General features: G+C 49.3%; 1 protein-coding gene across 2 annotated transcripts; it reads left to right on the top strand.

Annotated features, from left to right (window-relative positions):
* Positions 1–12,066: 12,066 nt before the first annotated feature.
* Positions 12,067–36,502, top strand: PRRC2A (proline rich coiled-coil 2A). Of its 2 annotated transcripts, none has more exons than XM_069746417.1 (31): positions 12,067–12,205; positions 18,221–18,358; positions 18,427–18,604; positions 19,773–19,872; positions 20,063–20,135; positions 20,373–20,516; positions 20,604–20,788; positions 20,906–20,985; positions 21,109–21,248; positions 21,638–21,722; positions 21,810–22,032; positions 22,138–22,414; positions 22,510–22,739; positions 22,937–23,240; positions 23,346–25,476; positions 25,562–25,779; positions 26,225–26,325; positions 26,462–26,567; positions 27,001–27,086; positions 27,170–27,325; positions 27,403–27,525; positions 27,610–27,684; positions 28,402–28,525; positions 28,688–28,728; positions 28,810–28,877; positions 29,020–29,248; positions 31,640–31,735; positions 32,140–32,301; positions 32,531–32,607; positions 33,456–33,519; positions 36,135–36,502. In XM_069746417.1, the coding sequence occupies exons 2-31, from the start codon at positions 18,247–18,249 to the stop codon at positions 36,258–36,260; spliced, it is 6,114 nt and encodes a 2,037-aa protein (XP_069602518.1). In that variant the 5' UTR covers positions 12,067–12,205; positions 18,221–18,246; the 3' UTR covers positions 36,261–36,502. The 2 variants fall into 2 exon arrangements, with proteins under 2 accessions (XP_069602518.1, XP_069602517.1); XM_069746416.1 differs by having other exon boundaries at positions 21,807–22,032.
* The last annotated feature ends 23,998 nt before the right edge of the window (positions 36,503–60,500 follow it).

Raw genomic sequence — 60,500 nt, 5'->3', positions numbered from 1 at the left:
CATAGCCCCCATATAGTATACTGCACTCCCCATAGCGCTTAATATAGTATACTGCACTCCCCATAGTCCCCCATATAGTATACTGCACTCCCCATAGCCCCCCCATATAGTACACTGCACTCCCCATAGCCCCCATATAGTATACTGCACTCCCCATAGCCCCCCCATATAGTATACTGCACTCCCCATAGCCCCCATATAGTATACTGCACTCCCCATAGCGCTCCATATAGTATACTGCACTCCCCATAGTGCTCCACATAGTATAATGCACTCCCCATTGTCCTCCATACAGTATAATGCACCCCCATAGTCCTACATACAATGTAATGCAACCCCATAGTCCTCCATACAGTATAATGCACTCCCCATAGTCCTCCATACAGTATTATGCACTCCCCATAGTCCTCTATGCAGTATAATGGGGGAGACGGACTGCAAATGATGAAGTGAAGGGGGATGGGACACTGCAAATGAAGTGAGGGGCGGACTGCAAATGATGGTGAGTTGGGTGATGGACTGTAAAATAAGTGAGGGGTGAGGGACTGCAAATGATGAAGGGGGACTGAAAATGATGAAGTGAGGGGAGGGGGACTGCAAATGATGAAGTGGTGGGGAGGGGGACTACAAATGATGAAGTGGTGGGGGACTGCAAATAATGAATTGCGGGCGAGGGGCCCTGCAAATGATGAATTGAGGGGGACAGCAAATAATGAAGTGAGGGGGAGGGGACTGCAAATAAGGAATTGCGGTCGAGGGACACTGCAAATAATGGAGTGGGGGACTGCAAATTATGAAGTGAGGGGCAAGGGGACTGCATATGATAAAGTGAGGGGGAGGGGGACTGCAAATGATGAAGTGAGGAGGGATTGCAAATGATAAAGTGAGGGGAGACTGCAAATGATGAAGGGGGGGGGGTGACGGGGGACTGCAAATGATGAAGTAAGAGGGGAGGCGAACTGCAAATGATGAATTGGGGGAGGGGGACTGCAAATGATGAAGTGAGGTGGGGAGGGGAACTGCAAATGATGAATTGGGGGAGGGGAACTGCAAATAATGAAGTGAGAGGGGAGGTGGACTGCAAATGATGAAGTGAGAGGGGAGGTGGACTGCAAATGATGAATTGGGGGAGGGAGACAGGGCAACCATCACCACAATGGAGGGGCCGATGTAGCATGATTAGTACACAAGCATCGACCCTACTAATAAATAAGGGACATGGATATCAGTGTCTTTTGCTGCATAATATGCAAATTGCCTCTTCAGAGAGAAAGAGGACTAGAACTCTATAGCGCCACCTGTTGGAAGCAGCGATCCTACAAGTCACAATCAACCCTTTAACGAGTCTTGTAATTTGACTTAGGATAAAAGGCAAATCAGAATCTCAATTTACAGACACGGTGTTTTGGGCTATTGGCCCTCGTCAATGCAAAGTATGAGGCACCTAGATAAAGGAAAATTATCTCTTTTGACACCCCGTACACTTGAAATATCGGCTTGACCGAGCATTCCTTCAAATGACGAATTGAGGGTGGGGGTGGGGAGAGCAAATGATGACTTGGGTGGCTGGAGGGAGAGCAAATAATGATGAATTTTGAGGGTAGGGGAGTAATTGATGTATTGTATGTGGGGGAGAGCAGTTCATAATAAATTGAGGGTGGGGTGAGACAAAGAGAAAACATGACATAATGAATTGGCGTGGAAGGGGCAAGTAAACATAATGAATCGGGGGAGAGGACAGTACAGAGTGGGGGACTGAGGATGCAGGGACTGGTAATGAATTGGGGAAAAGAGTACAGGTGCTAATTAATTTATATATTTATTAGGTGGAGAAAGTGGCTATGTATAGTTAGTGGGGACACAGTGGTGGATTATAATTTATATTTGGAATGGGGGTTGCATAATTACTAATGATATATTAATGGTGGGTGCACATCTGTATTCAGCTGTGTAGTGTACAAGAAAGGGAAAAAGTGGGGAATATGCTCTGCAAGCAGTGCTCTAGCTAACTGTATGTTATTTAATCTAGAGACAAATCCTCGTTGGAACAAGTGATGGTGGTCTGAGCTGGATGAAGAAGAAAATGAAGATGAAGGACTTGAGCTAGAGACATCACTAGTGAGTGCATTACCTGTACACTAACACTATACACTGTATACTATATACAGAGTTCTTGTGTATAATGACACTGATGATCACTGTATACTATATACAGAGATCCTGTGTATAATATCACCAGTGATCACTGTATTACCAGTATACTGACACTATATACAGAGCTCCTGTGTATGTCACCGGTGATCCCTGTATTACCTGTATACTGACACTGTATACAGAACTCCTGTGTATAATGTTGCCAGTGATCCCTGTACACAATACACTATATACAGAGCTCCTGTGTATAATGTTACCGGTGATCCTTGTATTACCAGTACACTATACACTGTATACTATATACAGAACTCCTGTGTATGTCACCAGTGATGATTGAATTACCTGTAAACTATACAATGTATAATATACACAGAGCTCCTGTGTATAATATTACCAGTGATCACCGTATTACCTGTATACTGACACTATATACAGAGCTCCTGTATATAATGTCGCCAGTGATCCCTGTATTACCTGTACACTAACACTATATTCAGAACTCCTGAGAATAATGTCACCAGTGATCCCTGTGTTACCTGTACACAATACCCTATATACAGTGCTCCTGTGTATAATGTCACCGGTGATCCCTGTATTACCTGTACACTGACACTACAGTACATACATAGCTCCCATGTATAATGTCACCGGTGATCACTGTATACTATATACAGAACTCCTGTGTATAATGTCACCAGTGATCACTGTATTACCTGTACACTATACACTGTATACTATATACAGAGCTCCTGTGTATAATATGACCAGTGATCACTGTATTACCTGTACACTATACACTGTATACTATATACAGAGCTCCTTTATATAATGTCACCAGTGATCCCTGTATTACCTGAACACAATACACTATATACAGAGCTCCTGTGTATAATGTCACCAGTAATCCCTGTATTACCTGTACACTGACACTATATACAGAGCTCCTGTGTAATGTTACCATTGATCACTGTATTACCTGTACACAATACACTATATACAGAGCTCCTGTGTATAATGTCACCGGTGATCCTTGTATTACCTGTACACTATACACTATATAAAGAACTCCTGTGTATGTCACTAGTGATGACTGAATTACCTGTAAACTATACAATGTATACTATACACACTACTACATATGTAGTAATATACATATTACCAGTGATCACCATATTACCTGTATACTGACACTGTATAGAGCTCCTGTGTATAATGTCACCAGTGATCCCTGTATTACCTGAACACTAACACTATATTCAGAACTCCTGAGAATAATGTCACCAGTGATCCCTGTGTTACCTGTACACAATACCCTATATACAGAGCTCCTGTGTATAATGTGACCGGTGATCCCTGTATTACCTGTACACTGACACTACAGTATATACATAGCTCCTATGTATAATGTCACCGGTGATCACTGTATACTATATACAGAACTCCTGTGTATAATGTCACCAGTGATCACTGTATTACCTGCACACTATACACTGTATACTATATACAAAGCTCCTGTGTATATCACCAGTGATCACTGTATTACCTGTACACTATACACTGTATACTATATACAGAGCTCCTGTGTATAATGTCACCAGTGATCCCTGTATTACCTGTACACAATACACTATATACAGAGCTCCTGTGTATAATGTCACCAGTGATCCATGTATTACCTGTACACTGACACTATATACAGAGCTCCTGTGTATAATGTCACCGGTGATCCCTGTATTACATGTACACTGACACTATATACAGAGCTCCTGTGTATAATGTCACTGGTGATCACTGTATTACCTGTACACTGACACTATATACAGAGCTCCTGTGTATTAGGGCAGCACGGTGGCGCAGTGGTTAGCACTGCAGCCTTGCAGCGCTGGGGTCCTGGGTTCTAATCCCACCTAGGACAACATCTGCAAAGAGTTTGTATGTTCTCTCCGTGTTTGCGTGGGTTTCCTCCGGGCACTCCGGTTTCCTCCCACATTCCAAAGACATACTGATAGGGATTCTAGATTGTGAGCCCCATCAGGGACAGTGATGAAAATCTGTGCAAACTGTAAAGCGCTGCGGAATCTGTTAGCGCTATATAAAAAATAAAGATTTTATTATGTCACTGGTGATCCCTGTATTACCTGTACACTGACACTATACACAGAGCTCCTGTGTATAATGGCACTTCGTGTTGTGTTTCTTTTTAATTCATGATCAGTATTGTAGTATTCGGTCTCTATGTAGTGGTAATGGTCATTGTGTGGCGGTATTTATTTCTTGTATGTGGTATTAATGGTCATTTTAAAAAATGTATGTGACTCATTCCTTCAAAGAAAAATAACTGAAAATATACCTAAAAAGAGTATTGGATATTTTAAGAAATGTTTAATAGATTTGAGCAGAGAAGGGCCCTGCCAAAAGAGTCTGTCTTGTCGTGGTGGGGTTAAATAATCTTTTGGCCAAAACAAAGGCTGCTGGCTATGTATGTGATCTGATATTCAGTGGGAAGGGCTAATATTAGTAATGAGCGAGTGTACTCGTTGCTCGGGTTTTCCCAAGCACGCTCGGGTGGTCTCCGAATATTTATGACTGCTCGGAGATTAAGTTTTCATCGCCTCAGCAGCATAATTTACAGCTATTAGCCAACTTTATTACATGTGGGGATTACCTAGCAACCAGGCAACCCCCACATGTACTCAGCCTGGCTAATAGCTGTAAATCATTCAGCTGCCGTGATGAAAACTAAATCTCCAAACACTAACAAATACTCGGAGGTCACCCGAGCGTGCTCAGGAAAACCCGAGCAACGAGTATACTCGCTCATCACTAGCTAATGTGTGATTGGTGAGGACTAGAGATGAGCGAATTTGATCGGGTCGCTGCTTATTCGGCACGCTATAGCACTTATCGAATAAGCTACAGTAGGAACTCGAATACGTGGAGAGCGCCGGATGATCAGCTGTTCGGCACCGCAGCTGCATGTGTCGCGGCGGTGTCACAGTCACAACACATGCATGGAGAGCCCAAAACAGGCCCAACAAACAGGCTCTCCATGCATGTGTTGTGACTGTGACACCGCCGCGACACATGCAGCTGCGGCACCAGACAGCTGATCAGCCGGCGCACTCCATGTATCTGGGTTCATGCTGTAGCTTATTCGGTAAGCGCTATAGCTTGCCAAATAAGCAGGGAATCAAATTCGCTCATCTCTAGTGAGGACATTGTGCAGAAGTGGAGTTTTTTTCAAGAGTGGACGGTGGGACTGTGAAAGATTCAAGGGGGCCCAAACATTTTGCCAGTATGGGGCCCTCAAATTCCTGGTTGCAGCCCTGGTCCTCCATACTGTATAATGCACTCCCCACAGGCCTCCATACAGTACAATGCACTCCCTATAGTCTTCAATATAGTATAATGCACTCCCCATAGTACAATGCACCAGCTATAGTCCATACAGTATAAGGCACTCCCCATACAGTTTTATGTACTCCCCATAGTCCTCTATACAGTATTATGGCCACCACAGTGTACTGTACTCGTTTCCCTGCTGCTCCGGTCTCGGAAGCAAGTGTTCGGAGCGCCTGTACATCTCAGCACAGTGTATCTGTGTCAATACTATAACCATCAAGCACCTGAGCCAGTCCTGTAACCATCAAGAATCTGAGCCAACACTGTAACCATCAAGCATCTGAGCCAATACTGCAACCATCAAGCATCTGAGCCAATACTGAAACCATCAAGCATCTGAGCCAATACTGTAACCATCAAGCATCTGAGCCAATACTGTAACCATCAAGCATCTGAGCCAATGCTGTAACCATCAAGCATCTGAGCCAATACTGTAACCATCAAGCATCTGAGCCAACACTGTAACCATCAAGTATCTGAGCCAAAACTGCAACCATCAAGCATCTGAGCCAACACTGTAACCATCAAGCATCTGAGCCAATACTGCAACCATCAAGCATCTGAGCCAATACTGAAACCATCAAACATCTGAGCCAACACTGTAACCATCAAGCATCTGAGCCAATACTGCAACCATCAAGCATCTGAGCCAATACTGTAACCATCAAGCATCTGAGCCAATACTGTAACCATCAAGCATCTGAGCCAACGCTGTAACCATCAAGCATCTGAGCCAATACTGTAACCATCAAGCATCTGAGCCAACGCTGTAACCATCAAGTATCTGAGCCAACGCTGTGACCATCAAGCATCTGAGCCAACGCTGTAACCATCAAGCATCTGAGCCAACGCTGTAACCATCAAGCATCTGAGCCAACGCTGTAACCATCAAGTATCTGAGCCAACACTGTAACCATCAAGCATCTGAGCCAACACTGTGACCATCAAGCATCTGAGCCAACACTGTGACCATCAAGCATCTGAGCCAATACTGTAACCATCAAGCATCTGAGCCAACACTGTAACCATCAAGTATCTGAGCCAAAACTGCAACCATCAAGCATCTGAGCCAACACTGTAACCATCAAGCATCTGAGCCAATACTGCAACCATCAAGCATCTGAGCCAATACTGAAACCATCAAACATCTGAGCCAACACTGTAACCATCAAGCATCTGAGCCAATACTGCAACCATCAAGCATCTGAGCCAATACTGTAACCATCAAGCATCTGAGCCAATACTGTAACCATCAAGCATCTGAGCCAACGCTGTAACCATCAAGCATCTGAGCCAATACTGTAACCATCAAGCATCTGAGCCAACGCTGTAACCATCAAGTATCTGAGCCAACGCTGTGACCATCAAGCATCTGAGCCAACGCTGTAACCATCAAGCATCTGAGCCAACGCTGTAACCATCAAGCATCTGAGCCAACGCTGTAACCATCAAGTATCTGAGCCAACACTGTAACCATCAAGCATCTGAGCCAACACTGTGACCATCAAGCATCTGAGCCAACACTGTGACCATCAAGCATCTGAGCCAATACTGTAACCATCAAGTATCTGAGCCAACACTGTAACCAAGTATCTGAGCCAACACTGTAACCATCAAGTATCTGAGCCAATACTGTAACCATCAAGCATCTGAGCCAACGCTGTAACCATCAGGCATCTGAGCTAATACTGTAACCATCAAGTATCTGAGCCAACACTGTAACCAAGTATCTGAGCCAACGCTGTAACCATCAAGTATCTGAGCCAACGCTGTAACCATCAAGCATCTGAGCCAACGCTGTAACCATCAAGTATCTGAGCCAATACTGTAACCATCAAGCATCTGAGCCAACGCTGTAACCATCAAGTATCTGAGCCAACGATGTAACCATCAAGCATCTGAGCCAACGCTGTAACCATCAAGCATCTGAGCCAACGCTGTAACCATCAATCATCTGAGCCAACGCTGTAACCATCAAGTATCTGAGCCAACACTGTAACCATCAAGCATCTGAGCCAACGCTGTAACCATCAAGCATCTGAGCCAACGCTGTAACCATCAAGCATCTGAGCCAACGCTGTAACCATCAAGTATCTGAGCCAACACTGTAACCATCAAGCATCTGAGCCAATACTGTAACCATCAAGCATCTGAGCCAACACTGTAACCATCAAGCATCTGAGCCAACACTGTAACCATCAAGTATCTGAGCCAACACTGCAACCATCAAGTATCTGAGCCAACACTGTGTAACCATCAGGCATCTGAGCAGGGCCGGCCCCAGGTTTTTGAGGGCCCCGGGCGAAAGAATCTCAGTGGGCCCACCCCCTTTAACACATACCACGATTCATGATCGCATATAACACAGCCATGTAGTATAGATCAAAGCGGCGGGGGAGTTGGCGCTTGCGATAGGCGGGCCCCCCTGCCTCACAGGGGCCCCATAGCAGCTGCGTGATGTGCCGTTAGCTGAGGGCCCCTGGGGGAGCGGGGCCCTAGGCACTGGCAGCTGCCTGCCCCTAACGCCGTCCCTGAATGGGCCCCCGTCTCGCCAGGGCCCCGGCACTTGCCCGGGTACGCCGGGTGCTGACGCCGGCCCTGCATCTGAGCCAACACTGTAACCATGAAGTATCTGAGCCAACACTGTAACCATCAAGTATCTGAGCCAATACTGTAACCATCAAGTATCTGAGCCAACACTGTAACCATCAAGTATCTGAGCCAACACTGTAACCATCAAGTATCTGAGCCAATACTGTAACCATCAAGTATCTGAGCCAATACTGTAACCATCAAGTATCTGAGCCAATACTGTAACCATCAAGTATCTGAGCCAACACTGTAACCATCAAGTATCTGAGCCAATACTGTAACCATCAAGTATCTGAGCCAATACTGTAACCATCAAGTATCTGAGTCAACACTGTAACCATCAAGTATCTGAGCCAACGCTGTAACCATCAAGTATCTGAGCCAACGCTGTAACCATCAAGTATCTGAGCCAACGCTGTAACCATCAAGTATCTGAGCCAACGCTGTAACCATCAAGTATCTGAGCCAATGCTGTAACCATCAAGTATCTGAGCCAATGCTGTAACCATCAAGTATCTGAGCCAACGCTGTAACCATCAAGTATCTGAGCCAACGCTGTAACCATCAAGTATCTGAGCCAACGCTGTAACCATCAAGCATCTGAGCCAATACTGTAACCATCAAGTATCTGAGCCAACACTGTAACCATCAAGTATCTGAGCCAATACTGTAACCATCAAGTATCTGAGCCAACACTGTGACCATCAAGTATCTGAGCCAACACTGTGACCATCAAGTATCTGAGCCAACACTGTAACCATCAAGTATCTGAGCCAACACTGTAACCATCAAGTATCTGAGCCAACACTGTGACCATCAAGTATCTGAGCCAACACTGTAACCATCAAGTATCTGAGCCAACACTGTAACCATCAAGTATCTGAGCCAATACTGTAACCATCAAGTATCTGAGCCAACACTGTAACCATCAAGTATCTGAGCCAACACTGTGACCATCAAGTATCTGAGCCAACACTGTAACCATCAAGTATCTGAGCCAACACTGTAACCATCAAGTATCTGAGCCAACACTGTAACCATCAAGTATCTGAGCCAACACTGTAACCATCAAGTATCTGAGCCAATACTGCAACCATCAAGCATCTGAGCCAACACTGTAACCATCAAGTATCTGAGCCAACACTGTAACCATCAAGTATCTGAGCCAACACTGTAACCATCAAGTATCTGAGCCAATACTGCAACCATCAAGCATCTGAGCCAACACTGTAACCATCAAGTATCTGAGCCAACACTGTAACCATCAAGTATCTGAGCCAACACTGTAACCATCAAGTATCTGAGCCAACACTGTAACCATCAAGTATCTGAGCCAATACTGCAACCATCAAGCATCTGAGCCAACACTGTAACCATCAAGTATCTGAGCCAACACTGTAACCATCAAGTATCTGAGCCAACACTGTAACCATCAAGTATCTGAGCCAATACTGCAACCATCAAGCATCTGAGCCAACACTGTAACCATCAAGTATCTGAGCCAACACTGTAACCATCAAGTATCTGAGCCAATACTGCAACCATCAAGCATCTGAGCCAACACTGTAACCATCAAGTATCTGAGCCAACACTGTAACCATCAAGTATCTGAGCCAATACTGCAACCATCAAGCATCTGAGCCAACACTGTAACCATCAAGCATCTGAGCCAACACTGTAACCAAGTATCTGAGCCAACACTGTAACCATCAAGTATCTGAGCCAATACTGTAACCATCAAGAATCTGAGCCAACACTGTAACCATCAAGCATCTGAGCCAACACTGTAACCATCAAGTATCTGAGCCAATACTGTAACCATCAAGTATCTGAGCCAACACTGTAACCATCAAGTATCTGAGCCAACACTGTGACCATCAAGTATCTGAGCCAACACTGTGACCATCAAGTATCTGAGCCAACACTGTAACCATCAAGTATCTGAGCCAACACTGTGACCATCAAGTATCTGAGCCAACACTGTAACCATCAAGTATCTGAGCCAATACTGCAACCATCAAGCATCTGAGCCAACACTGTAACCATCAAGTATCTGAGCCAACACTGTAACCATCAAGTATCTGAGCCAACACTGTAACCATCAAGTATCTGAGCCAATACTGCAACCATCAAGCATCTGAGCCAACACTGTAACCATCAAGTATCTGAGCCAACACTGTAACCATCAAGTATCTGAGCCAACACTGTAACCATCAAGTATCTGAGCCAACACTGTAACCATCAAGTATCTGAGCCAATACTGCAACCATCAAGCATCTGAGCCAACACTGTAACCATCAAGTATCTGAGCCAACACTGTAACCATCAAGTATCTGAGCCAACACTGTAACCATCAAGTATCTGAGCCAATACTGCAACCATCAAGCATCTGAGCCAACACTGTAACCATCAAGTATCTGAGCCAACACTGTAACCATCAAGTATCTGAGCCAACGCTGTAACCATCAAGTATCTGAGCCAACGCTGTAACCATCAAGCATCTGAGCCAACACTGTAACCATCAAGCATCTGAGCCAACACTGTAACCATCAAGTATCTGAGCCAATACTGTAACCATCAAGAATCTGAGCCAACACTGTAACCATCAAGTATCTGAGCCAACGCTGTAACCATCAAGTATCTGAGCCAATACTGTAACCATCAAGCATCTGAGCCAACACTGTAACCATCAAGTATCTGAGCCAATACTGTAACCATCAAGAATCTGAGCCAACACTGTAACCATCAAGTATCTGAGCCAACACTGTAACCATCAAGTATCTGAGCCAACGCTGTAACCATCAAGTATCTGAGCCAACGCTGTAACCATCAAGCATCTGAGCCAACACTGTAACCATCAAGCATCTGAGCCAACACTGTAACCATCAAGTATCTGAGCCAATACTGTAACCATCAAGTATCTGAGCCAACGCTGTAACCATCAAGAATCTGAGCCAACACTGTAACCATCAAGTATCTGAGCCAACGCTGTAACCATCAAGTATCTGAGCCAACGCTGTAACCATCAAGTATCTGAGCCAACGCTGTAACCATCAAGCATCTGAGCCAATACTGTAACCATCAAGCATCTGAGCCAACACTGTAACCATCAAGCATCTGAGCCAACACTGTAACTAACAAGTATCTGAGCCAATGCTGTAACCATCAAGTATCTGAGCCAACACTGTAACCATCAAGTATCTGAGCCAATACTGTAACCATCAAGTATCTGAGCCAACACTGTAACCATCAAGTATCTGAGCCAACACTGTAACCATCAAGCATCTGAGCCAACACTGTAACTAACAAGTATCTGAGCCAACACTGTGACCATCAAGTATCTGAGCCAACGCTGTAACCATCAAGCATCTGAGCCAATGCTGTAACCAACAAATAACAGGGAGCAATAGACTGAGAACCTAGGACAGAAGACGCGACCTGCGATGGTTCCAACCCTGGAGATTTGTTGCCGCTCAGTTAAAATAAAATTTCAGTCAGTAATTGTACCAGACCTCCTGATAAGAGGTTCTGCAGCAGCTGAGGCCACGCTAAGCACCACACCATAGAAACAGGAGGTCCCTGCACATCTCAGATGCTCTGCCCATACTCCAGCTGCTCTACAGTACTTGCGGACATACAAACATGGCCGAACCAGCATCACCACAGACAAGGATCATTTGCGTTCCAGCCCTCTGTGTGAGCAGTAACACGTTTAATGACAACAATAATGTTGATTGGTCGAGAAGAGCTTAGCTGCCGTGTAATTGGCTGACGAGTAATATACGCTCTAGACCTGCCTTTGGTTTTTGACCAATCACCGCTAAGTGTTGCTCAAATCCCGCCCACGACCAATCAGAGGCCGTGGAAAGCATGTGACGTCGCACCCAACGGTCTGCGGGCCTCCTTCCTCCATCTTGTCATTAGTCCCCCTCCCCCATCGAGCTACAAGGCAAACAGGGGGGGAAAAGACAATCCGCCGCCATCCTCCTCCCGGCTGCCGGTCCCCATCCCGAACACCCGCTCATCGGAACCCCCTCACCCGGCGCGCCGAGCCCAGGTGGGTATGGGGTCCGGGGCAGTGGCCGCGGCGGCCTCCGGCAGGGCCAGGGCTGCTGTTTGTGGTCGTATGAGACGTAGTGTCGCCATTTTGTTTTCCGCCCGTCACCTGCATCCTTGTCCCGGCTCCCTGACCTCCCCATCATCTCCATCACTGGTACCCGGCCATTTCCTGCCATGGTGACGCCCCCCCCCCGGTCACTGACGAGTAACGGCAGCGGCTCGCTTTACGGCACGCTGCTGAATTTCCCCTGATTTCTTCCTCCATGTTGATTCTCTGGTGGCCGCCAGTTGTGCGCTATTGTCTCTGGTAGCAGCCAGCGCTGTGTCCTCAGCGGCGCAGCCATTCCTGGCTCTCCTCTGTGATTTCAGCTGAGAACAGTCATCCCTCTATTGCTCCTCCTGGAAATGCGTCCATGGTGTCACCACTCTGATTGGCCGGCATCAGAGACACGCCTCCTTGAAAGGGCTGCCACCGCCCCGTTGTATGCATTTCCAGGAGGAATAACGGGAGGGTCACCGGAATCCTGAGAACTGGGGGATTTATCATGAAGGGAGATGCTCGCTGTAAGCAGAGGTGCCCCCGTAATAAAGGCCTGAGGTTCCCATGAAATGTGTTGTGGCGTCTGGATTACGCTGCATGGTGTCGTTCCTCTGTTATTCCTCCGGGAAATGTCAAATATCAGCTTTATAAAGGGATTGGTAACGCCCAGCTGTCACATTTCCTGGTGAAGCTATAGAAGAATGGTGCAATGCAGCTCTCAGGGCCTACGAGTGTCTAGTCAAATCTCAGAGGAGCGACCAGGCTTCATTGTATGGGGGCATCGGTGGGTGATTCGGGGGACTGAACAGTGGAGGGAGGAGGAGTGAGAGGTGATGCCTGTCGTGCCCACCTGCCCCACTCACTCGCCCTAACCTCCCCCTCCCCGCTCATCTGCCCTAACCCCCCCCCCCCCCCCCCCTGCTCATCTGCCCTAACCCCACCCCCTCAGGCTCATCTAACCTGCAGTCACCGCTCGCTGTACTGTGCTCACCCCGGGACTGTGATTGACAGGTGGTCCTGCAGTCACCGCTCGCTGTACTGTGCCCATCCCGGGACTGTGATTGACAGGTGGTCCTGCAGTCACCGCTCGCTGTACTGTGCCCATCCCGGGACTGTGATTGACAGGTGGTCCTGCAGTCACCGCTCGCTGTACTGTGCCCATCCCAGGACTGTGATTGACAGGTGGTCCTGCAGTCACTGCTCGCTGTACTGTGCCCATCCCGGGACTGTGATTGACAGGTGGTCCTGCAGTCACCGCTCGCTGTACTGTGCCCATCCCAGGACTGTGATTGACAGGTGGTCCTGCAGTCACCGCTCGCTGTACTGTGCCCATCCCGGGACTGTGATTGACAGGTGGTCCTGCAGTCACCGCTCGCTGTACTGTGCCCATCCCGGGACTGTGATTGACAGGTGGTCCTGCAGTCACCGCTCGCTGTACTGTGCCCATCCCGGGACTGTGATTGACAGGTGGTCCTGCAGTCACCGCTCGCTGTACTGTGCCCATCCCGGGACTGTGATTGACAGGTGGTCCTGCAGTCACCGCTCGCTTTACTGTGCCCACCCCGGGACTGTGATTGACAGGTGGTCCTGCAGTTACTGCTCGCTGTACTGTGCCCATCCCGGGACTGTGATTGACAGGTGGTCCGGCAGTCACTGCTCGCTGTACTGTGCCCATCCCGGGACTGTGATTGACAGGTGGTCCTGCAGTCACTGCTCGCTGTACTGTGCCCATCCCGGGACTGTGATTGACAGGTGGTCCTGCAGTCACCGCTCGCTTTACTGTGCCCATCCCGGGACTGTGATTGACAGGTGGTCCTGCAGTCACCGCTCGCTGTACTGTGCCCACCCCGGGACTGTGATTGACAGGTGGTCCTGCAGTCACCGCTCGCTTTACTGTGCCCATCCCGGGACTGTGATTGACAGGTGGTCCTACAGTCACCGCTCGCTGTACTGTGCTCACCCCGGGACTGTGATTGACAGGTGGTCCTGCAGTCACCGCTCGCTGTACTGCGCTCACCCCGGGACTGTGATTGACAGGTGGTCCGGCAGTCACCGTTCGCTGTACTGTGCCCACCCCGGGACTGTGATTGACAGGTGGTCCTGCAGTCACCGCTCGCTTTACTGTGCCCATCCCGGGACTGTGATTGACAGGTGGTCCTGCAGTCACCGCTCGCTGTACTGTGCCCATCCCGGGACTGTGATTGACAGGTGGTCCGGCAGTCACCGTTCGCTGTACTGTGCCCACCCCGGGACTGTGATTGACAGGTGGTCCTGCAGTCACCGCTCGCTTTACTGTGCCCATCCCGGGACTGTGATTGACAGGTGGTCCTGCAGTCACCGCTCGCTTTACTGTGCCCATCCCGGGACTGTGATTGACAGGTGGTCCTACAGTCACCCCTCGCTGTACTGTGCCCACCTCGGGACTGTGATTGACAGGTGGTCCTGCAGTCACTGCTCGCTGTACTGTGCTCACCCCGGGACTGTGATTGACAGGCGGTCCTGCAGTCACCGCTCGCTGTACTGTGCTCACCCCGGGACTGTGATTGACAGGTGGTCCGGCAGTCACCGCTCGCTGTACTGTGCTCACCCCGGGACTGTGATTGACAGGTGGTCCGGCAGTCACCGTTCGCTGTACTGTGCCCACCCCGGGACTGTGATTGACAGGTGGTCCTGCAGTCACCGCTCGCTTTACTGTGCCCATCCCGGGACTGTGATTGACAGGTGGTCCTGCAGTCACCGCTCGCTTTACTGTGCCCATCCCGGGACTGTGATTGACAGGTGGTCCTGCAGTCACTGCTCGCTGTACTGTGCTCACCCCGGGACTGTGATTGACAGGCGGTCCTGCAGTCACCGCTCGCTGTACTGTGCCCATCCCGGGACTGTGATTGACAGGTGGTCCTGCAGTTACTGCTCGCTGTACTGTGCCCACCCCGGGACTGTGATTGACAGGTGGTCCTGCAGTCACCGCTCGCTTTACTGTGCCCATCCCGGGACTGTGATTGACAGGTGGTCCTGCAGTCACTGCTCGCTGTACTGTGCTCACCCCGGGACTGTGATTGACAGGTGGTCCTGCAGTCACCGCTCGCTTTACTGTGCCCATCCCGGGACTGTGATTGACAGGTGGTCCTGCAGTCACTGCTCGCTGTACTGTGCTCACCCCGGGACTGTGATTGACAGGTGGTCCTGCAGTCACCGCTCGCTTTACTGTGCCCATCCCGGGACTGTGATTGACAGGTGGTCCTGCAGTCACCGCTCGCTGTACTGTGCCCATCCCGGGACTGTGATTGACAGGTGGTCCTGCAGTTACTGCTCGCTGTACTGTGCCCACCCCGGGACTGTGATTGACAGGTGGTCCTGCAGTCACCGCTCGCTTTACTGTGCCCATCCCGGGACTGTGATTGACAGGTGGTCCTGCAGTCACTGCTCGCTGTACTGTGCTCACCCCGGGACTGTGATTGACAGGTGGTCCTGCAGTCACCGCTCGCTTTACTGTGCCCATCCCGGGACTGTGATTGACAGGTGGTCCTGCAGTCACCGCTCGCTGTACTGTGCCCATCCCGGGACTGTGATTGACAGGTGGTCCTGCAGTTACTGCTCGCTGTACTGTGCCCACCCCGGGACTGTGATTGACAGGTGGTCCTGCAGTCACCCCTCGCTGTACTGTGCTCACCCCGGGACTGTGATTGACAGGTGGTCCTGCAGTCACCGCTCGCTGTACTGTGCCCATCCCGGGACTGTGATTGACAGGTGGTCCTGCAGTTACTGCTCGCTGTACTGTGCCCACCCCGGGACTGTGATTGACAGGTGGTCCTGCAGTCACCGCTCGCTTTACTGTGCCCATCCCGGGACTGTGATTGACAGGTGGTCCTGCAGTCACTGCTCGCTGTACTGTGCTCACCCCGGGACTGTGATTGACAGGTGGTCCTGCAGTCACCGCTCGCTTTACTGTGCCCATCCCGGGACTGTGATTGACAGGTGGTCCTGCAGTCACCGCTCGCTGTACTGTGCCCATCCCGGGACTGTGATTGACAGGTGGTCCTGCAGTTACTGCTCGCTGTACTGTGCCCACCCCGGGACTGTGATTGACAGGTGGTCCTGCAGTCACCCCTCGCTGTACTGTGCTCACCCCGGGACTGTGATTGACAGGTGGTCCTGCAGTCACCGCTCGCTGTACTGTGCCCATCCCGGGACTGTGATTGACAGGTGGTCCTGCAGTCACCGCTCGCTTTACTGTGCCCATCCCGGGACTGTGATTGACAGGTGGTCCTGCAGTCACTGCTCGCTGTACTGTGCTCACCCCGGGACTGTGATTGACAGGTGGTCCTGCAGTCACCGCTCGCTTTACTGTGCCCATCCCGGGACTGTGATTGACAGGTGGTCCTGCAGTCACCGCTCGCTGTACTGTGCCCATCCCGGGACTGTGATTGACAGGTGGTCCTGCAGTTACTGCTCGCTGTACTGTGCCCACCCCGGGACTGTGATTGACAGGTGGTCCTGCAGTCACCCCTCGCTGTACTGTGCTCACCCCGGGACTGTGATTGACAGGTGGTCCTGCAGTCACCGCTCGCTGTACTGTGCCCATCCCGGGACTGTGATTGACAGGTGGTCCTGCAGTCACTGCTCGCTGTACTGTGCTCACCCCGGGACTGTGATTGACAGGTGGTCCTGCAGTCACTGCTCGCTGTACTGTGCCCATCCCGGGACTGTGATTGACAGGTGGTCCTGCAGTCACCGCTCGCTTTACTGTGCCCATCCCGGGACTGTGATTGACAGGCGGTCCTGCAGTCACCCCTCGCTGTACTGTGCTCACCCCGGGACTGTGATTGACAGGTGGTCCTGCAGTCACTGCTCGCTGTACTGTGCCCATCCCGGGACTGTGATTGACAGGTGGTCCTGCAGTCACCCCTCGCTGTACTGTGCCCACCCCGGGACTGTGATTGACAGGTGGTCCGGCAGTCACCGCTCGCTGTACTGTGCCCACCCCGGGACTGTGATTGACAGGCGGTCCTGCAGTCACCCCTCGCTGTACTGTGCCCACCCCGGGACTGTGATTGACAGGTGGTCCTGCAGTCACCCCTCGCTGTACTGTGCCCACCCCAGGACTGTGATGTTTTTTTCACCGCACTTTACTTTTTTTTTTCCTCCGTTTTTTTTCGCTATATTATCCAGTAAAGTGAACTGTGTCAATCAGACAAGTGGCCTCTGGGGAAAAAGAAAGTGTGGATACGGTGGTGGGGACGGTAAAATAAAGATGTCTGAAAGAAGAGGAGAGATGGAACCAGAAGCGCACAAAGTCCCCCGGGGTTAATGACGCAAGGGTCTCGCTCCGTCTCCAGACGTTTCTTGTTGGGAGACAGAATATTTATACAGTGTCAGTGAAATTCTATTAAGTTGGCATAAAAAAAAGCAAAACCTCCATGGGCGCCCCACAGGCGGCAGAAGCCAAGGCGGGCTAGGTGAGCTCTGCAGTACCTGCGATCGGCCACGGCCCGGTGTGTGGCGCTGTGCTGCTTCGTCTTGTGAATGCTTTTAGCTGAAAAAAAAAAAGGCTCATAAAGGGTAGAAAAAGACACGTCGGGGTAAGATCGGCGTCAGATTTATAGTGGTGTCGTGTCCACATTCCCTCACTGGTCCTCGAAGGCCCATGTGTGTGTGCGAGTGGCTACTAAGCGGCCAGTAGGCGGCACTACAGTTCCCAGCATGCCCTAACAGGAGTTGTAGTTGGTTGCAGGTCTCTGGCATGTCCGGCATCACCGTCCGATAACTGGGTAATTTCTGGGGTTATGTCTCTGGGCCCCCCAGATGTCTATACTGACACCCCGAGACTGAGGGGGCTGTGAACTGATACCCTGTAATGAAGCCGTCTCCGGCGGTGGTCTGCTGCCCCACAGACATGCCCACCACCGCTCCGGACCACTCCTGCCCATCGCACATTGCACCAGTGGTTTTAATCTGTTGGTTTTGCCCCTTCAGATCGTACTCAATGAGCTTCCCCCGCAATGTCCGAGCGGCCGGGGCAGACTGCAAAAGGGAAGGATGGCAAGAAGTACTCGTCCCTCAACCTGTTTGATACCTACAAGGGCAAGTCCTTAGAGGTGCAGAAACCAGCAGGTGAGGGCGCTCTGCCCGCCTCTTACTGGGGGCGACTGCTAGATCCTAACTCCGGCCTTTCTTCACAGTCACAGCCCGCCATGGCCTGCAAAGTCTCGGTAAAGTTGCCATTGCCAGGCGCATGCCCCCCCCAGCCAACCTACCAAGCCTGAAAGCGGAAAACAAAGGGAATGACCCAAACGTCTCACTAGTTCCCAAAGACGGATCAGGATGGGCAAGCAAGCAGGACACACCAGAGCCAAAGAGGTGAGGAAGCAGCTGTGACACTAGTGATTGGATATTAAGATAGACCTGACAAAGACTAGGGCAAAGTGCAGCAGCCCCATATAGCAGTGCTAGGAGGGCGTCTCCTACTCCTGCCATTATTACTCTGCCCGGGAGCTGCCTGCTTAGTGTAGACTGTTATCAATGGCGCTTTATCTGCAGCCGAGCGGTGGTGACGTCCAGCCTGCGTGCTGAGTGACGGTGACGTCCAGCCTGCGTGCCAAGCGGCGGTGACGTCCAGCCTGCGTGCTGAGTGGTGGTGACGTCCAGCCTGCGTGCTGAGTGGCGGTGACGTCCAGCCTGCGTGCTGAGTGGCGGTGACGTCCAGCCTGCGTGCTGAGTGGCGGTGACGTCCAGCCTGCGTGCTGAGTGGCGGTGACGTCCAGCCTGCGTGCTGAGTGGCGGTGACGTCCAGCCTGCGTGCTGAGTGGCGGTGACGTCCAGCCTGCGTGCTGAGTGGCGGTGACGTCCAGCCTGCGTGCTGAGTGGCGGTGACGTCCGGCCTGCGTGCTGAGTGGCGGTGACGTCCGGCCTGCGTGCTGAGTGGCGGTGACGTCCGGCCTGCGTGCTGAGTGGCGGTGACGTCCGGCCTGCGTGCTGAGTGGCGGTGACGTCCGGCCTGCGTGCTGAGCGGCGGTGACGTCCGGCCTGCGTGCTGAGCGGCGGTGACGTCCGGCCTGCGTGCTGAGCGGCGGTGACGTCCGGCCTGCGTGCTGAGCGGCGGTGACGTCCGGCCTGCGTGCTGAGCGGCGGTGACGTCCGGCCTGCGTGCTGAGCGGCGGTGACGTCCGGCCTGCGTGCTGAGCGGCGGTGACGTCCGGCCTGCGTGCTGAGCGGCGGTGACGTCCGGCCTGCGTGCTGAGCGGCGGTGACGTCCGGCCTGCGTGCGGAGCGGCGGTGACGTCCGGCCTGCGTGCGGAGCGGCGGTGACGTCCGGCCTGCGTGCGGAGCGGCGGTGACGTCCGGCCTGCGTGCGGAGCGGCGGTGACGTCCGGCCTGCGTGCCTGCCGAGCGGCGGTGACTCCATGCTTGCGGAGCGGCGACTCCCTGCCTGTGTGCAAAAACGGCGCTGAGGCCGTGCTTCTTGGCAGAGCAGCTGTAATACTCTGCGTCTCACTAATTCCTCGTCTTTCTTTCTGATCCCCCTCAGTACCGATGTCTCTCCAGCAGCGCAGCCGGAGTCGCAGCCACCGCTGGCTTCACAGACGCCTGCATCAAACCAGCCGAAGCGCCCCCCAGTTCCACAAGAGGTAACGCAGCAGCACTTGCCTGCCCCTGTGGTTGCAGTGCAGTCTCTGCTGCGGTGGTGTCACCTGGCCCTGCTGCAGTGCTCCGGTGACGTGGACGGGTGACACCTGTGCGTCTGACTGTACGGCAGCGTGTTGTGAACGTACGTAGTATTTGTCTCTCCCTGATGATTTCTCCCATTCTTCTCTCCAGCCCCCCCAACCAGCCGCCGCCGCGGTAAAGACCTGGGCACAGGCCAGCACCACACATGGAGCACAAGGAGATGGTAAGACCACAGCTGCTTTATTTTATTACATGTTAGAGGAAAAGTGTCAAAAATATGGAAACCTAGCACGATTTCCCAAAATTGAGAAAAGTGGACGCACGGACAGACAAGGATGCAAACTTATTAAGGGGGATAAGACTATAAATCTGACGACTCTGACTCGGGTGGATGTAAGCCGTGTCGCAGGTATAACTGTACCCCCCTTTTTTGTTGTTTCATATTTCCATCTACTGTTAGGTGGAAAGGCATCAAGCCGACTGTCACCATTCTCTCGAGAGGAATTTCCAACCCTGCAGGCGGCTGGGGACCCGGACAAAAGTGGGCACGACCAGAGCACCTCCGCTGTGTCGTATGGGCCCGGACCAAGCCTCCGCCCCCAGAGTAAGACCCCTGCTCCTCTGTAATGCCAGCGATGACATTTTTGCCACTTATACATTACTTACCAACAAAACTTTTCCTTTTTTTCAGATGTAACCAGCTGGAGGGACGGGGGTGCGAGAGGGGGGCTTGGTCCAGGCTCCCTGGACGGTGAGAGCCGCGAGCCTCCCTCTGAAGCGGCACACACCCCCAGCAGTGAGCCAGCCCTCCGTCCGGGGCTGCCTCCGCCTGCTCCCCAACAGTTCCCTCCATTTCGGGGGATGCTTACACCATTTGTGAGTATCTTGGGGTGTTGCGATGCTTCTGGTTTTTTCCTTTGCTCTGTAGCTGCAGATTTTCTTTAGTCTCACGTGACGTCCTGCCGTCTCCTAAGGTTTTGTGTTCTCTTCTAGATGTATCCCCCGTATTTGCCGTTCCCCCCTCCGTATGGGCCACAAGGAGCATTTCGTTTCCATGGCACGGAGGCTCCCAGGTAATTTCACCCTTTTTTTGTTGGGGGGGGGGGGGTTTATTTGTACGAAGGCTCGATGCTCTGATGAAGCTGCGATTCCACTCTTCGCATTTAAGCTTACAATAGTACTGCCCCCCAATATAGGTTCCCGCGTCTGGCTCCTCCACGCGCCTCCCAAAGTGCTCCTAGGATGCCCGAGCCTGTGAGTCGCCCGTCCATCCTGAAGCAAGATGATCTGAAAGAGTTTGATGAACTGGATCAAGAGGCCGATGATGGATGGGCAGGTGATTGCTTTTGTCTGTGGCTGCGGGGGGCTTCCTTGGTGATGACCACCTTCCATGTTTGCAGCAGTGTAGATACAATGTAATGGTAGATTACTTTCTGATCGGTGGGGGTTTGATCTCTGGGACCCTCACCAATCCTGAGGATAAAGGGACACGACGTCTCCGTCCCTTCACAGCTGCGTTCCGAGAACTGCGGCTCATCCTATACACTTGAACGGGGCACTCGAGCAGAAGAGAAAGCGGAGCGGGCGCAGCACTGAACCAGTGACTTTTTGGGCACCTCTGTGTGGTTTTGCATTGCTCTTTTTCTGCACAGTCCCTGCTCGTTTCTTCCACGACTCTTTTGTTTCGTCTCCAGTTCCAAAGTAATTGATTTTCTTTGCCCCCAGGAGCACACGAAGAGGTGGACTACACGGAAAAATTGCAGTTCAGTGATGACGAGGATGGGAAGGACACGGACAGCGAAGAAAAGAGGTCCACTAAATACTGCAGTAAATTGGCGGGTTTACATTTTACTTTACACTGTCTGAGGTTTCATCCATCCTTCTGTTCTATTAGCAGGGAGAATCAGATTCCCAGTACAGAGAAGCCGGCCCTTACTCAGAATGGAGCGGAGACCACCGAATCCAAGGCCTCTCCCACGGAAGAGAAGCCTCCGCAAGTCAAGGCAGCGTGGCCGGAGGCACCTCGTGCGTCAGAGCTCCCCCCGCAGGCCTCGGCTGCCAGCGTTACAGTGTCTCAGAGGGCACCAACCGCACTCCGGGGAGCTCCTCCCGAAAACAAGGTAAGGAGTGAGGTCCTGACTCGGACACTTCTAACCCCGGGACATGAAAAAATGGCGATACCAGACCAGGGCCATGTTTGGCTGCTAATACTTACCTGTGTGCAGGAAAAGCCAGCGGCACCTCCACCTGCACCTATGGAAGATGAGGACGAGGCCTGGCGTCAGCGCAGGAAGCAGTCATCCTCTGAAATCTCCCAAGCTGTGGAGCGAGCCAGGAGAAGACGAGAGGAGGAGGAGCGCAGGATGGAGGAGGAAAGAAGGGCGGCCTGTGCTGAGAAACTCAAACGTCTGGATATGAAGCACCGTGCCGCTCCGGAAGAGGTCGAACAACCGGCGGCTGGTACAAGGAGCGAGGGGACGGATCCTCCAGCCCATTCTCCTGGTATGATGGTGTCTGTGGTGGCGGTACACGCGGACACTGCTGTATGATTATAAATATATATATATGTCATGCAGCCTCATGTCTCATTCCTGTAGTGGTGGAACCGGCGCCACCTGCCGAAGCCCCCCCACAGCCCACCGCAGCGCCACCTCCAGATCCTCCTGAAGTTCCTCAGGTGAAAGGAGAGCCGAGCCCACCGCCCAGACCGGAGCCCAAACCTGAGCCCGTGCCCACTGTGAGCCGACCGCAAACTACAGGACCCTCTCAGGGAGGATATAGCAAGTTTCAGAAAAGTTTGCCTCCGCGCTTCCAGCGTCAGCAGCAGGTAAGATGTGAATGTAACGCTGATTTGGGCAGGAAGTGAGGATATATATATATATATATATATTAATAGTAATATATATATATATATATTAATAGTAATATATATATACATACATACATACATACATACATACATACATACATACATACATACATACATACATACATTTTTGTATAATTTCTTTTATTTGGCTATAGGAGCAGCTCATGAAGCAATGGCAACAGAACAGAGAGCCCACTCCGCCGTCCCCGGGTGGTCCACCACCTTCTCAGCCTCTGGGAGCATCCACAGCTCAGCCACCTCAGAAAGCTCTGTATGGCGGAGGATCCATGGGACGGACAACTCCGGTCCCTACCCCACAACCACCACCGAGCGCACTGCCTCCCCCTCACGTCAGCTATGATCCCCGCTGGATGATGGTACCCCCTTTCATCGATCCGCGCATCATGCAGGGGCGGCCCATGGATTACTACCCTCCTGCTGCCAATGTGCATCCCACAGGTGGGTCTGGCCAGCGTTGTTCTAAGCTTGTCCGTGCGTCGCTTATTCACATTTTAAAAATACTGTTCAACCTTTAGTTTCTCAATCTGTCTCTCTTCTGTTTAGGACTGATGTCCCGAGAGCGATCGGACAGCGGTGGTTCAGGGTCGGATGGATACGAGCGCCATGGAGCACTGATGAGGGAGCGGGGGACCCCTCCAGCAGACTCCAAACTCATCTGGGGTGGAGAGATGTACAACCCTCCGGAGGCTCGACCCATGGCATCTCCCCTGAGACCGAGCGCAGAAGAAGAGGAGCGCAGAAGTGAAACTCCGCCGGTTCGTTCTCACGCTCCGCAGCAGTCGCAGCCTGCACCTTACTTGGGCAACTTTACTGCTTACCAAGAAAACGCAGTTGGGCACCGATACCCTGTGGATGATCAGCGCTCGTGGCACCAGCAGCGTAACCATGCGGCCACCCAGCAGTCACATCCTCCTCCACCGATGGAGCAGAGGCGATCGGAGCCGGCTCCTTCTCAGCCTCCTCCTCCCTCCGCTCCTGCAGCACCACCTCGTCGGGCAGACGACGAACCCGTCTTACTCCGCAGAGAAGCAGCTGCCCCTCCAGCTCCTCCATCCCAACCAGACTCTGCTTCCAAAGTGGAAATCAATAGCGGACGGCACAAGGAGGACAGGAAAGGGATCGCCAAAGAGGAGACAAAGCCTGAAAGACAGAGTGGCAAGCATGAGTATCACAGACCCCCTCGTCGAGAGTCCAAGACTGAAACACGCTGGGGACCTAGGCCCGGAGGAGGAAGTCGGAGACAGGAGGAAGCCACATTTATGAGCGGCCCTCCATCTCAGACAGCTGGCCACCGACGCGCAGGTCCTATTAAGAGGAGCGTTAGAAAAGATGAATCTGCAGCCCGAGAGCAACAGGATGGAAAGACAAGTCAGACCCCAATAGTGGCCCCCGAACCCCCAAAGCCAAGACAGACGATCCATTCTAATAGAGAGGGAGAGCAGTCAGCAGGGTCTCCCTCTCGTAGAAGAAAGGAAACCATCATCAGCAATCCTCGGGGTTCTCCTGCTCTTGTCCCGTCATCTCGTGGCCGTGGCCGAGGAGAATACTTTGCCAGAGGACGAGGCTTTCGTGGGGCATACAGTGGGCGCGGACGAGGCGGCAGAGGTCGAAGTCGTGAGTTTCGCGGTGGATACAGGCAAGACGGCCCTTTCTATAGAGAGGAGGTGGACACTATAAGCAAGCCGGCTCCAAGCGCTGTCGAACGAGAACGTAACGCCAGTGAGACAAGAAGCGAGGGTTCGGAGTACGAAGAAGTTCCCAAAAGAAGGCGGCAGCGAGGCTCTGAGACCGGAAGTGAGACGGAGCCGGTCAATTCTGAAAAAGAGCCGGGAAAGAATGGACTTTCCTTACAGCAACTGCACACCGAGCACGCTACTATTCATCCCCGACACCTGGAGAAAGGCCGGGACTCTGGCAGAGGGGGTCGTATTTTCACACCCAGGGGTGTCCCTTCCAGAAGGGGAAGGGGAGGATCATCGAGTGTACCGGTGAACTGGAGTCCGCTCCCCAGGCAGCAGCCAGTTACTTCTCAAGGTCCAACTTCACAGCCTCCAACGCATCCGAACAAGCCTGAAAGGAAAAGTGAGAAGGTGGTAATGGCCTTGAGTCCACCAATGCCCCACGACGAGAGAGTGCCTCCGCCACCCAGAAGACGGCGCCACGGACGATCGCAGCAGCAGGACAAACCTCCGCGCTTCCGAAGACTGAAGCAGGAGAGAGAGAACGCTGCCCGAGCTGGAAATGGGTCTGGTCCCCCGCCGCCCCAGCAGCAAATAACAGCCATGCAGGATCAGCACCCTCGCCCTGCCCCGCCGGAGGAGGACCGCCCTGTACCCAGGCGAGGACACAAATCGCCTGAGCCTTGCAATGCCAACTCTGATCAGGCGAACGAAGAGTGGGAGACCGCATCGGAAAGCAGCGACTTCACCGAGAAAAAAGAAAAGGCCGATGCTCCTGTCCAAAATGGAGGATTAGTGGTCGGCCCGGCTGCTTCTACAGTAGGACGAGACCAAAGAAAAGATCTGTCAAAGAGAAGCTTCTCCAGCCAAAGGCCCGTCATGGAGAGGCAGAACCGCCGACCCATGCATCCTGGTGGTCCGAGAGTGGGGCGGGGTGGTGGTGGAGGTGGAAGGTCTGGAGAGAAAAGAAGCTGGCCGTCTCCGAGGAACAGAGGGTGAGTTCAGATCTCTCCGTCTGATTGTGATTGCCAGGAGAGCTCGGCTTTATCCCATTTCTGTATGTATCTTTTATGATCCCAGGGGCAGGATCAACGACGACCGTCCTCCATCGTCTGTCCATCTCTCTCATCCACCTCCCAACACGAGCACAGTTTATCGGGTGGACCACGTGATTCACAGCGACCCGGCCGGGATCCACCAGGCGCTCAGTGAACTCGGACAGCAAATACACGGCAAAGCAATAGCGGTGAAGCAAAACGTGGAACTTCCCAGTGGCCGGAGTCAGCCGAGGACGACAGGTCAGTGGGGCTTTTTATTACATCTGGTAGCAGTCGTGTAAAAGAAATCTGAGAACTCGTTTCATTGTTTGCTTATTGATTCCTTGGATATTGGCCGCTAAGACCCAGAGAGGCTTCCGAGGGTGCGAACCTGGTGAAAGTATTCAAGTGAAACTCTCCCTTGTATATTGCCATCCGGACGCCGACCCTCCTCTGCCTGATTGACAACAGAGACTCGCTCTGGTGTGTGATGCATCTGCAGGACAGAGGAGGAGGACATATTGGAGAATTCTCGCTGCTTCGGCCATAGACCCTGCAGCACCATGGATGAGTCCTGGGAACGAGCGCGCCAGTCACTGAGGAGTGGAGCAGAAGCTGCAGCTACCACCCCAGGGGCCAGCGTCCCCTAGTGATGGGCAATGATTGGCCGATGTGCTGTTATTAACCAGTTGTGTTCCCGTTGCAGATCCGATCCTCGACAGCTGCGCGGAATCTGTCGGTGAAAGTCTCGCAGTTCCACAAAAGCGAAACGTGCGGTGTCGACGGACACGGGAGACTTCACAGGAGGTATAAGGATGTGATGTGCAGTTGTCATCTTAAAGAGGCCGTCACAAAAAAAAAAAAAAAAATGAAATAATGGCCTACCTTTCACCAGCAGGTGACTTCAGTGACCATATTAAATTCATTCCCTTCTTGTTTGTAGGCTGTACTCCATGCAGGGATGTCCGTGTCTGCAAAGTCCTGGGCACAGCCCCTCACTCGTGGCCATCGATTAGAGTCACTCGGGATCTGGAATCGAGAGCAGAGCAGTAAGTTAATAGTATCGCACATGGCCGTTCACTAACGGGTTATCGCCTATCCATCGTTCTTTGTTGTCAGATTCCTACAGGTCCTAAAAAACAGTGCTCCAACTGCATCTGTAAGGACCACGAGATGGCCGTGCATGGTGCGGCCTCTCCTCCCATTGACTACAGTAATGTATTCGGTGGAGCGGACGAGCCATGGACAGTGATGGAGACTTGCACACGTGCTGCTTACACTCCAGTGGGGTATTTTAGAGCATTGGGACCCCCCAAAATAAAATAGCAATGCACGTGAATGGGGTTTCACAAAGTGCCAAAAAAGGCTTTCTTCGTCTTCTTTTGGAATCTTTGCCCTAAGTCTTTTCTTCTAATGTATTTTTATTTCCCATTGTCCCTTTTGGTTGTGTTCGTGTGGTGTCGCCATAAAACCTAACTTCAGATGACAGAGGAAAGCTCGGCGCTCCGTACCCCGTGGATTCCTGGATGGAGCCTCTGAACCCCTACGAGGACGCCATTAACACCGAGGCAAGTGGGATCGTGTCTTACTGTAGCGCTCGTCCATTGTGCCGGGCATTGCTGATACTTACTGCCCCGTCTCTGGATCCTAGATGAGCCATTCGGACAGCGGGGTGGATCTGAGCAGCGATTCCCAGCTGTCGTCCAGCAGTTGTAGTCAGCGGAGTTCCCCGGACGGAGGCTTGAAGCCTGAAGGAAGCAAAAGATCTGGAAGGTCTGCAGGTCGACTGCCGCATGGTCGCTTTCCGGTAACCGAGACGTTCTGGGCATTTCTTTTCTCGGATGCTTTCTTCCTTTTATTTTTCTTATGTCACCTCTCGTACAGTTAGTAGGACTTCCTCCTGATCCAATTGGAATGGAAAGGGCCCAGAAGTCCTCATCCGAGTGTCCTGGTGTGTCCAGCACCCCTTCCTGTCTGTCATCGCCTCCTCCATCCCCCAGTGCTAAGGTAACATCTCGTGTACCATATAGCGTGCGGTAACCCTCGTCCGGGCACTGTCAGGTCTTTGCTAAACATTTGTTTTCTGTAAAGGAGCTGTGTGTCTCCACTGATGGCACCAAGCAGGGCAGAGATGCAGCGGGCACCGCGAGCCAGCACCCCTGCATGGTAAGTACCCCTGCATTGTAAGAGCACCCCTCGCATGGTGAGCCCCCCACATAGCTAGCACCACTCCTCTGCATGGCAAGCATGCCCGTCATAGCAAGCACCCCTGCATGGTGAGCAACCCGCATAGCGAGCACCCTCCCTCTGCATGGTCTCTGCACGGTAAGCATCCCCTGCATATCAGGCAACCCCCTGCATTGTAAGATCACCCCTCACATGGTGAATCCCCCCGCATAGCAAGCATCCCTCCTCTGCATGGTAAGCACCCCTGCATATCAAGCTTTCCCTCCCCCCCAAACCTTTGCATAGTAAGTACCTCCCACCACCACCTTCCCATGGTAAGCACCCCTGAATATTAAGCACCCCTGCATGGCAAATACCATGGACCTGCTGCGCTCGTGCTGTCTAAAGATGAAGAAAATCATTTGCCCTCCCCTGGTCCGGTTGTCATGGAGTAACAAACTTCCCTCGGCACTTACATGGCGGCATCCTGGATGCATAATGAGATTACAAGACCCCCGCGACATAACGTTGCATGAGACCCCCGTGACATTACGGCCAGGATGCCGCCATTCGCTTGTTTGAGTAAGCCCGAGTAGTAAAGTGGGCGCCGGACCAGGGGAGGGCTAATATTTTTGCTCATCTCTAGCGCTATCCTTTAACCATTTCATGTCGTACGTTGCTATTTCCTCCCTTTTTATATTCACTGTTAACTTTCAGACAGGCTCCTCACCACAGTCCTGGGATCCCCCTCCAACCTCAGCAGCTGTTGTCCCCCAGATGGACCCTCGACAGGTCACCGCATCACCTGCCCACCTGGAGGGGACGAGACCGCAAGTGCCAGGTACAAAACTAGCAGGACCTGATCTCCGGCAGATGAGTGACAGGTGGTTCGGCTCTCAGCTGGAGCCAGCGGCCAATCTACATGTGACGCGTCCCTTTTCTGACCGTGGAACAAACCTTCTGATTTATTTTGCTTATCTTCTTTCGCTTTGTATCTTTGCAGATGACAGAAGTCAGAGAGTGTATCCAAACCAATACTACCAGGTACCGCGCATTGATCGCACCACTGTTAGGACTGTTTAGTAAAATGGATGTATCATTTCCATTGCTTGTATTCTGTGTCAGGTGGATGTCCATGTCACGAGCACGGGCAGCGGGTACCGACCTGGGACCCCCTCTCTGCAGCCCTTCAGGTCAGACCCTTTCCTGAGCACACGGCTATGCCTTTCCTCTTTACTGTGCGTTTTTCCTTTTACTCCTCTTTATTCAGCTTTTATATCTGTTCCAGTCATATGTGACTGACCTGAGATCTACCTCTGTTCTTCTTCCTGACAGATCCCAGCCTCTGTACCTGCATGCGGCTCCATCGCCAGCCTCCACTCCTGCTCTGCTGCCGACATCTGCTCTGGTCTCTGGTATTGCCCTGAAAGGCCAGTACCTGGAGTTCAGTGACCTGAGCAAAGTACCCGCAGGCAGCCTCCTGTACCAGGCGCCGGCCTTCCTCTACAGCGGACATTACTGCCCAGCACAAGTCGGCACTGACCAGCAGCAGCACCTGGTTCAGGTATGCGCGAGACGATACGTTTTCACCCTTTGCTGGAATACTTGTCAGTGGCTTTCACAGTCCAATCATACATGAAGTATTACTCCCATAAAACTGCTAGTCACCAGCAATATTCTAGCAGTCTTGGTGTAACCTATGTAATATATACAGCAGTCTCAGTGTGTGCTATGTGATATATGTACACTTATGGTGTCTCCTATATGATGTATATACAGTCTCGGTGTCTCCTTTGTGGTGTATACAGCAATTTGTGTCTCCTATGTGATGTGTACAGTAATCTGTCTCTCCTATATGATGTGTATATACAGCAGTCTTCATGTTTCCTATATGATATACACAGCAGTTTCGGTGTTTCCTATATGATATACACTGCAGTCTCTGCGTCCTATGTGACATATATACAGCAGTCTCAGTGTTTCCTACGTGATGTGTATCCAGCAGTCTCGGAGTATCCTATTTGATGTATATATTCCAGCTCCGATGTCTCCTATGTGATGTATACAGCAGTTATGGTGTCTCCTATGTGATATGTATACAGCGCTCTTTGTGTCTCGTATGTGATGTGTATACAGCGCTCTGTGTCTCCTATGCGATTTGTATACAGAACTCCCTGTGTCTCTTTTATGTGATGTACAGGGGTTGGACCAAATAATGGAAACATCAACAAAAGTTAGTTTAATATGGTGTAGGTCCACCTTTTTGCGGCGATTACAGCCTCAATTCTCCGAGGTATGGATTCATACAAGGTGTGAATTGTTTCCAAAGGAATTTTAGCCCATTCTGCAGTTAAAACACCCTCCAGTTCTTTGAGCGATGATGGTGGCGGAAATTGACGTCTAACTTGAATCTCTAAAATCGACCATAAATGCTCAATAATGTTGAGGTCTGGGGATTGTGGGGGCCAGAAGAGATGCTCAACTTCATTAGAATGCTCCTCGTGCCATGCTTTAACGATTCTAGCTGTAAGAATTGGTGCATTATCATCCTGAAAGATGGCGTTCCCCCTCCGGGAACAGTGCTTGAACCATTGGATGCACTCAGCGGATCTCCACGAAATAGCACCCCAGATCATTACAGAACCTCCGCCATGTTTTACGGTTGGGAGAAGGCAGTCTGGATGGAATGCCTCTTTCGCCTGTCTTCAAACGTACACTCGGCCGGAGGTCGGAAATAGGGTAAACGATGATTTGTCTGAGAATATCACATGTTTCCACTGCTCGAGGGACCAACTCTGGAGGTTTCTCCACCACTCTAAACATTTGTCATGGAGAGCAGCGGTTTTCTAATTGCAGCTCTTCCGTGGAATCCAGATTTGTGAAGCTCCCGACGAACAGTTTTCGTGGAAACTGAGTTCTGTAGGTGTTTATTGAGCTCAGCAGTGATTTTCGGAGCGATCCTCTCTCACAATTCGCTTTAGAGTCCGACGGTCTCTCAGTCAACTTGGACTTTCGGCCGGATCTGTGCTTTGCTGCGGACATTTTTCCTTCTCTTTCAAACGCAGTCATTACTTTGGAGACAGTACCTCTTGGCACTTTCTGTTACACTAGCGCCTGCCATACGAGCACCAACAATTTGGCCTCTTTGAGAATCCGAGAGGTCTGCCATTGGTATCAGGTTCTCATCAATGTTCTTACAATTCAGCAAAACAAACAGTTAATTTACATACACATAACACAAATAATCAACTACAAAACATTACCGTATGTCACGGTTTGCATGTTTATCACATGTTCGAAGATTATGATGCCAAAACGTTAGGTGTTTCCAGTATTTGGTCCAACCCGTGCATATGCAGCAGTCTCAGTGTTCTTACGTGATGTGTATACAACAGTTTTGGAGTATCCTATTTGATGTATAGATTCCAGCCCCTTTCGTGATGTATACAGCGCTCTGTGTCTCCTTTGTGATGTGTATACAGCGTTCTCGGTGTCTGTGTGTTCCTTCTTGATGCCTTTTGGGCACTATCGGCAGGACCATTGTGGGGAGGAGGTAATAAATTATATGGATACACTTCCCTCTTTATATTAGTGCCAGGTAAATACGTGTGAGAAAAAAAGTGCAAGGAGCAGCCACCAATGTAGAGGGTTCGGTCACAGATTCATGTGAATGAACGTCATGGAATATATCTGACGTCATAGACTGATTCTTCTGTCACAAGATTGTCCACAATTACAAAAAACATGGCCGTCTTCTTCCAGAAACAGCACCACCACTGCCTGTGGTTATGTCTGGTACTGCAGCTCCCTTCCATTGAAGTCAATCATGATGACCTGCAATACCACACACAACCTGTGGACAGGTATGGTGCTGTGTGGCTTTTTTTTTGTTTTTCTTTTTTCTGAAGCCTAATTCTTATTTCTGGACAATCTGTAATCTGATCTTTGCTCTCAGGTCAGACAGGACATGGCGTCTGCATCTGATTACTATTCTGCTCCTCTACATCATGCCGGACAGAGCGGATACCTCACTACAGCTCCCACCCAGCAGGTGAGTGCACGGACACACTTGTCCAGCACTGTGCACACTCTTGTGTGCCTGTTTTCTTAAAAGAACACCCTATCGTTCTGTGTTTGCAGCTCCTATGCAGAATTCTGTATCGCCATGTGTGTAGTCTGAGCTTGCATTTGTACTCGATCAGTTTCCTACTTCTTGCTCATCTGTGACATGTATAGAATGTATGGACAGAAGTATGGCTCGGGATCTGACTACACGTGCATTGTGTAGTCTGTAACCATGGAGACACATGGGTTTACATCAGAGCTGCAGATACAAAATAGTCAGTTTTAAGCAAGATTTTTTTTTTACAAAGTTGCTTTATTTTCTATGCAGGATGACACCACAATGTTGTTCTGATGGACATCCCCTTTTAATATTTGGCCCTTCTTTGTCAGGTTCTCCTGTCAATGGTGGACGCCCCACTCCCAGTGATGGGATTCGGATCCTTGTCATCCGCGGCTCCGCAGACTTCGCTCGTCCCAATGGGCCAAGCACTGCAGCCCCTGCACCAGCTCTCCGCTGCGGGCCGAGCCCTGCCACACAACGTCAGAAATGAGGCAAGTAGTCCTAGAAAAATGGTCATCCCCACCCCCATCAGCGTGACCATGTATCACCTGGGGACCCATTTGTGGGTCTTATGTCAACACAATGCCTCCGCTGAAGCCCCTATGGACGGTGTCTGTGGCCCCTTTTGTTTTGATTGCCATTGCTTAGAGCTGCTGGACTTGAGACCCTCTTATACTAAAGTGGGGGATCACCTAAGACTCCCCTGATTTGTGTTTCCAGTACGCCACACATTCAGCCGATCTGAAGCACGACGACCCGAGGAGAAGTGGAGCCGGAGCGTTGGTGTCAGGAGGAAGGTAAGCGTGCGGAGAGCTGCGGAGGGAGCAAAATGGGCTCCTTGTTGTATCGAGTCTCCTCATCATGTCACGGCTCCTCATTGCATCGTAACTCCTCATTTTATCATGGCTCCTCGTTATGTCGCGGCTCTTCCTCGTTACGTTGCGGCTCTTCCTCGTTACGTCGCGGCTCTTCCTCGTTATGTTGCGGCTCTTCCTCGTTATGTCGCGGCTCTTCCTCGTTATGTTGCGGCTCTTCCTCGTTATGTCGCAGCTCTTCCTCGTTATGTTGCGGCTCTTCCTCGTTATGTCGCGGCTCTTCCTCGTTACGTCGCGGCTCTTCCTCGCTTAGTCGCGGCTCTTCCTCGTTACGTTGCGGCTCTTCCTTGTTACGTCGCGGCTCTTCCTCGTTATGTCGCGGCTCTTCTTCGTTATGTCGCGGCTCTTCCTCGTTATGTCGCGGCTCTTCCTCGTTATGTCGTGGCTCCTCAGGTTGCGGCTCCTCCTCGTTATGTTGCGGCTCTTCCTCGTTATGTCGCGGCTCTTCCTCGTTATGTTGCGACTCTTCCTCGTTATGTCGCAGCTCTTCCTCGTTATGTTGCGGCTCTTCCTCGTTATGTCGCGGCTCTTCCTCGTTACGTCGCGGCTCTTCCTCGCTTAGTCGCGGCTCTTCCTCATTATGTCGCGGCTCTTCCTCGTTATGTCGCGGTTCTTCCTCGTTATGTCGCGGCTCTTCCTCGTTATGTCGCGGCTCTTCCTCGTTATGTCGCGGCTCTTCCTCGTTATGTCGCGGCTCTTCCTCGTTATGTCGCGGCTCCTCACATTGTGGTTCCCCCTCGTATTTTGGCTCACACTGTTTTTGTGTTCAGGGCGAAACCTCCTCAATCAAGTTACGGAGCTGCCAGGACCCAGCGCTTCGAGGTTTATCAGCAGGTACGTCACCGGGGGCTCAGTCTGATTTTTAGCCCCAAATACCTGTGTTAAAGGAAAAAGTGTCTTACAAGGTTTTCTAAAAAAAAATATTGGGAAATTGAGGCTCAAACTGAATTTCTGGCAACAGCAGAAGGGAACAGATTGTGCTGCGAGAGGCGTCAGCCGGTCACTGTGTGATGTCGGTGAAGGGGTTGTCCACTATGAAGACAAGCCCTTCTTGGTCCCCATACAATAATGAAGGTTATACTCTCCTCCCGTGGCGGCGCTGTTCCCGCGGTGTCTGCACTTGCACTCCCAGGGCTCCCATGCTGTTGCGGTGCCAGGGCTGTGGAGTCGGTGTCGTGGGAATGTCGGAGGTTTGGCTTACCGACTCCACAGCCCTGGCCGGCGCCCAATCAGCTGTCTCCGCCTTTGGACAAATCAAGTATCGAAGAGGAAGTCCGGGCTGCATCTGATCTGTGACTTCCTCTTCCTGCTCAATTCGACAGGAGGCGGGGACAGTTACACCAGCGCTGATTGGGCGCCTAGGTCATGTGTCACAACAACCGCACAGGAGCCCCGGGAGATGCCACGGGAACAGAGTCAGCATGGGAGGCGAGTATAAGCCTTATTGTTATTATGGGATGTCAGGATACATACAGACACCTGGGGTCATACACTACGGATCACATTATGGGATGTCAGGATACATACAGGCACGTGGGGTCACACACACTGCGGATCACATTATGGGATGTCAGGATACATACAGACACCTGGGGTCACACACTACTGATCACATTATGGGATGTCAGGATACATACAGGCACGTGGGGTCATACACTACTGATCACATTATGGGATGTCAGGATACATACAGACACCTGGGGTCACACACTACTGATCACATTATGGGATTTCAGGATACGTACAGGCACCTGGGGTCACACACTACTGATCACATTATGGGATGTCAGGATACATACAGACACCTGGGGTCACACACACTGCGGATCACATTATGGGATGTCAGGATACATACAGACACGTGAGGTCACACACTACGGATCACATTATGGGATGTCAGGATACATACAGACACGTGAGGTCACACACTACGGATCACATTATGGGATGTCAGGATACATACAGACACGTGAGGTCACACACTACGGATCACATTATGGGATGTCAGGATATATACAGGCACCTGGGGTCACACACTGCTGATCACATTATGGGATGTCAGGATACATACAGACACCTGGGGTCACACACTACTGATCACATTATGGGATGTCAGGATACATACAGACACCTGGGGTCACACACTGCTGATCACATTATGGGATGTCGGGATACATACAGACAGGTGGGGTCATACACTACTGATCACATTATGGGATGTCAGGATACATACAGGCACGTGGGGTCATATACTACTGATCACATTATGGGATGTCAGGATACATACAGGCACGTGGGGTCACACACTACTGATCACATTATGGGATGTCAGGATACATACAGGCACCTGGGGTCACACACTACTGATCACATTATGGGATGTCAGGATACATACAGACAGGTGGGGTCACACACTACTGATCACATTATGGGATGTCAGGATACATACAGACAGGTGGGGTCACACACTACTGATCACATTATGGGATGTCGGGACACATACAGACACGTGGGGCCATACACTGCTGATCACATTATGGGATGTCAGGATACATACAGGCAACTGGGGTCACACACTACTGATCACATTATGGGATGTCAGGATACATACAGACAGGTGGGGTCACACACTACTGATCACATTATGGGATGTCGGGACACATACAGACACGTGGGGCCATACACTGCTGATCACATTATGGGATGTTAGGATACATACAGACATATGGGACAATGCGCTACTGATCACATTATGGGATGTGCCTGGGATTTTCGGAAGATGCTGCGTTCGGCCCTCGCTCGGTCTCTGATGATTGTGGTTTCCATTCACCGTTGATGATGATTTACACAGATACCAGGGTCTCCATCTTGAGTCTGTGGTTCCCTGAGCTCCGCTGGGATTTCGGTTCTCGTTATTTTATTGCATCTTCTAAGGCTCATTAATGTTAAAACTAGACAGCGAAACGTTAACCCATGACATGCTGCCGTAATCCTGGAAACTTCTTGTATTGGGGGACACAGGTCTTACTCAAAAAATTGCAGGGACGCTGTTATAAAAGCTGGAGTGTGTGAATCCATCCTTAGGCTGAGTTCACATTACGTTATAGGCGTCCGTTAGATGCGGCATAACGCGGTGTAACGTAGTCCGTTAACGCCGCCATTAAGTCCTATGTCGGATGCATCGCTAGCGCACGCCCACAATGGGCATCTGCTAGCGATGTGCCGTCATTGCGTGATGGACCCTGGCACGCGGGCTGCAGCGTTTCCGGGTCCGTCACCGCTACCGCTCTGCTAGCGCACTGACATAACGCAAGTGTCGATAACAGCAGCCCGTTAACATATGTGTTGAACGGGCTGCTGTTAACGCAATGTGAACCCGGCCTTAGTCCAGCAAGAGGGAATGTCCTAAAGGAACAAGACGCTTGTCAGCTGTTCTTGTGTTTTCTCAGGGGGTTAATCCGGACCCTTCACGCTGGACTCCAAGATCCTGGGACCGATCGCAGCCTCGAGATGTCGATTCCCAGAATACAAGACGTTCCTACAACGAGGGAAGCACAGCGTCTCGAAATCCCTGACCCGTCCTATTTATGAACAGCCCAGAACATGACCTGTCCAGTTCACCTCCCCTTCCCTAGATAATGAGGGGGAAATTGAGCAGCCGACAATTGTTGGCTAATTAACGATTCCTAGACTCAATTATTCCCCGTCTATGTTACAAAAAAATTATGTCCCTCCCATTGTTATGTTTTTTTCTCCACCTCAAACAACTTGTTTCGTTTTGCCCTTTTTCTGAAAAATAAAAGAGTATTTTCTCCCAGTGTGCGGCCAGTGTGATAAGGCAGCGGCAGAGATGTGTACTGGGGGGAGTGTGATCAGGCGTCATGGCAGATCCTGCACCGAAATCTACAGCTTCAACCGTACAGACGGGATTTCCACAGATTTGGCTTTACCTGTATTTGAGACCATTTTCCATGTTGATTTTTAGGCCTTTGTGGATTTGAGAAATCTTATAATTTCTCACCTGCTGATAGATCGCTGCTCCTATACTTCATCACTGCGGGATAGATCTCTGGTCCTATACTACATCACTACGGGATAGATCGCTGCTCCTATACTTCATCACTGCGGGATAGATCGCTGCTCCTATACTACATCACTACGGGATAGATCGCTGCTCCTATACTACATCACTGCGGGATAGATCGCTGCTCCTATACTACATCACTACGGGATAGATCGCTGCTCCTATACTTCATCACTGCGGGATAGATCGCTGCTCCTATACTACATCACTACGGGATAGATCGCTGCTCCTATACTTCATCACTACGGGATAGATCGCTGCTCCTATACTTCATCACTACGGGATAGATCGCTGCTCCTATACTTTATCACTACGGGATAGATCGCTGCTCCTATACTACATCACTACGGGATAGATCGCTGCTCCTATACTTCATCACTACGGGATAGATCTCTGCTCCTATACTACATCACTACGGGATAGATCGCTGCTCCTATACTTCATCACTACGGGATAGATCGCTGCTCCTATACTACATCACTACGGGATAGATCGCTGCTCCTATACTACATCACTACGGGATAGATCGCTGCTCCTATACTTCATCACTGCGGGATAGATCTCTGGTCCTATACTACATCACTGCGGGATAGATCACTGCTCCTATACTACATCACTACGGGATAGATCGCTGCTCCTATACTTCATCACTACGGGATAGATCGCTGCTCCTATACTTCATCACTGCGGGATAGATCGCTGCTCCTATACTACATCACTGCGGGATAGATCGCTGCTCCTATACTACATCACTGCGGGATAGATCGCTGCTCCTATACTACATCACTACGGGATAGATCGCTGCTCCTATACTTCATCACTACGGGATAGATCGCTGCTCCTATACTTCATCACTACGGGATAGATCACTGCTCCTATACTACATCACTGCGGGATAGATCGCTGCTCCTATACTTCATCACTACGGGATAGATCGCTGCTCCTATACTACATCACTACGGGATAGATCGCTGCTCCTATACTTCATCACTACGGGATAGATCGCTGCTCCTATACTTCATCACTACGGGATAGAACTCTGGTCCTATACTACATCACTGCGGGATAGATCTCTGGTCCTATACTACATCACTGCGGGATAGATCTCTGGTCCTATACTACATCACTGCGGGATAGATCGCTGCTCCTATACTTCATCACTACGGGATAGATCGCTGCTCCTATACTTCATCACTACGGGATAGATCGCTGCTCCTATACTTCATCACTACGGGATAGAACTCTGGTCCTATACTACATCACTGCGGGATAGATCTCTGGTCCTATACTACATCACTGCGGGATAGATCTCTGGTCCTATACTACATCACTGCGGGATAGATCGCTGCCCCTATACTACATCACTGCGGGATAGATCTCTGGTCCTATACTACATCACTGCGGGATAGATCGCTGCCCCTATACTACATCACTGCGGGATAGATCTCTGGTCCTATACTACATCACTGCGGGATAGATCGCTGCCCCTATACTACATCACTGCGGGATAGATCTCTGCCCCTATACTACATCACTGCGGGATAGATCTCTGGTCCTATACTACATCACTACGGGATAGATCGCTGCCCCTATACTACATCACTGCGGGATAGATCTCTGGTCCTATACTACATCACTGCGGGATAGATCGCTGCCCCTATACTACATCACTGCGGGATAGATCTCTGCCCCTATACTACATCACTGCGGGATAGATCTCTGGTCCTATACTACATCACTGCGGGATAGATCGCTGCCCCTATACTACATCACTGCGGGATAGATCTCTGCCCCTATACTACATCACTGCGGGATAGATCTCTGGTCCTATACTACATCACTACGGGATAGATCGCTGCCCCTATACTACATCACTGCGGGATAGATCTCTGCCCCTATACTACATCACTGCGGGATAGATCTCTGGTCCTATACTACATCACTACGGGATAGATCGCTGCCCTTATGCTTCATCACTACGGGATAGATCGCTGCTCCTATACTTCATCACTACGGGATAGATCGCTGCTCCTATACTACATCACTACGGGATAGATCGCTGCTCCTATACTACATCACTACGGGATAGATCGCTGCTCCTATACTTCATCACTGCGGGATAGATCTCTGGTCCTATACTACATCACTGCGGGATAGATCACTGCTCCTATACTACATCACTACGGGATAGATCGCTGCTCCTATACTTCATCACTACGGGATAGATCGCTGCTCCTATACTACATCACTACGGGATAGATCACTGCTCCTATACTACATCACTACGGGATAGATCACTGCTCCTATACTACATCACTGCGGGATAGATCGCTGCTCCTATACTTCATCACTGCGGGATAGATCGCTGCTCCTATACTACATCACTACGGGATAGATCGCTGCTCCTATACTACATCACTGCGGGATAGATCGCTGCTCCTATACTACATCACTACGGGATAGATCGCTGCTCCTATACTTCATCACTGCGGGATAGATCGCTGCTCCTATACTACATCACTACGGGATAGATCGCTGCTCCTATACTTCATCACTACGGGATAGATCGCTGCTCCTATACTTCATCACTACGGGATAGATCACTGCTCCTATACTACATCACTGCGGGATAGATCGCTGCTCCTATACTTCATCACTACGGGATAGATCGCTGCTCCTATACTACATCACTACGGGATAGATCGCTGCTCCTATACTTCATCACTACGGGATAGATCGCTGCTCCTATACTTCATCACTACGGGATAGAACTCTGGTCCTATACTACATCACTGCGGGATAGATCTCTGGTCCTATACTACATCACTGCGGGATAGATCTCTGGTCCTATACTACATCACTGCGGGATAGATCGCTGCCCCTATACTACATCACTGCGGGATAGATCTCTGGTCCTATACTACATCACTGCGGGATAGATCGCTGCCCCTATACTACATCACTGCGGGATAGATCTCTGCCCCTATACTACATCACTGCGGGATAGATCTCTGGTCCTATACTACATCACTACGGGATAGATCGCTGCCCCTATACTACATCACTGCGGGATAGATCTCTGGTCCTATACTACATCACTGCGGGATAGATCGCTGCCCCTATACTACATCACTGCGGGATAGATCTCTGCCCCTATACTACATCACTGCGGGATAGATCTCTGGTCCTATACTACATCACTGCGGGATAGATCGCTGCCCCTATACTACATCACTGCGGGATAGATCTCTGCCCCTATACTACATCACTGCGGGATAGATCTCTGGTCCTATACTACATCACTACGGGATAGATCGCTGCCCTTATGCTTCATCACTACGGGATAGATCGCTGCTCCTGTACTTCATCACTATGGGATAGATCGCTGCTCCTATACTTCATCACTGCGGGATAGATCGCTGCTCCTATACTTCATCACTGCGGGATAGATCGCTGCCCTTATGCTTCATCACTACGGGATAGATCGCTGCTCCTGTACTTCATCACTACGGGATAGATCGCTGCTCCTATACTACATCACTACGGGATAGATCGCTGCTCCTGTGGTGGAATCTATATATATAATTGTCTAAGGGTTTTTCCGTCTGTCTGTCTGTCTGTCCTGGAAATCCCGGCTCTCTGATTGGTCGAGGCCGCCAGTCTGATTGACACTTCTATATTGATAAGTCCTCCTGACACTTCTGTATTGATCAGTCCTCCTGACACTTCTATATTCATCAGTCCTCCTGACACTTTTATATTGATCAGTCCTCCTGACACTTTTATATTGATCAGTCCTCCTGACACTTCAATATTGATCAGTCCTCCTGACGCCTCTATATTGATCAGTCCTCCTAACACTTCTATATTGATCAGTCCTCCTGATACCTCTATATTGATCAGTCCTCCTGACACTTCTATATTGATCAGTCCTCCTGACACTTCTATATTGATCAGTCCTCCTGATACCTCTATATTGATCAGTCCTCCTGACACTTCTATATTGATCAGTCCTCCTGACACTTTTATATTGATCAGTCCTCCTGACACTTCAATATTGATCAGTCCTCCTGACACTTCTATATTGATCAGTCCTCCTGACATTCTATATTGATCAGTCCTCCTGACACTTCTATATTGATCAGTCCTCCTGACACTTCTATATTGATCAGTCCTCCTGACACTTCTATATTGATCAGTCCTCCTGACATTCTATATTGATCAGTCCTCCTGACACTTCTATATTGATCAGTCCTCCTGACACTTCTATATTGATCAGTCCTCCTGACACTTCTATATTGATCAGTCCTCCTGACACTTCTATATTGATCAGTCCTCCTGACACTTCTATATTGATCAGTCCTCCTGACACTTCTATATTGATCAGTCCTCCTGACATTCTATATTGATCAGTCCTCCTGACACTTCTATATTGATCAGTCCTCCTGACACTTTTATATTGATCAGTCCTCCTGACACTTCTATATTGATCAGTCCTCCTGACACCTCTATATTGATAAATCCTCCTGACACTTCTATATTGATCAGTCCTCCTGACACCTCTATATTGATAAATCCTCCTGACACTTCTATATTGATCAGTCCTGACACTTCTATATTGATCAGTCCTCCTGACACTTCTATATTGATCAGTCCTCCTGACACTTCTATATTGATCAGTCCTCCTGACACTTCTATATTGATCAGTCCTCCTGATACTTCTATATTGATCAGTCCTCCTGACACTTCTATATTGATCAGTCCTCCTGACACTTCTATATTGATCAGTCCTCCTGATACTTCTATATTGATCAGTCCTCCTGACACTTCTATATTGATCAGTCCTCCTGATACTTCTATATTGATCAGTCCTCCTGACACTTCTATATTGATCAGTCCTCCTGACACTTCTATATTGATCAGTCCTCCTGATACTTCTATATTGATCAGTCCTCCTGACACTTCTATATTGATCAGTCCTCCTGACACTTCTATATTGATCAGTCCTCCTGATACTTCTATATTGATCAGTCCTCCTGACACTTCTATATTGATCAGTCCTCCTGACACTTCTATATTGATCAGTCCTCCTGACACTTCTATATTGATAAGTCCTCCTGACACTTCTGTATTGATCAGTCCTCCTGACACTTCTATATTCATCAGTCCTCCTGACACTTTTATATTGATCAGTCCTCCTGACACTTTTATATTGATCAGTCCTCCTGACACTTCAATATTGATCAGTCCTCCTGACGCCTCTATATTGATCAGTCCTCCTAACACTTCTATATTGATCAGTCCTCCTGATACCTCTATATTGATCAGTCCTCCTGACACTTCTATATTGATCAGTCCTCCTGACACTTCTATATTGATCAGTCCTCCTGATACCTCTATATTGATCAGTCCTCCTGACACTTCTATATTGATCAGTCCTCCTGACACTTTTATATTGATCAGTCCTCCTGACACTTCAATATTGATCAGTCCTCCTGACACTTCTATATTGATCAGTCCTCCTGACATTCTATATTGATCAGTCCTCCTGACACTTCTATATTGATCAGTCCTCCTGACACTTCTATATTGATCAGTCCTCCTGACACTTCTATATTGATCAGTCCTCCTGACATTCTATATTGATCAGTCCTCCTGACACTTCTATATTGATCAGTCCTCCTGACACTTCTATATTGATCAGTCCTCCTGACACTTCTATATTGATCAGTCCTCCTGACACTTCTATATTGATCAGTCCTCCTGATACTTCTATATTGATCAGTCCTCCTGACACTTCTATATTGATCAGTCCTCCTGACACTTCTATATTGATCAGTCCTCCTGACACTTCTATATTGATCAGTCCTCCTGACACTTCTATATTGATCAGTCCTCCTGACACTTCTATATTGATCAGTCCTCCTGACACTTCTATATTGATCAGTCCTCCTGATACCTCTATATTGATCAGTCCTCCTGATACTTCTATATTGATCAGTCCTCCTGACACTTCTATATTGATCAGTCCTCCTGATACCTCTATATTGATCAGTCCTCCTGATACTTCTATATTGATCAGTCCTCCTGACACTTCTATATTGATCAGTCCTCCTGATACCTCTATATTGATCAGTCCTCCTGACACTTCTATATTGATCAGTCCTCCTGACACTTCTATATTGATCAGTCCTCCTGACACTTCTATATTGATCAGTCCTCCTGACACTTCTATATTGATCAGTCCTCCTGACACTTCTATATTGATCAGTCCTCCTGACACTTCTATATTGATCAGTCCTCCTGACACTTCAATATTGATCAGTCCTCCTGACACTTCTATATTGATAAATCCTCCTGACACTTCTATATTGATCAGTCCTCCTGATACCTCTATATTGATCAGTCCTCCTGACACTTCAATATTGATCAGTCCTCCTGACACTTCTATATTGATCAGTCCTCCTGACACTTCTATATTGATCAGTCCTCCTGACACTTCTATATTGATCAGTCCTCCTGACACTTCTATATTGATCAGTCCTCCTGACACTTCAATATTGATCAGTCCTCCTGACACTTCTATATTGATAAATCCTCCTGACACTTCTATATTGATCAGTCCTCCTGACACTTCTATATTGATCAGTCCTCCTGACACTTCTATATTGATCAGTCCTCCTGACACCTCTATATTGATAAATCCTCCTGACACTTCTATATTGATCAGTCCTCCTGACACTTCAATATTGATCAGTCCTCCTGACACTTCTATATTGATCAGTCCTCCTGATACCTCTATATTGATCAGTCCTCCTGACACTTCTATATTGATCAGTCCTCCTGACACTTCTATATTGATCAGTCCTCCTGACACCTCTATATTGATAAATCCTCCTGACACTTCAATATTGATCAGTCCTCCTGATACCTCTATATTGATCAGTCCTCCTGACACTTCTATATTGATCAGTCCTCCTGACGCTTCAATATTGATCAGTCCTCCTGACACTTCTATATTGATCAGTCCTCCTGATACCTCTATATTGATCAGTCCTCCTGACACTTCTATATTGATCAGTCCTCCTGACACTTCAATATTGATCAGTCCTCCTGATACTTCTATATTGATCAGTCCTCATGACATTCTACATTGATCAGTCCTCCTGACACTTCTATATTGATCAGTCCTCCTGATACCTCTATATTGATCAGTCCTCCTGACATTCTACATTGATCAGTCCTCCTGACACCTCTATATTGATCAGTCCTCCTGACACTTCTGTATTGATCAGTCCTCCTGACACTTCTATATTGATCAGTCCTCCTGATACCTCTATATTGATAAATCCTCCTGACACTTCTATATTGATCAGTCCTCCTGACACTTCTATATTGATCAGTCCTCCTGACACTTCTATATTGATCAGTCCTCCTGATACTTCTATATTGATCAGTCCTCCTGACACTAATATATTGATCAGTCCTCCTGACACTTCTATATTGATCAGTCCTCCTGACACTTCTATATTGATCAGTCCTCCTGACACTTCAATATTGATCAGTCCTCCTGACACTTCTATATTGATCAGTCCTCCTGACACTTCTATATTGATCAGTCCTCCTGACACTTCAATATTGATCAGTCCTCCTGACACTTCTATATTGATCAGTCCTCCTGACACTTCTATATTGATCAGTCCTCCTGACACTTCTACATTGATCAGTCCTCCTGACACTTCTATATTGATCAGTCCTCCTGATACCTCTATATTGATCAGTCCTCCTGACATTCTACATTGATCAGTCCTCCTGACACTTCTATATTGATCAGTCCTCCTGATACCTCTATATTGATCAGTCCTCCTGACATTCTACATTGATCAGTCCTCCTGACACTTCTATATTGATCAGTCCTCCTGACACCTCTATATTGATCAGTCCTCCTGATACCTCTATATTGATCAGTCCTCCTGACACTTCTATATTGATCAGTCCTCCTGACACTTCTATATTGATCAGTCCTCCTGACACTTCAATATTGATCAGTCCTCCTGACACTTCTATATTGATCAGTCCTCCTGACACTTCTATATTGATCAGTCCTCCTGACACTTCTATATTGATCAGTCCTCCTGACACCTCTATATTGATCAGTCCTCCTGATACCTCTATATTGATCAGTCCTCCTGACACTTCTATATTGATCAGTCCTCCTGACACTTCAATATTGATCAGTCCTCCTGACACTTCTATATTGATCAGTCCTCCTGATACCTCTATATTGATCAGTCCTCCTGACACTTCTATATTGATCAGTCCTCCTGACAATTCTATATTGATCAGTCCTCCTGATACCTCTATATTGATCAGTCCTCCTGACACTTCTATATTGATCAGTCCTCCTGACACTTCTATATTGATCAGTCCTCCTGACACCTCTATATTGATCAGTCCTCCTGATACCTCTATATTGATCAGTCCTCCTGACACTTCTATATTGATCAGTCCTCCTGACACTTCAATATTGATCAGTCCTCCTGACACTTCTATATTGATCAGTCCTCCTGATACTTCTATATTGATCAGTCCTCCTGATACCTCTATATTGATCAGTCCTCCTGACACTAATATATTGATCAGTCCTCCTGACACTTCTATATTGATCAGTCCTCCTGACACTTCTATATTGATCAGTCCTCCTGACACTTCAATATTGATCAGTCCTCCTGATACCTCTATATTGATCAGTCCTCCTGACACTTCTATATTGATCAGTCCTCCTGACACTTCTATATTGATCAGTCCTCCTGAATAATGAGCCCCATATATTGCTCCATCTATATATATAATTGCCTAAGGGTTTTTCCGTCTGTCTGTCTGTCTGTCTGTCTGTCTGTCCTGGAAATCCCGGCTCTCTGATTGGTCGAGGCCGCCAGACCTCGACCAATCAGAGACCGGCATAGCATCGACGTAGAAATCCCGCGTCTCTGATTGGTCGAGGCCGCCAGTCTGATTGACACTTCTATATTGATGAGTCCTCCTGACACTTCTGTATTGATCAGTCCTCCTGACACTTCTATATTGATCAGTCCTCCTGACACTTCTATATTGATCAGTCCTCCTGACACTTCTATATTGATCAGTCCTCCTGACACTTCTATATTGATCAGTCCTCCTGACACTTCTATATTGATCAGTCCTCCTGACACCTCTATATTGATCAGTCCTCCTGACACTTCTATATTGATCAGTCCTCCTGATACCTCTATATTGATCAGTCCTCCTGACACTTCAATATTGATCAGTCCTCCTGACACTTCTATATTGATCAGTCCTCCTGACACTTCTATATTGATCAGTCCTCCTGACACTTCTATATTGATCAGTCCTCCTGACACTTCTATATTGATCAGTCCTCCTGACATTCTATATTGATCAGTCCTCCTGATACCTCTATATTGATCAGTCCTCCTGACACTTCTATATTGATCAGTCCTCCTGACACCTCTATATTGATCAGTCCTCCTGACACTTGACGATGATGTCATAAAGGACGTAGATATCCCGCGTCTCTGATTCAGCGACGGGCACAGTATCGACGTAGATGTCATAATGGTTGCCATTTCTGTCTGTCTGTCTGTCCTGGAAATCCCTGCTCTCTGATTGGTCGAGGCCGCCAGGCCTCGACCAATCAACAACGGGCACAGCGACGATGATGTCATAAAGGACGTAGACATCCCGCGTCTCTGATTGGTCAAGGCCGCCAGGCCTCGACCAATCAGCAACGGGCACAGCGACGATGATGTCATAATGGTTGCCATGGCGACGATGATGTCATAAAGGTTGCCTCGACCAATCAGCGACGGGCACAGTCTGCCGCGAATTCTGGAATCATCATTGTCCATATACTACGGGGACATGCATATTCTAGAATACCCGATGCGTTAGAATCGGGCCACAATCTAGTCTATATATATAATTGTCTAAGGGTTTTTCTGTCTGTCTGTCTGTCTGTCCTGGAAATCCCGGCTCTCTGATTGGTCGAGGCCGCCGGGCCTCGACCAATCAGAGACCGGCACAGCATCGACGTACAAATCCCGCGTCTCTGATTGGTCGAGGCCGCCAGTCTGATTGACACTTCTATATTGATCAGTCCTCCTGACACTTCTATATTGATCAGTCCTCCTGACAATTCTATATTGATCAGTCCTCCTGACACTTCTATATTGATCAGTCCTCCTGATACCTCTATATTGATCAGTCCTCCTGACACCTCTATATTGATCAGTCCTCCTGACACTTCTATATTGATCAGTCCTCCTGACACTTCTATATTGATCAGTCCTCCTGACACCTCTGTATTGATAAATCCTCCTGACACTTCTGTATTGATCAGTCCTCCTGACACCTCTATATTGATCAGTCCTCCTGACACCTCTATATTGATCAGTCCTCCTGACACTTCTATATTGATCAGTCCTCCTGACACTTCTATATTGATCATTCCTCCTGACACTTCTATATTGATCAGTCCTCCTGACACTTCTATATTGATCATTCCTCCTGACACTTCTATATTGATCAGTCCTCCTGACACTTCTATATTGATCAGTCCTCCTGACTCTTCTATATTGATCAGTCCTCCTGACAATTCTATATTGATCAGTCCTCCTGACACTTCTATATTGATCAGTCCTCCTGACACTTCTATATTGATCAGTCCTCCTGACACTTCTATATTGATCAGTCCTCCTGACACTTCTATATTGATCAGTCCTCCTGACTCTTCTATATTGATCAGTCCTCCTGACACTTCTATATTGATCAGTCCTCCTGACACTTCTATATTGATCAGTCCTCCTGACATTTCTATATTGATCAGTCCTCCTGACACTTCTATATTGATCAGTCCTCCTGACACCTCTATATTGATCAGTCCTCCTGACACCTCTATATTGATAAATCCTCCTGACACCTCTATATTGATAAATCCTCCTGACACTTCTGTATTGATCAGTCCTCCTGATACCTCTATATTGATCAGTCCTCCTGACACTTCTATATTGATCAGTCCTCCTGACACTTCTATATTGATCAGTCCTCCTGACACTTCAATATTGATCAGTCCTCCTGACACTTCTATATTGATCAGTCCTCCTGACACTTCTATATTGATCAGTCCTCCTGACACTTCTATATTGATCAGTCCTCCTGACACTTCTATATTGATCAGTCCTCCTGACATTCTATATTGATCAGTCCTCCTGACACTTCAATATTGATCAGTCCTCCTGACACTTCTATATTGATCAGTCCTCCTGACACTTCTATATTGATCAGTCCTCCTGACACTTCTATATTGATCAGTCCTCCTGACACTTCTATATTGATCAGTCCTCCTGACACTTGACGATGATGTCATAAAGGACGTAGATATCCCGCGTCTCTGATTCAGCGACGGGCACAGTATCGACGTAGATGTCATAATGGTTGCCATGGCGACGATGATGTCATAAAGGTTGCCTCGACCAATCAGCGACGGGCACAGTCTGCCGCGAATTCTGGAATCATCATTGTCCATATACTACGGGGACATGCATATTCTAGAATACCCGATGCGTTAGAATCGGGCCACAATCTAGTATGTGTATATATATCTATATGTGTGTAGTGACCTCTGACATCTGTCTAGTGATAATGTAGCATCTGTCCTGAAGGCCAGTGGCACCTAGGTGTTAATATGTACTTCCTTGGGAAGAGTTAGGGTACCGTCACACTATACGATTTACCTACGATCACGACCAGCGATATGACCTGGCCGTGATCGTAGGTAAATCGTAGTGTGGTCGCTGGGGAGCTGTCACAGACAGCTCTCCAGCGACCAACGATGCCGAGGTCCCTGGGTAACCAGGGTAAACATCGGGTAACTAAGCGCAGGACCGCGCTTAGTTACCCGATGTTTACCCTGGTTACAAGCGTTAAACTAAAAAAAAAAACAAACAGCACATACTTACATTCTGGTGTCCGTCAGGTCCCTTGCCGTCTGCTTCCCGCACTCAGTGACTGCCGGCCGTAAAGTGAAAGTGAAAGCACAGCCGCTGTGCTCTGCTTTCACTTTACGGCCGGCAGTCACAGTGCGCGAAGCAGACGGCAAGGGACCTGACGGACACCAGAATGTAAGTATGTGCTGTTTGTTTTTTTTTAGTTTAACGCTTGTAACCAGGGTAAACATCGGGTAACTAAGCGCGGTCCTGCGCTTAGTTACCCGATGTTTACCCTGGTTACAAGCGAACGCATCGCTGGATCGCATCGCTAGATCGGTGTCACACACACCGATCTAGCGATGACAGCGGGAGATCCAGCGATGAAAGAAAGTTCTAAACGATCTGCTACGACGTACGATTCTCAGCAGGATCCCTGATCGCTGCTGCGTGTCAGACACAGCGATATCGTAACGATATCGCTGGAACGTCACGAATCGTACCGTCGTAGCGATCAAAATGTTATAGTGTGACGGTACCCTTAGAATTCTGTCTCCATATCTCACCAGGGGGTCTAGCTAGAGCCAAGAACAAAGGAACACTTGACACTTCTGAGGTCTTGGAGGGGAGATGCTAAATGCTGCTTGAGGGAAGGTATCCCTGGGAACCATTTCACACATGTCTCCAGAGGAAAATAATATATATTCATTAGTAGCGCGGCCGTGGCCCAATCAAACAGGCAGCAGTTATGATATTGGCCTGAGGGGCCGGTCTAGAAACCAGACCTCAGACCAAAGTTATAAAGTTAGGCTGCAGACAGAGAATGGTGTTCACATGATGAGGGCAGCCTGAAAAGCTGATGTGTTCCACAACTACATTCACCCCCCCTCAGGGAGCAGAAAGCAGACTACAAGTTAGATGATTTCTGTAAGTTTTATCCTGTTTATTTCATACTGTTTTGCATAAGTTGTATGTCTTTTTATTATCATATTTTTATACCTTTTTCTTGTAAGCATTGAACCTTTTTCTATTAAAGTATAAACCTTTAATAAGTTGAACCTTGAATGTTCTAAAGAATCCATAGCCTAGAGGTGTGTGAGCCTCATGAGTGATAGACATATTTTGATTAGATTTCTGGGACTCATCGCCCGTGTATTCCATGAGTGGTGGCAGCGTGTACGAGCGGGTGTGTGGCCTGGGTCGGTGGGTGATTTATGCTCCCATTACAGCATAGGACAGAGGTTGAATGCTGGACGGAGAGTGGGGAGATAGATTAACCCTTGCAGGCACAACCCAAAGTCACGTGTGAGAGCAGGCACGTGACGAATTAGTTACACCACGGAGTTGGATTCCGTGACAATTGGTGGCAGAGCGGTGGGATAGAATTATTTCTATTAGAGCATTAGTGCATGGTTTAAGTCATTATTCCCTGTACTAAAGAATTGGTATCCTTGCGAGGAGTGCACCAGTTCTTCAAGGTTCAACTCAGTGCTTACTTAGACAGACTTGCAAACAGTTTCCCCTCCCCGTTTTTCTTTTCTATCTTTTATTTGGCAAAGGCTGTTCATCGATATGGCAGCCCAGTACAAGAAGCAGAGCAAGGAAGCTCTGACCGGCCTCTGTGAGCAGAGAGGAATAGAGACGGCCGACAGATCCAAGGAAGTGCTGATACGCGCCTTGGTCGAGCAGGACATAGAGCAAAGTGCTGGAACATCTGGGCAAGGAGAGAGCCCACCTCAGAGAGACCCAGCAATGCCAGCTCTCGCACCGGAGATGCCTGATGGAAATGTCAGCAATGCCAGTGCTGAGGAGCCTATGGACTGTACTTTGCAAATGGACTTACAACGGCTGGGAACAAGTGATCCCAATCTGCACATGCAGCTGATTCTACAGCACCGACAGGCTGAGAGAGAGGCTGCAGAACACCAGGACTGACAGGCTGAGAGAGAGGCTGCAGAACGCCAGGAGGACAGAGCTTTCCAGCTTCAGATGGCTCAACTAGAGCGGGGTATCAGTCCTCAGATAACCCCCTCCCAGGACATAAATCCAAGGAGGCCACGTCTTGAAAACTTCCCTGTGATGGAGAAGGATACGGACTTAGATACTTTCCTGCGGGGATTTGAAAAAACCTGCAGGCAGTACCATCTACCCCGTGAGCAGTGGGCATAGTTTCTAACCCCAGGGTTGAGAGGCTAAGCCCTGGAAGTTTTTGTTGGCCTCCCACCAGAGCTAGATGCAAACTATGAGGCCATAAAAAAGGCCCTGATCAGGAAATACAACCTGACCCCAGAAGTGTAAGTTCCGGAACCTACAACGTGGATCAACTGACAGCTATGCGGATGTTGTGGGCACCTTGAGGACCACGTTCCACCAATGGATTAGGGGACTTTCTGTCAACAGTTTTGAGGACTTAACAGATCTTATGGTGAAGGATCAATTTCTTCACATGTGCCCCACGGATGTACGACAATTTGTGTGTGATCAGGAGCCACAAACTGCGGATCAGGCTGCACGGATTGCGGACAGCTATGTGGCTAACAGGATGCCTGAGGTGCGGAAGCCATCGGGATTCAGCTGGAGGGGAGGTAAGCCAAATGGGGACCCTTCTCCCTCTGCCGGCCGATCACCAGTGCTGTCCAAGCCCACCTTCTATGGGGCCCCGGGAAATAGACATTCTCTAGGTGAAGCACGCCGGTGCTTCTCCTGCAACAAAGTGGGACATGTTAGCGCTGTCTGCCCTGATAGGGAGAAACGCCCAACTACCACCACAAAGCCGACTGTGCCCCCACCGTCTGTCCTCTTTGTAGCCGGCTCTGAGAACTGTCAATCTGTCACTGTTGGCAATAAAGTCACCATTGGTCTCAGAGACACTGGGGCAGAGGTGACCCTGGTGTGCCCAGCCATGATAACCCCTGCCGATATCATACCAGGAAAGACTATGTCTATAACCGGGATTGGAGGGGTCAGCCCTGCCATGCCCATGGCCTGTGTGTACCTGGACTGGGGAGCAGGGAAAGGACTGAGAGAAGTGGGAGTATCAGAGGCTATTCCCACCAATGTGTTGCTAGGCACGGACCTGGGGAGGATGGTGTCCCACTATGTTCCTCCCTTGCAAGTGAATGATGCAGAGAAGGTGGAAGAAAGTGACCCACCTGAGGTCCCGTGCGAGGAGGGAAAATGTCCCAATGCACAGGACTGTAAATATGTGGCAGCTGTGAACCGGAGTCAGGCTGCGGCTCAGACTCAGGCCCAGAGATTGGAGGATGAGTCTCAGACAGAACTGCCAGAACAGGAGGCCCATAATGTGGTCCCGGAGCCTCCATACATGTCAGACCCACCAAGGTCCCTGATAACAGACACTGAAAACTCCGCTTCAGACCAGTGCCTGGCAGTCCCACTAGGCTAGGGCCTGCAGGCTGACCATCAGAGCTTCCAGGAGGCCCTGCAGACAGATGCCAGTCTGGAGGAGCTCAGATGTCTTGCAGACCGACCCCCTGCTGCTTCTGACAAAGAGAGAGTATACTGGGACCAGGGCAGACTGTATACAGAGACTATCCCCACGGATACTACAGAATCTTGGGACTATGAACGGCGGCTGATCGTCCCTTATCCATTTAGGGAACAATTATTGAGAATTGCCCATGAAATTCCTTTGGCCGGACACCTTGGAATACAAAAGACTAAAGCTCTCCTGACACATAACTTCTATTGGCCCAAGATGGGAACAGATATTGCCAATTACTGCCGATCGTGCGTAGTTTATCAGAGAGCTGGGAAGTCCGGGAATATACAGAAAGTTTCATTGATACCACTGCCTGTGATCGATGAACCTTTCCAGCGAGTGGCTGTGGATATCATAGGGCCACTTGCAATCCCTAGCAGCTCTGGCAAAAAGTACATCCTCACAGTGGTGGACTATGCTACACGATACCCGGAAGCTGTGGCACTGTCCTCCATCCGAGCAGACAAAGTGGCGGATGCTTTACTGACTGTGTTCTCTCGTGTGGGTTTCCCCAGGGAAATGTTGACCGATCTCAGGGAACCCAGTTCATGTCTGATCTGATGGAAAGCCTCTGTGAAAAATACAAGTACAGCATCTTGTGGCCAGCGCCTATCATCCCCAAGCAAACGGACTCTGCAAGCGTTTTAATGGAACGTTAAAGTAAATTCTCAAAATGCTGGTGGAGACTGAAGGGGTAGACTGGGAGCGGTACCTCCACCATCTGTTGTTTGCCTACAGAGAGGTACCCCAGGCGTCTACAGGATTCTCCCCCTTTGAACTGGTTTATGGGAGGAGGGTCAGGGGGGACCCTTGATTTGATTAAGGACTGTTGGGAGGATGACCCCAGAACTACTGGAGTCTCAGTGGTCGAATATGTACTGCGGCTCAGAGAGAGAATGCAAAAACTGAGCAACCTGGCCCATGAGAATGTGGCCCAGGCCCAAATCAACCAGAAGGTCTGGTACGACCGTAATGCCAGACTGAGGGCCTACGAGGAAGGGCAGAAGGTTTGGGTGTTGGTCCCTGTGTTACAGAACAAATTGCAGGCCGCATGGGAGGGACCATACACTGTACACAAGCGGCTGAATGATGTTAATTATGTAGTGACACTAGATGAGCATGCAAAGCGTCAGAAAGTGTTTCATGTAAATATGTTGAAGGCACATCATGCCAGGGAGGCCTGTGTCTTACCTGTCTGTAGCCTGCCTGAAGAGGGGGAGGCTGATCTGTTATTAGATGTGGGGGCCGGGACTCAGTACATGGAGTCCCTGGAGTCAGCAGAGTTTAACCCTGAGCTATCCCACAATCAGAGGTCTGAGCTGATGGGGGCGCTCAGCGAGTTCACCGAAGTCTTCACAGGGAAGCCTGGGAGGACACACTTAGCAGTTCACCATGTGGACACTGGTACTAATCCGCCAGTACGGCAGTCTGCATACCGTGTGTCAGCAGAGGTGAAGGCACACATGAGGGAACAGGTAGAGGAGATGCTGAAACTCAAGGTGATACAAAAATCCCAGAGTGCCTGGGCCTCGCCTGTGGTTCTTGTCCCAAAAAAGGAACGTACTACCCGGTTCTGTGTAGACTACAGGAAATTAAATGTATTGACTACATGTGAGGTCTACCCCATGCCGAGGATAGATGAGCTGTTAGAGCAGCTAGCTAAATCATCGAACCTCCCCATCATGGACCTGAGTAGGGGATACTGGCAGATACCGCTGACCAGAGAAGCTCAGGAGAGGTCTGCCTTTATAACGCCATTCGGGCTGTTTGAGTTTCTGGTGATGCCCTTTGGTATGAAGAATGCCCCTGCAACCTGCCAGAGGTTGGTCAATCACTTATTGGAAGGATGTGATGGTTTTGCCGTCGCTTATCTTGATGATATAGCCATCTTTAGTGATTCTTGGGAGGAACACCTCGTACATCTTTCGCAGGTGTTGCAAAAGCTTAAAACTGCAGTTCTCAGCCAGGTGAACCAACAAGGAGAGGAACACCCAATTATGTACCTAAGCAGGAAACTCCTGCCCAGAGAAGTGGCTTATGCCACCATTGAAAAAGAATGTCTGGCAACAGCAGAAGCTGTAATCATACCTCTATGGGCGCAACTTCACCGTGATCACAGGTCATAACCCACTGAGTTGACTCAACAGAGTAGTTGGGGACAATGGGAAATTGCTTAGATGGAGTTTGATACTTCAGCAATATGATTTCACAATTCAGCACAAGAAGGGAGTTGATCATGGCAATGCCGATGGCTTTTCTCGCCAAGATGGCACAGAACCAGATACGTGCTCGGGAGCTGACCTGTAAGTCAACCCCAATGCATGTTCATAAGGAGGTAGGTGTGGTGGAATATGTGTATATATATTATATATATCTATATGTGTGTAGTGACCTCTGACATCTGTCTAGTGATAATGTAGCATCTGTCCTGAAGGCCAGTGGCACCTAGGTGTTAATATGTACTTCCTTGGGAAGAGTAAAGGTACCGTCACACTAGAGGATATCGCTAGCGATCCGTGACGTTGCAGCGTCCTCGCTAGCGATATCGTCCAGTGTGACAGGCAGCAGCGATCAGGCCCCTGCTGTGCTGTCGCTGGTCGGGGAAGAAAGTCCAGAACTTTATTTCGTCGCTGGACTCCCCGTAGACATCGCTGAATCGGCGTGTGTGACACCGATCCAGCGATGTCTTCACTGGTAACCAGGGTAAACATCGGGTAACTAAGCGCAGGGCCGCGCTTAGTAACCCGATGTTTACCCTGGTTACCATCCTAAAAGTAAAAAAAACAAACACTACATACTTGCCTACAGCCGTCTGTCCTCCAGCACTGTGCTCTGCACTCCTCCTGTACTGGCTGTGAGCGTCGGTCAGCCGGAAAGCAGAGCGGTGACGTCACCACTCTGCTTTCCGGCCGCTGTGCTCACACAGACAGTACAGGAGGAGTGCAGAGCACAGCGCTGGAGGACAGACGGCCGTAGGTAAGTATGTAGTGTTTGTTTTTTTTACTTTTAGGATGGTAACCAGGGTAAACATCGGGTTACTAAGCGCGGCCCTGCGCTTAGTTACCCGATGTTTACCCTGGTTACCGGCATCGTTGGCCGCTGGAGAGCGGTCTGTGTGACAGCTCTCCAGCGACCAAACAGCGACGCTGCAGCGATCCGGATCGTTGTCGGTATCGCTGCAGCGTCGCTAAGTGTGACGGTACCTTAAGAATTCTGTCTCCATATCTCACCAGGGGGTCTAGCTAGAGCCAAGAACAAAGGGACACTTGACACTTCTGAGGTCTTGGAGGGGAGATGCTAAATGCTGCTTGAGGGAAGGTATCCCTGGGAACCATTTCACACATGTCTCCAGAGGAAAATAATATATATTCATTAGTAGCGCGGCCGTGGCCCAATCAAACAGGCAGCAGTTATGATATTAGCCTGAGGGGCCGGTCTAGAAACCAGACCTCAGACCAAAGTTATAAATTTAGGCTGCAGACAGAGAATGGGGTTCACATGATGAGGGCAGCCTGAAAAGCTGATGTGTTCCACAACTACATTCAACCTCCCCCCCCCCCCCTCAGGGAGCAGAAAGCAGACTACAAGTTAGATGATTTCTGTAAGTTTTATCCTGTTTATTTCATACTGTTTTGCATAAGTTGTATGTCTTTTTATTATCATATTTTTATACCTTTTTCTTGTAAGCATTGAACCTTTTTCTATTAAAGTATAAACCTTTAATAAGTTGAACCTTGAATGTTCTAAAGAATCCATAGCCTAGAGGTGTGTGAGCCTCATGAGTGATAGACATATTTTGATTAGATTTCTGGGACTCATCGCCCGTGTATTCGATGAGTGGTGGCAGCGTGTATGAGCGGGTGTGTGGCCTGGGTCGGTGGGTGATTTATGCTCCCATTACAGCATAGGACAGAAGTTGAATGCTGGACGGAGAGTGGGGAGATAGATTAACCCTTGCAGGCACAACCCAAAGTCACGTGTGAGAGCAGGCACGTGACGAATAAGTGACACCACGGAGCAGCGATCCGTGACAGCTCCTATACTACATCACTGCGGGATAGATCACTGCTCCTATACTTCATCACTACGGGATAGATCGCTGCCCTTATACTTCATCACTACGGGATAGATCTCTGCTCCTATCCTACATCACTACGGGATAGATCGCTGCCCTTATACTTCATCACTACGGGATAGATCGCTGCTCCTATACTTCATCACTGCGGGATAGATCGCTGCTCCTATACTTCATCACTGCGGGATAGATCGCTGCTCCTATACTTCATCACTACGGGATAGATCTCTGCTCCTATACTACATCACTACGGGATAGATCGCTGCTCCTATACTACAACACTATGGGATAGATCGCTGCTCCTATACTTCATCACTGCGGGATAGATCGCTGCTCCTATACTTCATCACTACGGGATAGATCTCTGCTCCTATACTACATCACTACGGGATAGATCGCTGCTCCTATACTACATCACTGCGGGATAGATCGCTGCTCCTATACTACATCACTATGGGATAGATCGCTGCTCCTATACTTCATCACTACGGGATAGATCTCTGCTCCTATACTACATCACTACGGGATAGATCGCTGCTCCTATACTTCATCACTACGGGATAGATCGCTGCTCCTATACTTCATCACTACGGGATAGATCGCTGCTCCTATACTTCATCACTGTGGGATAGATCGCTGCTCCTATACTACATCACTACGGGACAGATCGCTGCTCGTATACTTCATCACTACTGGATAGATCGCTGCTCCTATACTTCATCACTACGGGATAGATCGCGGCCCCTATACTTCATCACTATGGGATAGATCGCTGCTCCTATACTTCATCACTACGGGATAGATCGCTGCTCCTATACTACATCACTACGGGATAGATCGCTGCTCCTATACTTCATCACTACGGGATAGATCGCTGCTCCTATACTTCATCACTGCGGGATAGATCACTGCTCCTATACTTCATCACTACGGGATAGATCGCTGCCCTTATACTTCATCACTACGGGATAGATCTCTGCTCCTATCCTACATCACTACGGGATAGATCGCTGCTCGTATACTTCATCACTACGGGATAGATCGCTGCTCCTATACTTCATCACTGCGGGATAGATCGCTGCTCCTATACTTCATCACTGCGGGATAGATCGCTGCTCCTATACTTCATCACTACGGGATAGATCTCTGCTCCTATACTACATCACTACGGGATAGATCGCTGCTCCTATACTACAACACTATGGGATAGATCGCTGCTCCTATACTTCATCACTGCGGGATAGATCGCTGCTCCTATACTTCATCACTACGGGATAGATCTCTGCTCCTATACTACATCACTACGGGATAGATCGCTGCTCCTATACTACATCACTGCGGGATAGATCGCTGCTCCTATACTACATCACTATGGGATAGATCGCTGCTCCTATACTTCATCACTACGGGATAGATCTCTGCTCCTATACTACATCACTACGGGATAGATCGCTGCTCCTATACTTCATCACTACGGGATAGATCGCTGCTCCTATACTTCATCACTACGGGATAGATCGCTGCTCCTATACTTCATCACTGTGGGATAGATCGCTGCTCCTATACTACATCACTACGGGACAGATCGCTGCTCGTATACTTCATCACTACTGGATAGATCGCTGCTCCTATACTTCATCACTACGGGATAGATCGCGGCCCCTATACTTCATCACTATGGGATAGATCGCTGCTCCTATACTTCATCACTACGGGATAGATCGCTGCTCCTATACTACATCACTACGGGATAGATCGCTGCTCCTATACTTCATCACTACGGGATAGATCGCTGCTCCTATACTTCATCATTACGGGATAGATCGCTGCCCCTATACTTCATCACTACTGGATAGATCGCTGCTCCTATACTTCATCACTACGGGATAGATCGCTGCTCCTGTACTACATCCCTATGGGATAGATCGCTGCTCCTATACTTCATCACTATGGGATAGATCGCTGCTCCTGTACTACATCACTACGGGATAGATCGCTGCTCCTATACTTCATCACTGCGGGATAGATCGCTGCTCCTATACTTCATCACTGCGGGATAGAGCGCTGCTCTTATACTTCATCGCTACGGGATAGATCGCTGCTCCTATACTTCATCACTAAGGGATAGATCGCTGCTCCTATACTTCATCACTACGGGATAGATCGCTGCTCCTATACTTCATCACTACGGGATAGATCGCTGCTCCTATACTTCATCACTACGGGATAGATCGCTGCTCCTATACTTCATCACTACGGGATAGATCGCTGCTCCTATACTTCATCACTACGGGATAGATCGCTGCTCCTATACTACATCACTACGGGATAGATCGCTGCTCCTATACTTCATCACTACGGGATAGATCGCTGCCCCTATACTTCATCACTACGGGATAGATCGCTGCTCCTATACTTCATCACTACGGGATAGATCGCTGCTCCTATACTTCATCACTAAGGGATAGATCGCTGCTCCTATACTTCATCACTGCGGGATAGATCGCTGCTCCTATACTTCATCACTGCGGATAGAGCGCTGCTCTTATACTTCATCGCTACGGGATAGATCGCTGCTCCTATACTTCATCACTACGGGATAGATCGCTGCTCCTATACTTCATCACTACGGGATAGATCGCTGCTCCTATACTACATCACTACGGGATAGATCGCTGCTCCTATACTTCATCACTACGGGATAGATCTCTGCTCCTATACTTCATCACTACGGGATAGATCGCTGCTCCTATACTTCATCACTACGGGATAGATCGCTGCTCCTATACTTCATCACTACGGGATAGATCGCTGCTCCTATACTACATCACTACGGGATAGATCGCTGCTCCTATACTACATCACTACGGGATAGATCGCTGCTCCTATACTTCATCACTACGGGATAGATCGCTGCTCCTATACTACATCACTACGGGATAGATCGCTGCTCCTATACTACATCACTACGGGATAGATCGCTGCTCCTATACTTCATCACTACGGGATAGATCGCTGCTCCTATACTTCATCACTACGGGATAGATCGCTGCTCCTATACTACATCACTACGGGATAGATCACTGCCCCTATACTTCATCACTACGGGATAGATCGCTGCTCCTATACTTCATCACTACGGGATAGATCGCTGCTCCTATACTACATCACTACGGGATAGATCGCTGCTCCTATACTTCTTCACTACGGGATAGATCGCTGCTCCTATACTTCTTCACTACGGGATAGATCGCTGCTCCTATACTACATCACTACGGGATAGATCGCTGCTCCTATACTTTATCACTACGAGATAGATCGCTGCTCCTATACTTCTTCACTACGGGATAGATCGCTGCTCCTATACTACATCACTACGGGATAGATAGCTGCTCCTATACTTCATCACTACGGGATAGATCGCTGCTCCTATACTACATCACTACGGGATAGATCGCTGCTCCTATACTTCATCACTACGGGATAGATCGCTGCTCCTATACTACATCACTACGGGATAGATCGCTGCTGCTATACTTCATCACTACGGGATAGATCTCTGGTCCTATACTTCATCACTGCGGGATAGATCGCTGCTCCTATACTTCATCACTACGGGATAGATCTATGGTCCTATACTTCATCACTACGGGATAGATCGCTGCTCCTATACTTCATCACTACGGGATAGATCGCTGCTCCTATACTTCATCACTGCGGGATAGATCGCTGCTCCTATACTTCATCACTACGGGATAGATCTATGGTCCTATACTTCATCACTACGGGATAGATCGCTGCTCCTATACTTCATCACTACGGGATAGATCTCTGGTCCTATACTTCATCACTGCGGGATAGATCGCTGCTCCTATACTTCATCACTACGGGATAGATCTATGGTCCTATACTTCATCACTACGGGATAGATCGCTGCTCCTATACTTCATCACTACGGGATAGATCGCTGCTCCTATACTTCATCACTGCGGGATAGATCGCTGCTCCTATACTTCATCACTACGGGATAGATCTATGGTCCTATACTTCATCGCTACGGGATAGATCGCTGCTCCTATACTTCATCACTACGGGATACATCGCTGCTCCTATACTACATCACTACGGGATAGATCGCTGCTCCTATACTTCATCACTACGGGATAGATC

The sequence above is a fragment of the Ranitomeya imitator genome, chromosome 2 (genome assembly GCF_032444005.1).
Source record: "Ranitomeya imitator isolate aRanImi1 chromosome 2, aRanImi1.pri, whole genome shotgun sequence".
In the NCBI taxonomy this organism is placed as follows: Eukaryota; Metazoa; Chordata; class Amphibia; order Anura; family Dendrobatidae; genus Ranitomeya; species Ranitomeya imitator.
Note: the sequence above shows the minus strand (reverse complement) of the source record. Positions and strands in the feature narration are given on the sequence as shown.

What these genes read in the sequence shown, in the direction of transcription:
- PRRC2A (XM_069746416.1), top strand. Translation starts at nt 18,247, where the DNA reads ATGTCCGAGCGGCCGGGGCAGACTGCAAAAGGGAAGGATGGCAAGAAG. An exon ending in CTGGAATCGAGAGCAGAGCA is followed by an intron (nt 26,568 to 27,000) that starts GTAAGTTAATAG and finishes ACCTAACTTCAG; the next exon opens with ATGACAGAGGAAAGCTCGGC. An exon ending in GCGTTGGTGTCAGGAGGAAG is followed by an intron (nt 32,608 to 33,455) that starts GTAAGCGTGCGG and finishes TTTTGTGTTCAG; the next exon opens with GGCGAAACCTCCTCAATCAA.